Here is a 57,604-nt window from a genome sequence, read left to right on the forward strand (position 1 = left end):
TAGGTCTGAGTTTTTTTTTAAGATTTATTTTTCATTTATGCAACAGCTGGGATGTAGGCCAGATGTGGTGTGTGCGTGTGTGCGTGTGTGCGTGTGTGTGTGTGTCTGTGTGTGTGTGTGTGAGTGAGTGAGAGAGAGAGAGAGAGAGGATTCACCAGAGACAGTGTAAGGAGAAGAACAGGGAGACTGAAACACACTGTTGAGGGGAGCAGTGGGAGAGACAGGAGAGTCTGCTGTGCCATGTAGGTCAGCTCCCTGGTGGGAGATTAAACTAAACTCTTGCTGCAAGTGGCTGCCGATAGCTTCACAGTATTGAGACAGCCCCTTGTGCCACCAGGGAGGCCCATACATTTCTGTTTTTGAAGTCATCCACTTTGTAGCACCTTGTTAGTAGCCTTAGGAGGCTAATATGAGTACCACCTAATTATTTTTCTCCAAAGAATCAGACATAAAGGGGAGAAGAGATTGAAGCTAATTACAAGGTTCTGCAGTATTTATCCCACTGATTTAAGAGATTTATGTGGACTAACCTATTATTTTCCTAAAATACAAAATTTTCTTGGTAAGGTTGTGACCACCAGTATTTATCCCTTGTGGCATACTGTAGTTGCCGGAGATGCTCTCAGTGTCTCCCATCCCATTTTGCTTTTCTTAAACCTGGCCACTTTCCCACTCAGACATAAGTCCAGCTCCCTTTGACTCTAGATGGGCTTCTGACTTCCTGGTGGTAACAGCGATGCTCCATCACTTCCGAGGCCTCACTCCTTGGAAGTTCAGAATAGGCCTTCCCAAGACATGTCACTTAAGTATGTGTTACTGCAAGTGGAGATCAGTGATAACCCTTCAGTCTTACCGGAAATATTGTTCATTCCCTTAAATACCTACAGCAATGAACATGGCAGATGGTAGTTCTTGCTCAGAATTAGGGCATTTACCAAGAAAACTTTTCTGTTGGGGAAACCTATATGGTAGAGCAAACATTTAATTACAGAACATCTGGCTTTTGTCAGGTGACTTCCTCTCCTCTCCTTGAGGCCCCAGGCCCCTACAGGACATACACCCTCGTTTTTCCTCCCTGACCTTACTTCCATGTAGATTTCCCTGCATATGTAATTAAATTTCTTTTTTTCTTCTTCCTCCTCCTAATCTGTCTGATGTTAATTTGACTGCTTGCTCACCTGCTGGAGAACCCAGAGGGGAAGAGAGAAATCTCCTCTCTTGACACCATATCATAAAAGTTGCTGCAGCAACATGGAGGGAGCTGGAGAAGATCATGCTCAGTGAAATGAGCCAGAAAGAAAAGAAAAAATATTGGATGGTTTCACCCATAGCAGGAGTATAACAGACCAGGTGAGAAAATAATAATAATAATAATAATAATAATAATAATAATAATAATAATGCACAGCTATAGACCAGAGACATTTTATGGGGGGTGGAGTGGGGAATGGGATCAAAAACAGTGGGGGGAGGGAAATGCACTGGACTATGGTGATGGCACACAGGTGAGCTGGTGATGGGAAGCCCATGGGGATTACAATTGAGATGAAAAAAGGCACAAAATGATGTAAAAACAAACTATTCTATTATTTATCAAAAAAAAATGTTGGTGCAGGGGCTGCCTTTGAAGCTAAAGTCTTTGCAGTGCGTGCTGGACTGTCCCAAGGCTGCCACGTCATGAGGAAGCTGCAGCCAGCTCCTAGGAGGAACCACAGGGCAAGGCTCGAGACTGCAGGAATAGAGAGATACCCAGCAAGGCTGCAGCTGCTCCAGCCCTTATACTCTTTCAGCTCCAATCAGGCCAGACTCTCTCTGCTGAGCCTTCCTTCCCTGACAGTAACCAGAGGAAGTAATAAAATGACTGTAGTTGAGTTCAGTCCCCAAGCTTTGGAGTGATGTATTACCCGGCAGTGGCTAATGGGCATGCCTTCATGTCTTACTCACATAATCAAGTTTCTTGACTTTTGAATTAACTGTTCCAGAATTTAATTTTCTTTAGAAAAGAGTGGGAAGCACGGGAGAAAAAAAATGACTTGGTAACCTAGAAACGTGTACTGTGCAAATTTTCCGAGAGTCTGGTGGGTTTTGTGTACCACCAAAACCAGGCAGTGTTGTTCTCCTTGGCATGTTGCCCTGTCACGATGCTTAATTTAGAATGTAAATGTGAAGGACACGTCATAGGATTTGAAACTGCTGATCATACTAATGTTTTATGTAAATCAGTGAAGTCCCAATTGATGAGTCTATTTTTCTCTTTTTTCCCCAAGTGTCTCCTCATGATGAGAAATTGTGTGTCAGTTGCCTTGCACATAAACTTATGAGTTCTCACTGGTGCAGGAGACATGCGTTTTGAAAGGTTCTATTTGCAATCAGAACCTGGCACTAATTGTGATGGGGGTAGGAAGGCCAGGGTGGTGAATAATCCCTAGCCTTTTGCATCTTCCTAATAAGATGCCCTTCCAGTTGTCAGCACTGACACAGCTCCTGGCAATTCTAAAGGACCAGTGCCCTCAGCCTTTTCCTGGATCCCTTTGACACCTCTTTGTTCCGAACACTCCCTATCAGCTTGTGGCTTGTTTTCTATGGCCTCTTTGATGAAGGCCTTTTTTCTATCAGGGCCTTTGAATAAATAATCACCCCCCACTTTTGTTATCAGAGTTCTTAGTTGCTGCTTCTGGTCTCCAGGACAGCCCTCAGAATAACTGCCAGGGATTAAGATGCCTGTGAAATCTGCCCTTGTGCTACAAAATGCCTTTGAAAACATTGACTTCTTTTTTCCTCTTTCAGCCCTGAAACAGTAGTTACTAGGAAATAGTCATTTAGAACATGGCTATTAGTTAAGAATCTTTGCAGATAATAGCTAAAGGGCAACAAAGAAGCTAAAAAGAAAAGACTTCATAATCCCTTATTTGTGACTTCCAAGTGGTAGCTGCTGAAAGTGACTTTTGCAAGCAGGCAGCTGCTTCTACCATTTACACTTAATCAGATAATCATAGGCTTGGGAGATCCCTTAATCCACCTTCTGTCAGGGCCTGGAAGGCTTTCTAAAGACTGTTCCAGATTCCTCACCTACCCTACTCTTGAAGAAGTCAAAATACATTGGGCACAGGTAATATCTATTCCTCCTTGAAACAGAGGCAGAATTTTATTATTTTTGGTCACCAATCCTCTCTTTTGTTCTTGGGGGATGTTAATCCTAGTCTTCAAATACAGTATAAGGTTATTATTATCATCCTCATTTTACATCTGAGGACTAAGGTTCAAAGAGGTTAAATTACTAGTTATGAAGTAAGAGAACTAGGCTATAGCAATAAGCCATCCTGGTTTGCCAGCATGGGATGGGGGTTGGGGGCTGAGTTTCTGGAATTTGGGATTATGTGCTAAAACCAGAAGAATTCTGGGCTTCCAAGGTGACACAGGAGTTAAAGACAACACTATCAAGCAATGGCCAGACACTGCAGTCTGAGTTCAACCCCTGGCCGGCCAGGGAGCTACCTACCACACATGGTGCAGCAGACCTCTCCTGTCTCCCCTGCTGCTCTCCTCAGCAATGTATTTCAGTAGATCAGCCTGTTCTGTTCCACACTCTGTCTCTGGTGAGTCCTTTCATCCCTCTCCCACCTCTGGCCTACACCCCAGCTCTTGTATGCATAAATAAATAAAAATAATTTAAAAAAAAACAGCAGAATTCTGGGAAAGTCATAAAAGTTGGTCATCCTAGATATGAGCCAATTTGCAGTCTCCAAAGTCTTTTCTTTGAACCCTGGCACTACCCTAAAGTGTCCTTAGCCTGAAATCAGGCTCTGGGACCAGTGGGTCCTCCACAGCCAACACTGTGGAGAAAGCAGAGTCTATTCCTCTTGGGTCAGAAACAAAGTCTGGTTGTCAGCTTTGGGAGACCAACCCAGAACATTGGGGCCCTTCTGCAAGTTGCTCAGAATGTGCTGGAACATCTAGTCCTGGACCTGACTCTCTGTGGAGGTGAAAGCCAGATGCAAGACCGTGTTGTCCCACTATTACAGAGTGCAATTTTCATAAAAAGGAGGTGTTCCACGGTCCCCGCCCCACCTGGTGAAGGGCGGAGCTGAAGCAGTGGGAAAGGGACTTGGAGAAGACTGGGAGGAGGAGACACGTGAAGCAGATGCATGAAGGCGAGTGCACTTGCTTCTTGGCTTTGGGTTTGCACCAGGGACTTGGGGAACATGGTTAGAAACACATGGAATTGAGACATTCTGAGACACTTCATCCCAAATCAGCCTGGCCTCTCTTATCCCTTTTCTATGGTTCCACACCAGAAGGTGACTTAGACTGTGCTCGGACCCTGCTTTAGAATCTAGATTCTAAAGCAGACACACAAAGAGAAATTTTTAAAAATCATTTCTTTACAAGGGGAGTGAGGAGAACAGAAAGAGTGAAGATTAACTAGCCAACATAAGTCCTACCAGCAGCATCGTCTGAGCAGAGACCAGGGTGTAAGGTGGAACTTGAAAAGCAGGAGAGTGAGGCCCACCTGCCTTCAGTCCTTTAAGATCAATATAGCCACTCAACTCCACTCCTAATTTCAGTAGTTCCCTTCAGGGAGGAGGAAGTCAGGGAGTTGTACTGCTTCGCACCTAAGATCTTGTTGGCTTGGACATGGGGGGCTGGGAAGAGGGTATCCCATGGAGACACTAGGAATAACTTAGGTTCACTGACTGAGAGTTTGCTCCTCACTATTCTCTTTCTTTCCTCCAGCTTTCTCCAACTTCCCCATTATTGTCAAGGGTTTTCTCTTTTGGGATATCATTCTAGTAGCAGTGGAAGTCCAGGTGCTTTGCGGAAGCAGTGTCTTGGTTGTTTCAACTCACCACACACACACACACACACACACACACACACATACACACACACGCACACACAGCTAGGTGTTTCCTCTAGCTGCTACATCCTAGGAAGCCCAGAAGCCAGGTAACTGAGGGGGAGGAATGGGGAACCTCAACAAGCAGCTACTTCTCAGTGGTATGGGAGTGCTTCGGTGGGATGACAGTGGGGAAATGGACCCTGTGCAGTAAGGCTCTCTCAGCCTGGGTGTGAGAGCCAGTTTCCTCCCTCTCCCCCAGAGCTGTTCTGGTCCCTCCACTCCATCCACTTGTTCCTGAATTTCTCCCTTGGATGAACAGAAGATTAAAACAGAAAAAACCTTGGAGAGATTCTCTAGTCTGACCCCTTCCTTAGTCGGAGAGGGTCTGTCTCCTGCCAGGCATGGTATGAAGTGAGCTTCCAAACTCACCTCTCAAGTCCACCTGATGCCTCTGTGGTGAAGACAAAAAGGCAGGGAGGGAAAGTTCTGTAGATTCTAATCAATACTCCTGTTCCCTCTGCTGATGCTAGTTAGCCCCAGTAATTCTCAACTCTTTCTTTCTCCACTATTTCAAACATGCTTGTAAAGTTCTTTAAATTTTATATTTTTGGTAACTCGTTCCTCCTTTCTTCTTCCTCTCTGTTTTCAAGGAAAATCATTCACAGAATCATGTCTTAAAGAGGAGCACATTGTGCCTGGCTTTGATGCCTCCGTCAAGCAAGCTTTTCACCATAAACTTTGCTTTTCTTTACCCCAAACTTCCTATCCCTTGCTTTCTAAAAACACAGGGTTCATCCCACAACTTTCGGTAGTGGGTGTGGGGATAACACTTAGATCAGGTGGCCTCAACTTGCAACAGCTTCACCATGTCCAGAAGAGGCAGTTCTGAGGTTTCCCTCCACCCCACCTCACTGGAGAATGTCGCCATGCTACTTCTCCGGCAGGCAGTGCCTGGCAGCAACACGGAGTCCTGAAGCAGAGGGAGAGAAGCGAGGCATTCATGGGTGAAGACGCCTCCCTCTTTCCCTCCACACCCAGGGCAATAGCTCCCCGGTACCAAGGCCTTCCCCTCCTGCGACCAGGAGCATGAGTAGGATTCTGAGAGAAGACAGCACTTGTGACCTCCCTGTTCTTTAGACTGCAGGTGAAACTAAATACAATAAGGAGAAATGGCGGTTCTTAAGTCAACGAGACAAGCTACCAGGACCACGGCAGCAGGAAGAAGCTGAGCAGAGCCTTCTGCAGTGGGCGCGGCTCAGGGGCTGCAGCCTCCCAGTCAACTGACTCAGGACTCCTCAGGACAACAAGTGGATTAGATAAGATGAGAGAATCCGCCCTTGGAATGAATGAAATACCAACAGATCACCTGAGAGGGTGACTAAATCATTGCTACATGTATAACAAAGGACAGAAGTGCAATGTGACTATGTTATGTGAAGCTCTCTTCACTGGGGCACTTGGGAAACCTCTTCCAATAGCAGCCAAGGGAAACACCTTCAACCCAGATCAGCTGCCATCCTCTCTGAGCCCAGGTTCTTTGTCGTCTGTGATCCTCTCCTGCTCCCTTGCTTTTGCCCCACCAGACTGGGCCAGAGGGCACCGTGGGAGTCAGAATGGTCAACACCATCTACAGAGAGCAGAATGGCTACACCATCTGCAGAGACTCATTGGCGTCTCTGTTGGCAAGCTCGCATGCTAGTAGAACTTCCAGCACATCTGTACTCCAGCAACTCCTCCCAATTGGCTTTTGTACAGATTTGGGCCGTTGGGAGGTTTGTTTGCTCATTCATTCATTCATTCATTCATTCATTCATTCATTCATTCATTCATTCATTCACTCATTCATTCATTCACTTCTGGACAGATCTTGGCTCTTAGGAGGTTTATTTGTTTATTTAGTCCTTGGGAGGTTTAATCCTTCATGGTGAATTTATTCTCTGCCTTGGGTAGTTTTCTGCCCAAGGATATTTCTACCTCTGTATGATAACTTGACTCCACATGCTCTGCTTTCATAAAGTGGCTCTCTGCACTTCAGAGAGCTCTGACTGTTGGCAGGGAGAGTAGAGCTGCCTTCACCATCCGGGTTGCACTGCCTTCTGTGTATCTCCATCAAGTACCCTTTTGCTGTGGCACCTGGGGGTTCAGGCTTTACTATTTTTCCCACAAGGTGTGGGCTCCACAAAGAAAAATCTTTTCCACAAAGGATAAGTGTTCTTCTTTGACCAGATAAATTTTTTTTATTGTGGTCTATAAAGTCAATGGAATATTACCTAGCCATTAAAAAGATGAGACAATGTCTTTTGGGACAAAATGGAAGCAATTATGCTAAGTTAAGTAAGTCAGACAATTTCCATTCGATTGTGGGATACAAATAGCCAGAGAAAATGAACAGGTGAAACACAGCAAAATTAACTCTCAGAATCCAGTGGGGAGAGGGAGGAAGAAGGATGAGAGGGGCTGATGTAAAAGTGTATTAATTGGAATGGGAGCTTGGGTGGAGGACAAGTGAAGTATGTTTGCATGTCAAGGTGTAAAGCTTTCCCTGAATGATGTAGTTTTGTAAATGAATGGCAAATAACTACTATTGATTGACTGATAATATATTAGGCATAATGCTAAGTGTTTTACAAACATTATCTCTAATATTTACAGTAACTTTCTGATGGTAGCAACATTATTCCCATTTCACAGATGAAGAAACTGAGCTTGAGAGCATTACATTATTTGCCCTGGATGACAAAGACAGTAAGTGGCAGAGGTGAAACTTGAATCCATGTTTGCATGATTCAGACGTCCAGGTCCTTTCCTTCCACTATTCTGGTGACTCAGCAGACACTTTGTAGGCAACTGCCATCTCTCAGACACAGTTCTTTTTTTTAGGTTCATTTATATATACAGAACTGGGGTACAGACCAGAAGCAGGGGTGGTGAGAAGGATTCACCAGAGATAGAGTAGGGAACATAACAGGCAGATCATGAAGTTTACTGCTGAGGGGAGCAGTAGGGAGTGGAGTTAGGGCAGGTCTGATGCACCATTTTGGTCACCTCCGGGGCGGGGATCGAGCTCTTGCTGAAGTGGGTGCCACCAGCTTCTTCCTAGTGCTGCACTTTAAGCCCTTGTGCCACCAGGGAGGGCCCAGACACAGTTCTTTCTACCTGGGGCTTAACAAGTAACACACCTCAACTTTCATCCAAGTTCTGCTGATCTGTGACAAAGCACATGACAAAATGGACATAAGATCTCCTCTCCTGACCTACTCTTTGGAAAAGATCTAGAATGATGAAGGGAAGGAAAATAATTACCAATTTGCAAGTATGAATCCAAAGTCCATCGGGAGGAAAAGCCTACATAAGAATTACTGTCAGCCATATGTTTCTGTTTTGCACATCCCAGGCAGTAGCTAGAGCTTGTAGGCAGAGACAGATGCAACCATGTGTATGCAGAATGCCACTGAAACATGACAGACAAGAGGAAGAGCCAGAAGATGCATCTTAACCCTGTTAGACTGTTTTGCAATCTTTTTATAATTAGTTACAGCACACAACTTGATGTTTCTAGGCAATTGACAGCATTATCAATGCCATATGAAATCGGAAAAAAAACAAGAGGCTTCTGGATTGAGTGATATTACTTGGCTATGCAAAAAGCCAGAAGTGATATGAAGACCTAGTATCTGAATTTATAGGAATAAACTCACCATAACCTGATACTTCTCTTATTTTAGAGTTGTTAAAATAGTTTTAATTTTGCTGAGAACCAAAGCATGCCTATTAAAAAAAAAAAAGAAGAAGTTAAACTGATACAGTAAGCCCTATTGACATGACCCGAGCTGGTACCCAAACACTAACAGAATTTAGGTCATCACATTTGAAAGGCTTTTAAGGAATGGCAGAACTGTTGGTAGCACTCTCCTAATTCTTCTCAGAAGAAGTTAACTGAATCCTGATTTTGTTCAGATGTCAGAGAAATCTGCTTGGGGAAGATTCCCTAGGGTTTGTAAGATGAACCATGACTGCCTGGTTAATTTCCTTTTGAAAATGATGAATTTAACCAATGTGGTGGTCACTTGGCCCATTTGTCAGCAAGGAGACATAACTAGAATCTAAGAATGGTTTCACTTGTCTTTGTTTACTTGTAACAAAGTGAGATATTAAGGAAAAGCCCATAACCCTTCCTCCCTGTTTTGAATGTCTTTGTTTATTGATGGGACATATGCAGCTATTGCAGCAACCTTGCCCACATGAGAGAGGTCAATGCTGTCACACTGAAATCTACAATATGAAAGAAAATACCTGAGTTCTTGTATCGCTAAGAAACCTGAAACCACACCTGCAGAGTCCTTAAGTGTTATAAAAGTGTTGCATGGTTTGAGTTACTTTTAGGTCATCTCTGTGACATAATGAATAACGAGAAATAGCTTGAAGCCAATACATCATGCAAGAACAAAAGAAATGTGGCTGAGCCAAGACCAGACAGACTCTGATGTCAGGTCCTCTGGAGGTTGGGTTAGTCCACCTTCAAAAGAATTTAGAAAATGAGCAAATAGCACATGTAAAGTGAGCACTTCTAGGTGTCTGACACTGTCCTGGGTGTGGGTGTTACAAGAGCAGACAAGGCAGGCAAGGTCTTTTGAGTTCATCTTTTGAGTTCATAGAAATCAATTCTGAAAGATAGATGATAAACAAGTAAACAAAGACAAGTGAAAACATCATAGGCAACTCTGTAAATATTGGTTGAAATCAGTGCTGAGTATAAATGCATACATCATCTCCACCAACATCATTACACTATCACTGTCGTTATCATTTATGCCAGGCCTATGGGTATCAAAAGACGAACAGGACATAAACCCTGCATTCAAGATCTGTGTGACAAGAATCCAGATTTATCCACAGAACACTCAAAAGTTAGGCAATGAATTAGGCAGGAAACAAAAGAATTCCTCTGGTAGCCAGGGTCGGGACTCCCGGCCCCTGTCTCTACTTTTCTCCCACACATGTTTTATAACCATTGCCCTTTTGCAAGAGGGAAAGAGATATTCTGAATGATCGCTTCTTTCCTTTCACATGCAGTTGCTATTCCCAAGAGAATCAAGTGGGCTTTTTCTTTCTCCAGTGAAGTGATAAATATAGGATGTGTGTAACTGGGTGACACTCACCCGTTTGTGCTACATACCAGTAAATACACACAGATGCTCCCATAAATGATCTCACCAAACCCGCCTCTCTCCCTTCATCCTCTTCAAACCATTCCCACTTAATGTGTTTAACGCACTGCAGTTGAGTATTAACTGCTGCATTTAGCTATAAAATAAAGACAAACATCAACTCACTGGGTCCCCACGCCCACACACATACCCTCACCCTTAGAAACGTTGCCCGTGATGGTCCCAGAAACCCCTGAACACCCGCTCACACATCTTCCCACAGGCTTGCTCACACACTGGCTTTTTATTCGAGCTCTCATGGGGGAATCTTTCAACTCTTAGATAGGAATTTCATTAACAAAGAAAGGGGAGGGGAAAGCAGGAGGAATAAAATTAAAAGTTCTCAAAGGGGATCTAAAATTGTATCATCCTAGTGGGAACCTCCCCTAAAACTGTTCTTTATTTGTACATTCTGTGCCTGAAAAAAAAAAAAAACTTTTCATTAATTGGGCAATTGTCCAGGCTCCTAGTTTGGCATCCAGCCCACAAAGCTGTGAAACAATCTCCCCAAGCCTAGGCTTTGAAATGAGGAAACATCTCACTGGAAGCCAGTTCAAAATAAGGAACTTGGCAACAAGGTCCTGAGTGGCTTGTTTCTTTGCCGGCTCACTCTCAGTCACATCTCTGTCATCCTGAGTGAAGAGTCTTCATTTGGCCAAAGGAGAGATCAGAGACAGGAAGGTAGTGACGAGAAACTTCCATGAGACGCTCAGAAGTCACCACCTGAATATCAAACCTGAATAACCAGGAGAGATGTAACCTTGGCATATTTTCAGTTGTTTTCCTTCTGCCCACGCTGCAGGTTTTTCAGGTCCTTGCTTGAGCGTGCACTCCCTGGCGTAAATAAACGTGCTATCAACTGCCTGCGTCAGCCGGCCGGCTATTTAAGCAGCCTGGCATCAGCAAACTCGGCTTTCCAACCCAGAGCGTGCCTTTGCTGCTTCCACGTAAGTCACTTTCAGAGGTTTGACTTTGATGTAGAGGGATGAACTTGGGTGAAACTAGACCAAAATGCTTAATTATTATATTTGTTTTTTTTTTTAGATTTATTTATTTGTGCATACAGAACAGAGGTTGAGGGGTGACGAGAGGCGTCACCAGAGACAGAGTGGGGAGCAGAACAGGCAGATGGACGAAGTACACTGCTGAGGGGAGCAGCGGGCGGGTCAGGAGAGGTCTGCCACGCCATGTGGTCACCTCCGGGGCAGGCGGGAATTGAACTCATGCAGAAGTGGCTTAAGCTTCTTAGTGCTGTGCTTTAACCCGCTGCACCACCAGGGAGGGTCTATATTTGTTATTTTGCTGGGGGAAAGATAGAGGTGAGAAGGAGAAGCTTAGAGCTGAAGAAGATTTGGAGTAAAGTGGGGCAGGGGGTGGGGGTGGGGCCCTTGTTTGGCCAGCAGGTAAAGTTTTTTTCTTGTTCTCTGCTATCTCTGTAAGACATTTTGAGCCAGCGTTTGTATGATTGTGCCAGACACACGTGAACTTGTCATTTCGACGGTGATATTGCTATCGACTTCTCAGTTGAAAATCAGACTTAATAGCGTTTACATATATATTTTGTTTCATGTAGGAGAGAAGGTGTCTCTGGATTGAATAGAGGTGACTGGGTTGTAAGTTTACAGTGCTATTTATTGTTATTTCTGGAGCCCATAATACTTGCCATTGCTAAGAGTGAGTCATTGGTCTTGTTTAAGATGAAAAGGAATGCTGTGCTCTGGGGGTTTGAGGAAATGTACTGTGTGTGATATGTGACCACAATGGTAGCCCTATAAAATGTATAAAATGCAGAATTGGAATCAGTGACTGAAAGGTACAACATGCCACATAACTTAGGTGTGAAGGTCCTAAAGAGAAGAGGAATGCAGAAAGTTCCCTGAAGCAGAATTGCCATGAGTTAGTGCTTGGAACTTAGTGCAGTAGAATAAATACTCCAGAGCAGGCAGAGACCAAAAGAAAGTGGGAGCGGGGATGAGAGGAAGGCAGGCATGGAGCAGACAGGTTAATAATTAGACATAGAATTCATAAAATGCACATAGAATTATAAGGAAGAAAGCATGCCATAATTCCATAGTTTACCCCTTTGGGTCAAGAATTTGGTAACTAAGAATCTGGTAAAAGCCAGGGTCCTTTCCCACCTAGTTCCCCCTGTCCATTGACACCCCCCCCCCACACAACATGCATCCTGATACTCATTTTCTGGACCCCTGGGAGTTCAGAGACCCTTAATGAAGACCTTTGGTTTAAGCTAATGTATAATTTCTTAGCTGATCTGAAGCTGCTCACCAGAATCTGCAGAGAAGCAGTGGGGAGTTGAGACCCTTAGCACAGTCGCCTTCCTTCATCACTGAACTGGAGCTCAGTTGTAAGGATATAAAGATGGGATTTCCATCAAGCAATAATGATTAAGGAACTTCTCTGAGTCCAGAGAACTTAAGGGCCAGGAGGAAGAATAAATAAAGAAAAGGTGGTTATTCCTCTCAAAGAGTTTGAAATCTAAAGTATAAGGACATAGCTAATAATGAGAAACCCAGCCACAAAATACTACATGGCATGATTTCATTAGTATAAAAGGATAGGAAATGCAAACATATCTATAGTGACAGAAAGCAGATCAGTTGTCACCTGGGAAAGGGGAGGGAGAGAAGAGGATTGGGGAGACTAGCAGGGTTTAGTTTACATCATTATTGGGTAACCATTTCCCACCTATGAAAAATTTTCAACTTGTACACTTTAAAATGTATAGTATTATAAGGCAATTATACCCAAACAAATAATAATTTTTTGTGTAATTAAAAGTTACCCTATATATAATGAAAACTAAAAATGGGGTATTTATTTTTTGGGAAAAAAATAGGTAAATAAGATGGACTTTTTTTTCCAACTTTTTTTATTAAAAATTTTTTTCTTATATCATTGTAGTTCCTATAAGATTATGGGCTTTTCCAGAACTAGAAGGGTCACAGAGAACCTCTCACTCAGCTTTTGGGGTTCTGGACAAGTGTGTCAAGGTCTTTGGGACTGGGTCCCACCCCAACCAATTAAGTTTAAATTCCTGGGTGTGTGGCCCTGGGATTTTTTTTTAAAGGTTTATTTATTTATGCATACAGAACTGGGGTACAGGCCAGAAGTACAGGGACAGTGAGAATATTCACCAGAGACAGAGTGGGGAGCAGAACAGGCAGATCAATGAAGTACACTGCTGAGGGGAGCAGTGGGCAGGTCAGGAGAGGTCTGCCGCGCCATGTGGGTCATCCCCCTGGCTGGGGATTGAACTCATACTTCAGTGGCTGCTACAGCTTCATACTGCTGTGCTTTAACCCATTGCACCACCAGGGAAGGCCCCTGGAATTAGTTTTTAAAGCCCCATTCTAATGTGCAGCCAGGGATGAGAACAGTGACAACTGATGCCTCACTAATATGTGAGGACAGTGAAACCCACAGGCAGGGCCAAATCTGTCCCTGACCACATGACTGCCATGGTCTAGCCCCAGTGAAGGCAGTGAAGGACCCCCAAGGAAGAAGGACCCTCCCTCTAGACAGTCTCTTTTGTCCTCAAACTACACTTCCACCTCAAGTTAGGATGAGGTATCTGGCACATGTCAAGCAAGTTCTTGGAGCCCAGACATCCTCGGGGCAGCCAATGCAAGGAATTACTCAGAGCCTGAAAGGTGCATTATTTAATGATTGTGCTAACATCTGAGAAGGGAGAGTGAGAAGGGATGTTGCAAAATGAAGGCTTCCTTTTGTTCCCTGCATAACACCTGATCTAAATCGGAGGATTATAATTATTGAAGAGAATCACGACAGACACACCAGGCTCTATGCTCTGAGGGAGAACCAAATTGTTCTTTTAGGAACGTGGGTGTTCAGGACTGGGGTGTGTCTCATTGGCTCTAGGGGGTCTTTTCATTGTGATTCCCAGGTCAGCCGTGACAGAAGGGTAAATGGATGAAGTTTATCTTTGTAAAACTGATTCAAGTTATGATGTTAGTAGGCAATAATTGTTTAACTAATTATGTCTCTCCCTAATATATTAAATAGGTTCCAGCAAGATAACATGTCTGAGAGTTCTTTGAAATGTTATATCAATATAATTACCATTTGGGGCAATCAGATATTAGACAAAATATATAATAGCAACTGGTTCTAACTCCAAGAGATTCATGTGGGAAAATAGGCCAAGATGGGAGTTTTCAGTAGAATTCCTCAAATCACATACCATGGGGAACTACCGACAGATTGTGGGCCTGAAAGATTTCTTCTTGAATTGGTCTCATCTCTTTTTTTTTAGGATTTATTTATTTATGCATACAGAACTAGGGTACAGGCCAGAGATGCAGGGGTGGTGAGAGGATTCACCAGAGACAGAGTGGGGAGCAGAACAGGAAGACTGATGAAGTACACTGCTGAGGGGAGCAGTGGGTGGGTCAGGAGAAGTCTGCCACGCCATGTGGGTCACCTCCAGAGCCCAGAATCAAACTCACACTGAAGCAGCACTGCACTTTACCAGCTGCGCCACCAGGGAGGGCCTAAATTGGTCTCTCTCTTTTTTTTTTATTACAAAAGTTTATTTTTACATCAGGTCTCTTCTTTCTTAAATGCATTTGTCCTCATCAGAATTTGCCATATGTCATTTATCTTTCTGGAAAATGGAAAATCACACCAACTTCACTACAGTGGATATAAAATGTCAAAAAATTCTGTTCACAGTGTGGCTTTATAAATGCCACCTTACTCCTTCCCTGGAGTGGAAGGCTGGCACTGGCAGAGCAGCCTGCCCTGTCCTAGTATCATGGGGTCTCTTTCCTAAGGGGCCCGGTTCTGTAACCTGAGGTGAGGGGTCCCCTCAGCACTGTGGCTCTGAGCCTATGACTGGGCCTTTCTGCCACTCAGGAGGCTGAGATTGCTGTGACTTCTGTTGGCAGGTGGCAGCAGCCTGTGGCAGGTTCTGCCAATTCCCTCCTCTGAAGAGGGGTGTGGGCAATGTATAACTGACCTCCATCTAGGGGAACAGAACCTGCAGGAGCCCAAGTCTGCAGCAGCTGGGTAGCTCGACAGCATACTCTACAATGGCGAGAGTAGCAAGGAGAAAACAGGGGGAGGTGAGCACTACCCCAGCGCTTGGAGAAAGAGGAACTCGAGGGCAAGGTGGAGAGCTCCAATGTGCTGGAGGATTTGTGGGACTTGGTATGAACCTATCCTCCTAAAACATATACAGTGATGCAATCCAATGCATTAAATTAAAGTCTGGTCCCTCCCTAGTGGCACAACGGGTGAGGACGCAGCACTGCAAGCTGGTGCAGCAGCTTCAGTGTGTGAGTTCGATCCCTGGCCCTGGAGCTGACCCACATGGCGTGGCAGATCTCTCCTGACCTGCCCACTGTTCTCCTGAGCAGAGTACTCCAGCCAATCTGCCTGTTCTGCTCCCCACTGTCTCTGGTGAAGCCTCTCACGGCCCCTGCACCTCTGGCCTGTACTCCAGTTCTGTATGCATAAATAAATAAATCTTTTTTTTAAAAAAAAGTCCAATACCAGAGGAGTCTGAGGATGTCCCTGGATTGGGCCCATCCTGTGGGTTTTGAGTGGGCCAGTGGAGAACAGGCTTGAGGCTGTAATCAGAAGGGACCCTCCTGATTCAGGGGTGCATGCACCTGCTTTCCTCTTGGGTCAACTCCCTTGGCGACTGCTGCCTTTCAGTGATGCTGTTGTGGATTCAGCATCCTTGTGCTGTTGATCCTGAACACACATGGGTTTGGGGTCTGCTTGCACCAGACTAAGCAGGTACAAGCCAGGCTCTCTGTTATATTGCTGGGAACACATCTACATCTCTTGTTAGGCACAATGTTGAACACTTTCCCATAGAACCAGGGTAACAAGTCTCGGCAGAAGACAACCCAGCTTGAGACCTGGTAGTTAGGGACTAGAGACCTAATGTCAGCTCTAACCCAGCTGGTAAAAGAATTGTAAAACAGGAGGGACCCTGAGAGATCAGTTTTCCCAACAGATTATTAATAGAACCACTTTAATTCTCTAAAATTCCTGGCCTGAACAATAAACCACATGGTCATCTATGATCACAATACATGAAGGTACAAGAGAGTAAAGTGCATCACTTGGTACCAGAGGACTAATTGATGACTGAGTCTATTCTTCAGAACTAAATCCCAAATCTCTTTCTCAAGCTCCTCACAATTCAGGTTCCCTAGGGGAAGCATTGTACCGCTTTGCCCAGGTAGAGAACTGGTATGCCTTGTGAGTGGTCAAAAAGAAGTTCAGTGAGAATGGATGGGAATTCAGGAGTTTTAAATCACAAAATCAAGTTAGTCTGATATTTGCTTGATTCTTGTTTGCTTATAGCCTTGTTTGGGTAGCAGTAGATAATCTTTTTCAAAAGATACCCTTCCTTGTATCATTTCTTAGAATTTGTTTCCAGTGGTTTTGATAAAATGAGACCAAACTTGAAATCTCTCTTGGATATCTCCCAAATGAATGATTTTATCCTCATATGTTGAAAATGAAGCAAAACCAGAAACAGCGTAAAGCAGCCATGGGTCAGTTCTAATCTCTCAGTGTGTATGTTTCCCAGGAACCTAACGGCAGTCATTCTAGTCACCAGATCTAAAGGGATGATGATGAGAGTTTCCTGCATTCACAGGGGAGTGATAGATCTGCTTAGATCGTCTAGTCTTTGTTGATGAATTTTCATTTCTTTCCTGTGTAGTTTCTCCTTAAGGAATTACATAAACAGTCTTCCTTAGCTCTTATATCCCTTTACTTGCTTCTAAATTTCTATTCTGCTGGTGCCCAGGAGTGCAGTCTGCAGTAGAAAGAACCTCTAATTCTATCATGTATGCCTCAGAAGTGTCTTCATTTTATTCTGTATTCTTCATAGTCTTTCTGGGAAGTAAAGTAGCCTCCATTGGCCAAATGAAGATGGTTTATAAAGCAGAAGTAAAGAAAGTTCATTTCTGTAGTTGGCTCAGGTATCATGCTAAAAATATGTAGCTAATGAAATTCCACAATTTAAAAGGGAAGAGAGTCATTGGAACTCAAAAAGTTCCTAGATGATGAAGTAAAAATAGAATTACATCTATAAGGAAAGGCAAGGGGACCTGTTATTTTTTAACTTGAAGGAGAGAAGGTTAGGAAATCATCAGTGATGGTGCTGAAAAACATGGAGGTTGATCATGGAGGTCAGTGACCCTCTCCTCATCTTGCCCTTTGAAGAAAATCCAAGTCCAGGACTTGGTCTAGGCTACAGAATGAAGATATTCAACAGGCCATGAAGTATTCTGGGTATGAAAAATAATACATTGGGCAGAATTTAACAAGCAAGCTCTGAAACACAGGGTCATTTGGTAATTTTTCCACTTTTAAAGTCTTTTTTATGGTCTTTAAGTTACTGTTGAGCTACAAATTACTTAATTCATAGGCCACAGAAATCTTCTTAGGTTTTTACTCATTTTCTTTTTTTTTTTTTTTAAAGATTTATTTTATTTGTGCATACAGAACTGGGGTACAGGCCAGAGGCTCAGGGGCGGTGAGAGGCTTCACCAGAGACAGAGTGGGAGCAGAACAGGTATGTGGACGAAGTACACTGCTGAGGGGAGCAGCGGGCGGGTCAGGAGAGGTCTGCCTCCCCATGTGGTCACCTCCTGGGCAGACGGGAATTGAACTCATATGGAGGTGGCTTTAGCTTCTCAGTGCTGTGCTTTAACCCCCTGCGCCACCAGGGAGGGCCCATTTTCTTTTTTAAAGTACAATTGACATATAGCATTACATTAATTTCAGATGTCTAATATATCTCATCCTATTTCTCATAAGTAATCTCCCATTCCCCTTTCCTTGATTTTTTTTTAAAGATTTATTTATTCATACAGAACTGGGGTACAAGCCAGAGATGCAGATGGTGATAGGATTCACCAGGGACAGAGTGGGGAGCAAAACAGGCAGATCGACGAAGTACACTGCTGAGGGTAGCAGTGGGCGGGTCAGGAGAGGTCTGCCTTCCGGGCAGGCGGGAATTGAACTCATGCGGAAGTGGCTTAAGCTTCTTAGTGCTGTGCTTTAATCCGCTGCACCACTAGGGAGGGCCCTTCCTTGATCTTTTTAACTCAACATCTTATTGTTAGGATCTACCTATGTTGCTGATTATATTTCTAATGCATTATTTCTAACGACTTTTTACTAGCCTGCTATTTATGTTTGCTCTTTGCTTGCCTAATCCTCTATTGCTGAACACCCCTGCGGTTTCCAATTGATATGCCATAGTGAATACATAGTGACTACTAAGAGATGGATACACATGCTATTACAAGTTGTAGTCTCATACTACAAACATTTAGAAGCTACTCTTCAGTTCCTTAGTACTCAACAAGACTTTAATAAGTGAGTGAAATAACTTTCTGGAACTTGAAAATGTTCATGCTCAGTGAACTCCTTTCTCAATGTCATTTCTTAAATTAGAGCTATTGAATTCTACCATTTCATCTCCCCATACTAGCCATTGATTACCTGGATAAAGCAAATGAACTGGTCTATGAAATCTTAGTCATCGGGTTGAGTGAAGTTTCTACATGTTTGCCATTTTAATGATTGCAAAATCTGATGTCATTCAGTTGCCCAACATGATATCCTGAGTCATGGGGAAAGGTGGATCAGAACTCCAATAATGGTACCTTGTAATTTATATAGTGTTTACAATTTATAGCATAGTCTTAAATACATCTATCTCATTCAATCTCTCAACAATTCTGGGAGCTAGGTGAGCTAGGACAATAGCTTCAATTAAATGAAGGTTCAAAGCAATAAAGTGAATTGTCCAAAGTCATTTGGAAAATAACAACAAAGTCACTTAGAGATTGAAGTGACATGCCAAATGGAAAGTGCAGGTTTTCTGAAGCCCCATCTGGCCTCCTTCTGCAATGTGACATCTGATACTCAGAAAAACCACATATTGTAGATTCAGAGCTGTCTCCTGAGCTGGGCTGCATGGTGCATCTGCCCTTTCAGTTATTTCATGATGTTAGTGAACTAATGCTGCATGCCCTCTGTCCATTAGCTGAGCACCTGTTCATCAGAACAGCTCTACGGGGGGGAACTACAGTTTATCTAACTGAATAACATGGCAATAAGGAGCAAACACAACTGGACTTTGGCATAATGTGGAACTCTTCAAAGTATCAGGTGTGTTATTTTATTCATGGTCTAATTATAACCATAAAATAGGCATGGTAGTTGGACCATAAAAAATAATAAGCGATTTAAGTATATTTGTGGAAAGAGATACTTCCACTGGTTCAAAGAGTCCTCTGTAGACTGTTCACAATGCACAAACAGCCTGAGAAGTTATTTCTGCTTGTGTTATATAGGTTATAAGGGCCTATGAACCAGCAGCCTGAACATCTCCTGATCTTGAAAGTGTAGTACCATGAAGTCTGTAACTACAGTGGCTTGCTATAGAACTAAGGTTTGGGCAAAGACAGAATCCAACATACATTTTCAGAGAATAAATAAAATGACAGGTTCCAGAATTACAAAAGATCAACCCTTTTCAGAGTTAGACCCTGGAACTGAGGACATTTTCAAAATTTCAGAAAATTTTAACATTCCAAAGTGAATGATTGCTATATAGCAAGGTGACAGTTCTATCTACTTGAGTCTCAGTCACCTATATGTGATTTATCCATAATGGATTTTTTAAAAGTCAGACTGACTTCTATCGACATGTAAATTTTCAAGTATCCCTCCTTTTTTTTTTAAATATTTATTTATTTATGCATACAGTACTGGGGTGCAGGTCAGAGCTACGGGAGGTGAGAGTATTCAACAGAGACAGAGCAGGGAGCAGAACAGGCAGATCGACGAAGTACACTGCTGAGGGGAGCAGCGGGCGGGTCAGGAGAGGTCTGCCACACCATGTGGATCTCCTCCGGGGCAGGCGGGAATCAAACTCATGTGGAAGTGGCTTAAGCTTCTTAGTGCTGTGCTTTAACCGGCTGCGCCACCAGGGAGGGCTGGCATCAGACATTTTTAATGAAGAGATTTGATAAATCAATTTACTTCATGAGTTTCATACCTCCTGTATTATCTGGTTTGAAAAGCCCTAAACACGTGTCCCTTAAAAAGCCCTAGTACAAGCCCTTCTTGTTCCTTTGGTTCTGTTTGATCATAGGACCAAACTGTGGTTGAGATGTGGTGGATATTCATACTTGCTAAGCAGTAGCACAAACATACCAATTGTACAAGAAGCAGCAAAGACCCAAGCTTTATCTGTCCTGCCAAGTAAATGTCTACCTTGTGTATTCAAGCTGCAGTGAAAATGAAAGGCCAGGAAATCTGAAGCTGCAGTGTATCGCTTCCTTTAAACACAGACTGCAGCATGATGCTTTCTTAAGAGCAAAAGAACAGCCTCCAGGTTATTACTGTGATCAAGGAAATGTGGTTCTGTCTTCTAAGATCCTCACAGACCCATATATCGCTAATCCTTGGCAGCAGAAGAGATGCCAAAATTCAATGGGACTATTTTACTATCTCACATCTAAGAGAAATTTAAGGCTTTACATACAATAATGGGGCCAGACCTCTAAGTCTGCCTGGGACACTTCTGATGTATGCCTGTTGATTGGTGTAATGGGCCATTGCATACCTTTTACTGGTAAATGTTCCAGGCTGGATGACAAATTATACGGTCATGTTAATTTAATAGACTGGATATGAAAAATATTGTTGTTCAGAATGTTTCATGGGCTTCTCAACTGCTTTTGAAAGTAGAAACTAAGCACAGCATGGTGATCTTCACCAGGCCACTTTTCCGGGATAATAATATCGGTAAGTTGTTGATGAAGACCATACAATAATTTAAAATTCAGGAGCTCTGATCGTTAGAATTTTAGAAGAGAAATTAACGAGAGCTCATCTGATCAACAGCTTCACATTTCTGAATGAAAATATAATTACGCCACATTTGGAAATGTGCATCATTAATAGTTTCCTATGTTATTTCATGAGCAAAATCTCACTGGATCACAGCTGGAATAAACACACAAGGAAGGAAGGTTTTAGCCAGATTTTACGAAGATGAAAACTAAGGTCCAAATAAATTTAAAAGTTCAGCCAACATCACATGACTGCTATGTAGTGAGCTAAAACTGAAATCCAGGCCTGACTCCCTGCTCAGTGGTCATTTTATGACTCCAAACAGCTGCATACCCATTCATTAATGCAGGCTTAAAGTGGATTCCCTACATATTCATCCATTAAAGACATACAAATGTTCCCTCTGTAAATAATCCTGTATTTTATTTCTGTTTCTCTCTCTCTTCCCGCCTACAAAAAGCAACTACCCCATTCTTGTCTGGCAATGCCATTCAGTGTCCGGCTCTGGCAACACAGGGCACAAAATCATTCTTCTCCTTTCTTCTTCTCTGGGTAGAATGAGGAAGAAGAGAGGACCATGTAAAGAAATTTCCAGCTTTTTATTTATTTATTTTTAAGATTTATTTATTGCTTTATGCATGCATGCAGAATTGGGGTATAGGTCAGAGGTGCAAGGGCAGTGACAGGATTCACCAGAGACAGAGAGGGGAGCAGAACAGGCCGACTGCTGAGGGGAGCAGTGGACAGGAGAGGTCTGCTGCGCCATATGGGTCACCTCCCTGGCTGGGGACTGGACTCGTGCTGCAGTGGCTGTGATAGCTTCATAGTGCTGTGCTTTAACCCATTAAGCCACCAGGGAGGGCCATCTGGCTTTATAACTGTTCATCATTCACATCAGTGATCCTATGTCAGACAACCTGATTCTCATAGCAACACTGCTCAGCATTGCCTTTTCCCCCTTTGTCCTCTCTCCCTTTCCTTATTTCATCTATGTTACAAAAACACAGCTCCGGTAATTGTGCTTTTATCATGAAATAAAGGAAAGTCTTATTTCTTGAAGTGAAAATAAAGTGTAATCAACATGCTCTTAGTAACTACACGCCCGACTGTGTTCACGGACTATTCTGGATACGTCAGTTATAAATGTCTAACATCCTCAAAAGTTCTCTGAAAACCCATTTAATATCTGTACCAACATCTCATCTCTTTAAGCCAAATGTGAATTAAAACTGTTTCTTAAGTATTGCCTTTCAAAATAAAGAAATTACTAAATTTCACTAAGATCTTTCAATAGGACTATTTTTTACTTTTTATCCATTGAAATATGTAACACTTTAGTGCACTCCTCTTTGTGGCTTAGCTTGGGATTTGATCTACAATTTATAATGTTCTTCTAGAGAAAACTTTTTCTCTATGACAATCATCATAAAGAGAATATTGTAAAAGCAACCTGTTAATAAAATGAAGATCCCCTATATGGAGATTATGGAAATGAGATTGCCCTCTTTCATTTGCCCATTTTTCTTCCAAAAAGTAGACCAAATATCCCCCTCATTTCACAAGACACTCAAAGATGACATCTAAGGCTTGTTATTGTCTTTCACCATTTCCCCATGTTTCCACACACAAAATGTTGCATCACAACATGAGTTGCACTATGAGTGAAAAAAGTGTGTGTACAAAGAATTTTCTGTCACTGCTGGAAGCCATTCGCAGATACCCTCCTCTCCAATAGCTTTTCAGAACATCTTGCTGTTCTCTTTAAATGACAGCAGAAAGTCTGGATCGTTGGGGGATCTGTTCTCAGCACAGTTTCAGGATGTTCCTTAATCAGTTCCACGGGACACTGTCCACCCAGGGCACAGCTACAGCTAGAGTCACTGAGCTGCCGCTGCTCTGCTTAAAACCACCCTCTCTGTGCCGTTCTATCAGAGGTTCCATTTTTTTCTCATTTCTATGCTATCTTATTCACGCCATAGCATGTTTTCAATCACACCTGTGCCAATTACAGAAGAGCATGTGGGAGAAGGTGGCCATCCTGGCTGGGGGTGCTATTGTCACTGTAGTGAAGAATGGGGTGGCAAGAATGGCCCATATCCTCAAGACTGGAGATAACAGGTGCTGGTGGGGGTATGGAGAAAAAGGAAACCTCATCCACTGTGGGTGGGAATGCACACTGGCCCAGTCCTGGTTAGGCAGAACACTAAACATTGATCTACCATAGGATCTAATAATTCTCCTAGGCGTCTACCAAAGAGTGCAAAAAACACTAAGTCAAATGGAAGTACACCCTCCAACCTTCACAGAGCTCTATTTGCAATAGCCAAACTATAGAAACCATCTAAGTGCCAAGGACAGAGCAGGGTGTTAGGAAGATGTGGCCTATAAACACAATGGAATAGCAGTCAGTTGTGAAAGAAAGAAGAGCTTAGGCCTTCCTGGTGGCAATGGGTTAAAAGTGCAGCACCATGAAGCTCACCAGAGACACTTCAGCATGAGTTCGATCCCCCGCTGTGGAGGTGACCCACAGGGCACCGCAGACCTCTCCTGACCCACCCACTGCTCCCCTAGCAGTGTATTTTGTCGGTCTGCCTGTTCTGCTCCCCACTTTGTTTCTAGTGGATCCTCTCACTCCCTGTGCCTCTCACCTGCACCCCAGTTCCGTATGCATAAATAAATAAATCTTTTTTTTTTAATAGCTCTTGCCATTCATGACAACATTGATGGAACTGGTGGGGTACTAAGTAAAATAAGTCAGAAGAAGAAAGGCAAATTCTGGATGGTTTCACTCATCTGGAATGTAGAGAAGCAAAGAATCAGTCAAAATGGAGATAAACAAAAGAACATCCCCAGATATCTGACTTTAGAGCTGAAGCTACCAGCAGAGGGAGAGGGAGACCCAAAAGGGGAGGGGCACAGAGAACCATGGTGGAGGATGTTTAAGTGCCGTGAGGGTGGGCGTGGGGTAGTGACAGGTGTCTGGGGAAGTAGTCTGAGCAGATGCCTCTGATCACATGCAGTGTTGCAACCAATGTTTTATCATTTTTAAAAAGAGGGAAATGTAAAAAAAGACAAGACTTGGGCTGCAGGCAGCTGCTCCCCAACTTTGTGTGAGACGGTTGGGACCTGCTGCAGCCCCTAAGGCCTCCTCCCTCGGCTGTGGCTGCTCCCCAGGCAGACCCTACCTATCTCCTGGGAAAGCCACAGGCCTGCGGAACATCAAGGCAACACAGATAACGCGGAATCTCCCTTTCAAGTTTCCTCCAACTCCATTTTTGGAGCTGCAGATAAAGTGCGGGAGATTTGTTTACATTTGCCTAATAAGGTCGAGCGGTCCGCTTTCCACCCGGTTAACAGCTGCAGGCAGACACACAACCACCCGCCCACTCACAATGACAAGCGGGCTGTTCTCAGACCGTGCTGTGCTTGACTCCACGAGGCAGGAAGACCGAATGCCAATTAGTACATGAATTCTTGCCATTCCAGCTGGTCACCCGTGACCATCCCACCCAAGTACTGATTCCCCCAATTTGTCAGGGTTTGATATCAGAGTTCTGCCCATTTTACATGGGCTTTTACATGTTACTGCTCATTAGCTCCCAATTCCAGGTCCTCTTCAGGTTAGCTTTTCTCTTGCCTTAGAGAAAACCCAGCAGAATTAAGAACAAGATGAAATGTGAGTTGATGTAGTCAAAGGGTCGAATCATTAGAAGCCCTGAGTACTAATAATCCAAAATAGCACTTTCTGTACCCTCATTCCACAAATGTGAAGAAGAGAGATGATAACATAGACCTTTGCCTAACAGCTCGGCTTAAAGATCCTGTGATATTATTATAAGGAAAGTGTCCCTAAGGTGTAAAGTGCTTACGATATTATTGTGCTTTAAATGATATTGGGATAGATATTCAATAGGACAATCTGGGACATATATACATTTTCCTTTGGATGTGGAATAATCTTTGGGTGAAAAATAAAAATGTTTACTCCCCTATTCTTCTAAGTAGACTTGATAGAAAGACAAAGCCCATGCCTTACCTAAAAAAGCAATTTGTAATCAATAATTAGATGATGCCCTGGGCAAAGTGGACCTTTAGTCTGACCGAGGGCCTTTTGTGTGATCAATTTTTTGAAGAAAAAAATTAAATTTCTAAATTACAAACTAACAAATGAAAATGGGAAAATCAGAAAAAGTATAAAGAAGAAAAAAATTAGGCTATTCATCATCCCACATTCTACTTATAACCACTGTTAACATTTGTTGTATTTCAGCAAGGTTTTATGAACTGCAATCAATGTAGTATTTGGATTTTTTCTATTTAGATTTAGAATTTCCTTTCCTGAAGACAGCAATGATGTTATATACATGGTCTATTCATAGTAATGTTCTGGTTTAAATTCTACTATGTAAGTTGTCTATATAAATGAAAACTCCAAATTTAGCATTTCCATCACTGGTACATGAAATGACTCTGAGGACAAACTTTACAGTCTAAAAAATGGTCCATCTGCCTTTTTTGCTTTGTCCAGCTCCCCATGAGACTCTTTATGAGGAGAATCTGCCACCCATAACTTTTTCTTTTGTTTTGATCTTTGTGGCAATTATAAAGAGACCAGAGTGGCTGGGAGGGAGAAAAGATGGTAAATATTAGCCTAAAGCAATTTCTGCAAATTAGCAGTTTGCAGCATTCTCTGTGAGCAAATTCATATAGGTAGATACATTTAAAATAAATGACAATAGATTCGGGACCAAAGGTAAAGTGTCAGATTGACATAGCTGTCTACCCAGGAATTAATTTTGAAAAAAAAGTCAGCAGTTTTCATTTAACCTCTTGAAAAGGTTTATGCGCTGTCTTTCCCTAACCACAGGATACAGAAAACACAACCACAGGACTATTTACTCTTTGAATGTTTCATAAGATATTAATAACGATAGCAACAAAAGAACCTGTACTAAGATTAAAGTTTAAGAAGCTTTAAAATATTTTTAGCTCTTTTCATCTGAAATTGTTTAGACTACCGTTAGAGAAACCTTTCAACAGTTTCCTTACTGGAAAGAGTTGAGACACTTTCAATGCCAAGGTTACTAGGGTGATTTGGTTTATAAGTTTCCTTTAAAAGAAAGAGAGAGGGTGAAGGAGGGAAGAAATGAAGCAGCAGAAGCGAACACCTGTCAACCAGAGAGGGCTGAGAAAACAGACAATTTTGTGGAGAAATAATAGGAAGATTTAATGATAAAGTTTAGATTGTGCACCCTCATTTCTAGAAATGAAATTGGTTTGTTCGGTGTACCTGGGAGAAGTAGGCTCTGTCAATAGGCCCTCCCACAAATCTCCTTGGCAAACAACCAAGTCCTGTGGCCCTCAGCATGGTAACCTATTACAAGTCTTTTTAAGTCAACTGTCCATGAAACCTCACACAAAATCCTGTAACAGGAAGTCACAGAAATAGAAGAGAAAATGCACCTGCTGAAATGTAAGAAGCTTTCAGATAATGTGATGGCAATCCAATAACAGGAGTCAGGAAAGGATATACAGAACAGTTCTTGAATCTGAGTCCAGGTTAGAAATCTGGACAGTTGTTGAGTCACTATAACTACATCAATGGAATGAGCTGGAACTCTTCTGGGGCAAGAAATCCAATGGGAGGCAGCAGCTTGCCCTCTCCTTGTTCTCTTAGGCAAAAAACAAAAAAAAACAAAAAACAAAAAACCAGCTGTGGGCTCCAATGGGCTGCTCTGGCTGGGGTTGGTACCCTATAAGGACTTTTTTTTTAAGATTTATTTGTGCATATAAGAAGTAGGCCAGAGGTGAGGGGGTGAGAGGATTCACCAGGGACAGAGTGGGGAGCAGAACAGGAAGATCTACTGAAATATACTGCTGAGGGGAGCAGCAGGCGAGACAAGAGAGGTCTGCTGCACCTTGTAGGTAGCTCGCTGGCCAGGGATCGAACTCTTGCTTTAGTGACTGCAGATTACTTCGTAGTGCTGTGACTTAACCCCTTGTGCCACCAGGGAGGCTCCCTCCTATAAAAACTTTTAATGTCCATTCAAAATGGCAACAAGTCCATGCCTGCGGTGAGTAACAGGGCAGCACTGGAAAAGAAATCTCATTCTCAGAGAGCAGGTCTCATTCTCTTGGCCTGTTACAGGGGAGGACTAGAGGAGCTGTCTTTAAGGAGCTTTCCAGTTCTGAATTTGTGTATCAAAACAGGGGGAGTTGGATGCCAACAGGAGAGAAGACATTTTTATGTGATTTGACCCCATCCTGTCTCAGTACTTTCAGAAATCACTATTACAGACTTTTGGAAAGAGAAGCACAGAACTCATTAAAACCCAGGGAAATTATTTGCACATGACCTGAGAAGTAGCTGGAGCCTACAATTCCCTCACAGAAGAATGACTTACTGCCCAGCATGTAAGCCTCTTCCAGTGACCTAGAGGAGAAGCAAGGACATTTCTTTAGGGAGCATCAGATACATCTCACGGTAGAAACGGTTGCAATCACATCAAGTAGATTGTGCAGGCAGGTCCATGGAGTGTGGCCTTCTTCAAGCACAAACCACATCAAAACCTACTCAGGTTTGTGCTGGATGATTTTGCAACTGTTTGTTAAAACAACAAACCAATGTGATTCAACACTGGTCTTTTACCGTCAGCAGTGTCAAGTCCTGACCTGTCTGTACCAAATCCACAGCTAAGATCTAAAGGACTAACTACTTGTACCACAATACAACTTAGGTTGGGAGAGGGCTGGGGATAGGTCCACAGTGGCCTATTTTGTTGCTGTTCTAGTTCAGAGCTACTTCCAGATGAGGGAGACATATTGCCAAAGTCAGGAAGCCATATTGCCCAAAATCTACTAAAGCAATGTTTCAGTCTAAAGTAAGGGCACACAATAAAGCTTAAAGGTTATAGCAGATCTGTTTTCTTGATTCAATTGTGAATTTTAATGCAATTGCCAGGAAGTCAGGCTTTGACTTTAAATGAGGTAGATCTTTATCTTTTGGGTTTTTGCTCTTTTTTGGAAGTCCTGGGGGGGGGGCACATAATCCCTTCATCATGGAACAATGTCTAGGCCATGTTGGGCAGTGAGAAGACAGGCTGACCACAGACCTAGGACTCAGGGCTTTAGTTTCTAATGGGGATGGCGAGGGGGTGCTGCGTTGAGAGGTGGTGGAAGAGGCTGCAGAGTAGCCACGCAGGCCTCAGGTGGAAGTATCTCTAGATGTCCAGCCATAGGGGCTCTACCGAGAAAGCAAAATGGACCAACGATGTAAGAAAATTTATAAGTTTAATTAAAACCAAAATTATTCCTTTTTGGACCTATTTCCACCTCTGTAAAAAGAGCGACATTAATAGCCCACCATTCCCCATCTCCCCAACTTTGAGAAGTCATTTCTGCCCTATCATTTCTTTGGAGGACGTTTGACCTGTACAGACTTGTCGAGCCAGACCCCGTGTGCTAACGCACGCGAGTTACAACGACACGTACCTGCGAGGTGTGCCCGCAGCGACTCAGGTGTCCCCACCCCCGCGGTCTTTCAGGCCAGCCCCCAGGGATGCTCCCCTCCGGGAGGAAGCAGTGAAGGAGGTTTTCAAGATCCAGGGCGGGCTGCGCGCTTCTTGCACCCTTGCAAGACTCAGGGCCATGAGGGTGCGCTGTCATCTCCTCCCACCACCCTAGACCTTGGCCCAGGGGAACCTGCTGGAACACTGGTGGCAGGCGCGGCGGCCAGAGGACGCGCGACTGGACCGCGGACCGCTCAGCGGGAACGAGCCAGGGAACGAGCTAGGAAACGCGCCAGGAACAAGCCAGGGAACGAGCCAGGGACCGCTGCCGCCGCCTCCTGCAGCAGCCGCGGACTCGCGCTGCGGTGCGGCCGTGGGAGGTTCAGCCGGGCCGGCTGAGGGTGCCCGGCCGCGCCCCGGATCTCCGTTCCCCTCCCCCGTCCCCGGTGCCCCCCTGTCCTCCACCCCCGTCCCGGGCTGTGCTCACCGCCGCCTCTTCTTCCTCCCGGGCAGGCGCGCCAGGACCATGTCGGCGGAGACCGCGAGCGGGCCCACTGAGGACCAGGTGGAAATCCTGGAGTACAACTTCAACAAGGTCAACAAGCACCCGGACCCCACCACGCTGTGCCTCATTGCCGCCGAGGCCGGCCTCTCCGAGGAGGAGACCCAGGTGAGCCCCAGCGCGCACCCCTGCCCCGCCGCGCCGCCGTGCACATCCTCGCCTGGGTGGTCCAGCCGCGGTGCGGGCACCCCCGTCCTCGCTTTTAGCCTAGGCGTCCCCTCCCTCCCTTCCCCCTGTCTGATTTTCCACCTCTCGGTCCGCACCCCGAGAGCGCAGACCCTGCGTTACTCCCAGCGCCGCCCCCCCACCCCCAGCTTCCTGGCCGCATCCCTCTCCCGGCGCTTTCCCAGCAGCTGCTTAGAAACCCCCGGTTCTTGCTGGCCCACCCTCTGCGGCCCGGCACCCGGGCTGTCGCTCCCTAGGATTGGGAGCAGCGTCCCCGGCCCACTGTGGTCTGGCTTTCCCGGGTTCAGTGTCTCCTCTGGGCTGCGGGTGAAACCTGGCTGCGAGAAGCGGCTCTCGGAGCCCGGCCCCCTCTAGAGTCTACTCGGCGGGAATGTCAGAGCCGGAGGGGATCTTAACCCTCCGCTATAAACTCAGTCCTCAGGTGAAGCAAAGAGAAAACTGAGACCCAGAGTAAGGGAATTGCCTGGCTGGCAGGAATTGTTGAGCGTGCTCGTCCCACCACGTCACGCTGCAGCTTCACCTGAGCTGCAGGGCTGAGCCTGCGGGCGCCAGGGCGATGTGGTTCTGACTCCCCTTCATCGCCTGGCCCCAAGGTTTGATCTTTCCCTGGAGTTTTCCAAGAAGGTAGACATCTGCCATAACTGCAAAAGGAAATGGAAGCAGATATCCCCTTAAGTGCATCTGTTAGTTCTTAAAAGCGCCTTTTGGTCATGGAGACTAGGAAGTGGGCTAGCATCCCTCCCGTGGGTCCCAAAGCGATTCATACTTTTAGTCGCTGCTTATTCCACTCATTTTATAAGTTGGGGACTTTGTTCTTTTCACATATAAACATATCCAGTTGAATATGGATTCTAGCTACGTAGACCCCAAATCCCAAGACCACAGTAATTTTTACTAATTAAGTCAGGCTTGGAGAATTTGCCCGTAGAAAATTCTCTCATTTCTAAGTCTATAGAAAGTCAAGCATGTCTGTTTTTAGCAAAGAGAACAGCTGCCCAGCTATCAGAACCAGAACTTAATAGAAGGTGATTTACTGTTACCCAAGCCAAACAGCTGAGTTTCTTGGAACCTCTGGGGAGACAGCCCCAGGACATTTTAGCATTTAAAATCCCACGCTATATTTAGAAAAGAGGAATGATCACAGAGGCAATAATAACTTATCTTTTAAAAAGAGAGTGTGGGCTTGTTGTGTACCCAGCGCCAATGGACATCTAGCCTCTGCTCATCTGATTCTTCGTGGATAAATTACTGCCATTCTCTTACCTGTAAAGCAAAGTAATTAGACTGACCTTTGTCATGGCTAATAGGAGTCAAGTATTGCTCCAAGCACCTCCTAAGTTTAAATCGTTTATTCATAACAATGCTGTGAGGTATTTTAAATCCCATTGACTAGAAAGGGAAACTGAGACAAAAAGATTAAATAAACTTGCCTGGATCACAACTAGAAAGTAGCAGAGCTAGGATTTGAAACCTGCAGTCCAGCGCCACAATCTAAGATTTTAGCCACTTTGCTCGGTTGTCTTCATAGAACAAAAATGTAAGAAAGTGACTGGAGTGGGAGAGAAGGCTTGAACATCGATTTATGTTTTATTTTTTCTTGAAAAAAAAATCAATGTGTTAAATGAAAGTCATCCTAGGTTATATTCTGTTCTTGAGAGTCACTTCATTTTAGATACTTAAGTGATATATCAGGTGAGCAGCAAGAAGAAAGGACACCTGCTTGTTTCCCAGATTGAGGTCAACTGATGCAGACGGTTCACAGCAGGTGCATCTGCCTTCCTCAGACAAGGTTTCCTCTCTTCTGACATCCTCAAGGGAACAAACAGTAGAACCAGCCCCAAAATGAGTGGGCCTCTGATTTCCTTATCCTGCCATAAGGCCAACACCTTCTTCCTCCCTGGGGCTACCACTGCTTGGCTGGACCCTTTGTCTTCCTGCCTGGACCTGTGGGTGAGCATCTGTGACCCCAGAGTTTGGAGAGGCAAATTGTAGCAAGTTCAGGAAATCTGCCCTCCTCTACTAGACTGGGTTCTGTCATTTCACTTGCCATCCCTTTCCCCCCAAACTCTTCCAACCCTCTCCACTCCAGTGTCCAGCGGTGAGAAAGAAGAGTTTCTTCTTTCATCTTCTCAAACAGCATTTGCCTTTTTAAAAGTGTCTTTTGGAGATATAATGCCCAATATTGAACTCATAGACATCAATCAAATTATTTTTATGTATAGCTGGCCTTGTGAGACCCTTGAGATAATTCCGTAGAGTTATTAAGCTAGAGCCTTCTGGGCCTATATAGAAGTGCTGTCTGGTATCAGAACTTCTGCTTCTATCCTTTTATTAGTTTTGCTCCTTTCAAAAGGAAGGGCCACCAAAGCCAAAGTAATAGTCATTTCATATGCTTGGTCCTTCATCCCCAATCTCATATCCCTCCACAACCGAAATCAGATTCATTTTTCTAGAACAAGTAATACTTTAGTAAAAGAAAAATAAGAGAGATTCTCTAGTGAATTAACTCGGGCTTATTCACACTGCTGTTACTCTGGCAGGAGCAAGACTAAAAATCTGTAACTTTCTGGGACTGGGGGCTTTGTTGACCTCTCCCTACTGTTTGTTCCATGCAAGGAATACACTCTGCTTGGAGAAGCGCCACCTGGAGGATGCCAGAGTGAGGTGCAGCGTGTTCTCACGGGAAGAACTTTTTGCTGGGATCCTGGAATAGGTTTTTCTCATGGCAGTAGATAGCTAGCAGATTTAAGTTAGATAAGCCGTACAGAATCCCAGCCCTTGTGTCTCATATCATTTTGAAACCAGTGTTAGAAGAGGCTGGGAAATTTATTTTTCATCAGCCCTTTGGGAGGTTGAGATGATCTGGCATTTTCTATTATCAAAAATTCAAGTCGTGTAGCTGGCATTGGTTCTTAGAGAGGTTTCCAGTATTTTTATATCCTCTTGATGTCCTGGGATTATTCTCAGAACTCAGTGGTTTTAGTTGTTGGTTGTCTTATCAGTGGAATAAAGACCTCTAAAGTTCTCCCTCCTGAAAAGAATGAAATGTCAGTTACTAGAGAAAGGGGCAGGAACAATGTTATTTTGCTTTAATCCCTCCCCATCACAGTGCCTAATTATCATCTGTTTATTCAGAGTAAGTAAATCTCCATCAGCAGGAAAGGGTAATGAGGGCATTCATTTATTAGCAAGCAAGGGATGAATGTCTTTCCCAGGGGATGACTGAAACAAAGAAGAGAAGGATAAAGCCAGGTGGAAAATTAGGATCGATGTGAGTGAGATAGGATAATACTGAGCTCTAGAGGAAATAAAAGCGTGCAATGTTGGTTCCAGAGCTACCGGTTTGCTAAATTATCGTCTGCCAACTTGATTTATAATAACTTCAGAAAACCATTGAGCTTTTCTTTAACCTTGACCTGGCCCCTAGAGCTAGGACTCAATTTGTTAAGCATTTGGATGCCAACTCACCAATTCATAAATGTGGTCCTTGCTGAAGATACTTTTGGTAACTCTGCCTTTGTATTCAGCTTTATTCCTATTGTAAACATGTGGGTGGCTCTCCTGAATGGAGCCAACTCAATCATTTTGTCTAAATGAATCTTGATAGAAAATGAGACTTTCTTCCTCCAAGTTTTAATTAGTCAGCTTTTAAAACTACCATGTATTCAGCTCGAGTAGCTGGAAATCCTAATGAGTCAGACCTTGTAGCTTTGAAACCCCCCACAGAGCTGCCTCATTAATAAAACTGGAGCTGTGCAGCTCTCATACTAGATCCCAAAGTTAACTAAACCCATCCATGAATTAATGAAGAAAACACAGTAGAAATGCAGTTAAAGCTACCAAAAGCATGAGTTCCTTAGTGGTAAATTAGGGGTCCCTAGGAGAAAAGGGGGACATCGGGACACCAATGACCAAAGAGAAGTCTTGGTCCTTGTTTCTTCTGCCACCCCACAGTTTAAAGGTGTATAAGTCAACTGCCCTTGATAATGTGTAAACCCTTGTACAGTTAGGGTGAATTATAGGTGTGGTCCCTGCTGTCTAGACAGCTTAGCTTGGTGGCAAAGCCTGAAACAGTCTGGGGGGCCTTGATCCTCACAAGCATTCCTTCCCCTGTGAGTCTCACCTTTTCTTCCATTTGGGGGCTTGTGCATAAATGCCTTTCAGCTCCCCACATCTCAGCAGAGATGCAGTCTTCCCCAGCGTAACCTGAGAGCACACCCTTTTATTTCTGTAGTTAAATCCAAATCTGGACAGGAGTCTGCCCATATGAAGTCAGAGTCCTGTAGCTATTTCTCACCACTCCATCTCCATCAGCATGTCTCTGGTTGTGTATCCCATGGCTGAACCCTTTCTGCTTCCTTTCTGTCCCCTCCGCTGCTTACTCCTAGAATAATTGACTTTTTTTCTAATTAATTTAATTTTTACAAGATTCTCCATTTTGTGCATTTTTTCACCTCGGTTGTAATCCCCATGGTCTTCCACCAACAGTTTACCTGTGTGCCATCACCACAGTCCTGTACACTCTTCCCACCCCAGTTTTGATCCTAGAATAGTTGAATTTTACAAAACGCAAAAGGGATAATAGAGACCAGCGAAGTTTATCTGTTCATTCGCAGATTACAGATTGGGGCTCTACTTTTAGGGACTTTCTCAAGACCCATTTGAGGGCTTCCCTAGACCTGTGGACTTTTGTGAGGTGTGAATATTTGTATCACATGGAGCCAAATGATTCTGAAAATTGGAGGCCTACTGCGTCTTCTCTCAGTGCTCAGCAGCCCCAGAGAAGGAAAGATCAACTAACCTACTGTATGGATCCCCAAGTTGTCCTCTGAACTTTTCCAGTGCTCAGCTATTCATTTTATTCAGTACATATACTAAGCTCTATCCAAGAGCAAGGTGAGAGAAGAACACACTGATGAAAATAGTAACTATAGATATATATTTGGAGATGCTTTCATCTCTTATATTCATTCAAGAAACACTGATCAATCTCTGTTATGCACTTAAGCGTGGGCCAAGGAGACAGTAATGATAGGATGAATACTCTTTACTTTCATGGGTCTTATATTTTAGAAAGAAATGTAAATTAAAAATAAGGGACTACAGAAATAAGTACAGTTTATAATAAAGTTTCTGTGAAACTTCTCTACATGAAGCGGTCAGGGCAGGCATCATTGAGAAGGTTGTTTTAAGCTGGTTCCGACCGTAAGAGAGAGATCATCAGATAAAGAATGAAGACAGAATGTTCCCAGCTTAGGAAATAGTATTTACAAAGATGCCGAGGCAGAAAAAGTCTCATAATGAGAAGAACCATCCTCATGGACACATTCCTTGCCCTCATCCTTCTGGGCAGCCACAGAGTCTACCTGTTAGAAAGGGAATAGGTGAATCAATTTCTCAGCATGACAGGTAATTTTTCACATTTGCCTCTTCCAGAAATGGTTTAAGCAGCGTCTGGCCCAGTGGCGGAGGTCAGAAGGCCTACCATCAGAATGCAGATCTGTTACGGACTAACGAGATGGTGGACATCAGCGGCTTCCCTAACGGACAGCATCTCCTTGGCTCAACCAAGCTGTTTCAGTTTTTCAGTGTAGTGTTGTATGTTCCAATGTCAGCTGACCTGCTATTTAACACAATGTTGTATTTTTTTTTTAAATGTATATAACTAGAAAAGAAATAACAGGAAGCTCTGTGCAGCTTCTGGCTAGGAAAGTGGTGTGGCTTGCATTTCTCTTCTGTTCATGATGATAGATGGTTTGAAACCATCTAACTTCACTTTTCACCATCATGTCCTACTAGCAAATTTACTTTCACTTTCTGTTTCAGAATAGGTGGGGTCTACATGGAAAAGATCATATGACCAAGAGGGAGAAACATTTCTTTCTGTATCTGTTTCCTAAGTTGTTGTTTTTATGGTTCATTGACTACATTGAGGTTAAGTGGGAATACAGAGGGATATTTGAGTCATTCAGATTTTATAAAGCAATTTCTCAATGAAGGCTGTTTTAATTGAAAATGCATTCAGTTAGGCTAGCAGAAAGAAACTCCAACTGGAAGAAAAGCAAGCAACTAAAAAAAAAATCTATAAAAGTGTTGAATTTACCTTATTTAAATGTTTTGTTAAATTTATTTTGCTAAACAAGATGAGCTGCTCTTTGACTCTAAAATGATATTCCAAATAAAAACTTAACATTTTGTTGAAAATGCACTGAGTCCTTTGCAGATTTTTAAACTGAATAGTAAGTTTTAAAGGAAAAGCAGAATAGCTCCAATGCAGAAGCAGAGTGACCAAAAAATCTGTCATTTTCTAAATTCTTGCTCAAAGTGTGGCCCAGGCCACTGTGGATGTTAACTGCAATCTTGCAAGTAATGCACAACAGCACACTCCTACCCAGACACACTGAATCAGAACCTGCCTTTCCTACAAGGTCCCCAGGTCATGTATATGCCTATCAGATTTGAGCAGCGCTGGTCTATGGGCCTCCATTTTCTAGCATAGTGCATTAAATATCTTAAATCATCCATCAGTAATGATTGCATGGAACGGTAACTTGATTATAGTGGATTAACCAAATGGCTTTTCATTTGTTTGTTTAATTGATGGATTGCTTTTACATATGACATCAGCAACTTGGCAGTGCCCAGACGTTGTCAGGGGCCTACAGGCATTCTATCTTTCTGCTTTTTTTTACCTTTAGCAGGGGGCTCTTGTGATGGCGGGTACAAGTTGGAGGGTTGGACACTGATCTACATTTCAAGAAAAAAGCAAAAAGAGAAGGGCAAATGCTATTTAAGTCTCTTCCTCTTAGTAAGGGATTCTTAGAAGACTAACCTAAAAAATCCACCTACATCACAGCCCCTGAAGGGCTTCCATGTTGGTAGGGGTCCTTCGTGGGGACCACAGCTTTAGTCTACTTGACCTCACTGATGGCCTAAAGTTGGTGGCCATTGGGTTAAATGCCATTCCTCTTTACATGGCAAGGGAACAAAAAAATGGATTTAAAAAATATATATTTATGCATACAGAACTGGGGTACAGACCAGAGGTGTGGTGGATGAGAGGATTCACCAGAGACAGAGTGGGGAGCAGAACAGGCAGATCTACTGAAATACACTGCTGAGGAGAGCAGCGGGTAGATTAGAGGAGGTCTGCCATGCCCTGTGAGTTAGCTCCCTGGCTGGGAATTGAACTCATGCTGCAGTGGCTTGGAGAGCTTCAAAATGTAGTGCTTTAACCCATTGCGCCACCAGGGAGGGCCCAGGAAGTGGATATTTTTAATTGGGAAGACTGTGCCTTGAGTAAAATTAGGATCTCTTGGTAAGAAAGAAGAGGGGATGGATACTGGAAAGGGGCCGGTAGCCTCTGCAGGCATAGTCTGGAGTAACTGGTATGTGCTTCTGAACTCTTACCTACAAAAGAGCACAGGCCTTTCGGTTCTTTAAAATAAAGAGTCCCAGATAAGAATCACTAACAGTTATTCAGAATACAAATATTTACATTGACTCTGGGAGGGAATCCTATTAAACATCCTTGGCAAGCTTCCTTTTCCTCTACCTTAAAGCATTTCTTCTGTAAACAATACACAGTGAACTTGGGACTGAGCAGAAAGCCTCTCTGGCAGGTTCCCCTGCAGCCTAATCAGTGGCCATCTGAGCATTCAGCAGCAACCGGGGTGGGTGCTGACATCCATTCCGGAGAGAAAGGCGAAGGCGGGACAAGACAGAAATGTACACACATCATAAATAAGTACTTAGAAAAAGCATTCTTTACATTTCTGAACTTTCATTGATGTTGGTTAATGAACAGACCTTGGAAAAAAACAGGGAGGGAAAAAAACATGCTGCTAATATGATCATGAACTAAGCAGACACAGAGTTCAGGGATTCGTCCATATTTGGCAATGAAAGAGTTGCTACGCCAGTTCCATGATCTAGTCCAGAGTCCTTCTAGCATACCAGAGACGTGACTCAAGAACAATCCATCTAGAACAAGTAAGCCAGGTGGGCAGAGAGTATGCCTTTAGCCTGGGGTCGAGAAGCATCATTTGAGACTTCAAAAGATCATGTGCTTATCAGGCCCAAGCATCAAAAGTCTTTAATGACACATGTGGAAGGAATTGGGACTGAGTGTCCTTTGATTGGATGATTTTTTAATAAGCACCAGACTTTCTTATTCATTCATGCTTTGTATCTGAAGTACACCTCAACGACATCCTGGGCCTGAGATTCTTTACCCTAGTCCTTCACCATTAAACAACTGCAACCACGTTGTAGGGTTTTCCCTCTGTAAATATTACATGAGCCGACCAGCTTCCCTAGTTTCTTGTTGCCATCAACTTTAGGCCATCAGTGAAGCTGAGGAGACTGCTGCAGTGCTCAGCATGAAGCACTAGGTTCACCACAGTCGGATGCAAGTACACAAAGAGGAGCTTGGTGCTTGTCTAAGCCCTTGGCAACTTTGCGAATTCTGCTAGTCCCTTGTGAATGAAGCTGCCGTTAGCACCTCTTGCAAGGCAGCAAGAATGTCTCCTACGATTCAGCAGCATAACGTTGGCCATAACAATGGCTTACTGGTGGATCTGAATCTGTTACCGAGCAAAGTTCTAAAACTGTCACCAGGTCAGAAATTCTCTGACCACTCACCACTAATGCAAACAAAAGAGCTTTTGATGCAGCAAAAGAAAAAAAATAAAATGATTTATTTTAGCCAACAGGGGAGAGCGAGAAGGTCCAGGAACCAAGCCACGGTGTGAAGTGGAGCTACAACTATCAGAGCCAGCAGAGGCAGCAAGGTCTGCTGCATTTAGAGCCAGGGTCTCTGGCAGCCTGTGGCAAGGTCACGCCAAGACAGGGGAGAGGCCTGCCCCTCGGAGGCCCCTCCCCTGGAGAAGGGAGAAATGTCTGCTGCCTGACCAGCTGGCGCCACAGTTACAATCAACTGCTGCGCTAAGGACAAAGAGTGAGCCCACATTAAACTGGTAGTCCCTAGGTGAGGCTCCCAATGGGCCACTCCGCCTCACTCCTCCCCAAAGTTCCCTCGCTCAGGGTGTGGGGCAGAGTGTGGCCCCTCGTCCTGGCCGGATCAGCCTGCAAGCCATGGTGGCCATCAGAGGACCGAGGCAAGGAGGTCTGAGCCCTTCCAGGTCATGCCAACAAATCTTGAATGCACCCAAGCTGATTCGGCAGCATCAAGGAAACAGCAGGTCTTTTTCCATGTGAATTTGTTCCCAGTATTAACCTTAGGTTTACTTCTCAACTCAAACCAAGGATAGCAATACTCTAAAAAAAAAAATACTTCATAACTAGTAGTAACGATTACCACTGCTACAGAGAACTAACGAGGAGAGAACAAGACTCATTTTGCTGCCCAATGTAAGCGCTAATGAGTGCCCAGAACTCTAACTTTTATCATCTCATTTTATTACTTATGTCTTATTAAATTTTATTATCTCTTCTGAACACCCAGGATCACACACAAAAGTGATAACGCTCTTCCCAAACTGGGAAAACTGCCTGAAGTAGGACGGGGTGTCCTAGTTCTGCCGTTGTGCTGAGAACTACTCTCCCAGACTGATAATTACTCCCACCCCCTTCTCTGCTGGTGCCTTTCTCGACTGAGGTTGTAGAGACTGGGAACCATGAAACACCCCCTTCTCTATCCTGCCTCCAGGGTGGAGGTCACGTAACCCCTTTCATCGTGATGTCAGAGACTGGAACTATTTGAGAACAAAAGGCCAAATATTAAACAATAAAGGCTCCTACTATTCTGATGACTTAGGAAATTGCCTGGGCTTTAGGAGTTATCTGCCAGGATCAGGACAAACATCAACAAGCCTTAGGTTGAAGATGTGGGGAGGGGGAGTCTCTGGGTAAAAAGTACAGGGGGTAGCAGGCTCTGCCCTTTTTCTGTAAACAGTTTCATGTGTTAATTGTAGAAACAGACATAAAAAATGAAACATATAATAAAACCAACAAAACCCATAAATTACCCATGATCCCATCTCCCAGAGGTACCCATTTATTACCCTTAATACCATGTTATACCATATTGAAGGGAGGCAAGTTTTTGATGTTTTGGATCAGAGGTTCCCATGAACCCTCTTCAGGTTGGATTAATTTGCTAGAACAGCTCATGGAACTCAGGAAAACAGTTTACTTATTAGGGTTACCACATTACAGGGCAGGGACAGGGGAACCTGTGAACCCCCAAACCTGCCTGCTGTAAATGTGTTCTGCCATCCACTGCATCAAGACAAAACATATAAGACTTTAATGAAAAGGAACTTTAATACAGTGAGTATATGATACAGAAGACAAAGAATATAATGTCTAAATCAAACACCTGAAGTTACCATCCCCTCATGGGCAAAAGTGAACCCAAAAGGGATTGACTCAAAACAAGGCTTGAAAGCTGCCACAAGATTAAAGCACCTTCTGGCCGGGACCCATGGAAAAGGATCAGAAATGGCCAGACAAGTCTTGGAGGAAAAGAGCAAAATCAAAATCAATGTAAACACTGCCTTAGTCAACCTCCCCATGGGTCTCTCACCCACATCTCTTTCAACCAGTCCAGGGCCGAGAAATAAACACGGTTTGGGAACCTGGAACTTCCCTTTTCCTGGGGACCACCCTGCTACAGCCACTCTGTTATAAGGAAGGTAACTCAGAGCATCCAGCTGGAAGAGGTGCACAGGGCGAGGTGTGCGGGAATGGCTACAGCGAGGACCTCTCAGGGCAAGCCACCCTCCAGCACCTACACTTGTTCACCAAACCCTATACTTTAGGGATTTTTCTGGAGGCTTCCTCATGTAGACATAGTAGATGTAATCGTTGGCTGTCCAGGATTAAACTCCAGTCCTCTGCCCCTCCCTGGAGGGAGGGCTGATGGGAATGGGCCTGAAAGGTCAAACCCTCTAATCACAGGGCTGGTTTCCTTAGCAACCAGGTCCTGTCCTGTTTTTATCTAGGGGCTTTCCAAAGGTGACCTCATTAACATAACTCAGGTGTGCTTGAAAGGACTTGTTATGAATAAGGAAACATGCCATTCAACTTTATCATTGTTGAACAACTTCAGGAACAGGAACTATTTGAGAACAAAAGACCAAACATTAGAACAAAAGATGCTCTGAATGCTCTTATCACTTAGGAAATTACCAGGGGTACAGGAGCTGTATGCCAGGAGCAGGACAAACATCAACTGTGTATTTCTTATTCGAAATCACAATATTACCAGATGGAAAGATTCTTCCTAAGGAGAACATCTGTTCTTTTGTTTAGGGGAGCATCTTTTTTTTTTAAAGATTTATTGATTTATGCATACAGAGCTGGGGTACAGGCCAGAGGTGCAGGGGTGGTTAGAGGATTCACCAGAGACAGAGTGGGGAGCAGAACAGGCGGATCGATGAAGTACACTGCTGAGGGGAGCAGTGGGTGGGTTGGGAGAGGTCTGCAAAGCCATGTGGGTCACCTCCAGAGCTGGGGATTGAAGTCATGCTGAAGTTGCTTTAGCTTCATACTGCTATGCTTTAACCCGCTGCGCCACCAGGGAGGGCCCCAGGAAAGCATCTTGATGAGTTTTTTCTTGACTGGGAAACACTGATAAAAGAAGGGGCAGCGGGTGGGGGTGAGGGGGAAGACCTCAATAGGAATGCACAAAATGTGCAGGAATTAGGATTTTATCCCCTGGAAGCTGTGATAAGAGGATACTTAGGATCTCCCTCTGCGTCTCCCACAGACTCCCACTCCCCAGTCCCCAACCTGGGGCACAGAGGGAAAATGGAGGATTACGCTGGTGAGGCAGAGCAGACTGCAGCTGCAGGTCAGCTGACCCGGAAGGCAGTAGAGTTGGCTCGGGGACTTAAAAGTGTCAGATATTCCATTCCAGTTATCATCTGTTCAGCACAGGGCCTGCTGGTACCATGCTGCGATTGCTCTGTTATTCTCAGCCTTCAGGAAAGCTCTGCTAACAAAAGAACCATGCCCTGGCGCTGCCTGGGGCATGGAGATGGAGCAGCCTGTGCCATGTCTGTGGCACAAAGTGGGCTGTGCAAGGACTTCTTTCTGTCTGGTTTTCTCTTGCAAAGGGGTGACAGCACCCAACCACTCTTGAAAATAATCAGGCAGCCTACAGCCTTTATTCAGTCAGTGAGGACTTAAGAAAAATATATTTTTGTTCATTAAAGGAAAAGATGACCAACAAGTAGATAATATACGGACATAGGGGTTACTTTTTTTTTTTTTTTTTTTTAACAAACTACAAAGGTGCAGTAGATATAGACTTCATCTTCTTGGAGACATTTCCATCACTATATAGACTCCTTGTTCTGTATATTCCACTGTCCACTAACAGGTCACTTAACCTCAGGTCAACTATTTCAAAAGTATCCCTGCCAAACTGAATGCCAAAGTATCTAGCAATAATCATTCTAATGAAAAAAAAAATAATGTGAAACTTCACATTCTTTTCCCATGATGGTACTGAGAAGTGGACATAGGCCAGCAAGGACCAGAACACAGGCTGCTGCTTACACTGGCCAGGTAGGAGAACAAGAGTTCTCAGTCTTATAAGTTGGTCTCTGAGGTTGTGCTCTATACGATCATAGGCATGAGGAAATGAAGGTTTCTAGAGACCTCCATCCTCCCCCCATCATCAATTTTACCATTACGAGTATTTGAACACTGCTATAGTGGCTGTGCTCTGCTAAACATGTCCATGTGGTTTCTCACATGAGCTGGCCATCTTAATCCAGAAAAACTTCAGACACATTGAGTTTGAATCTCAGCTATGTCAAGTATCCCACTAAAAGCACTGACGAACTGACTCATAGTTCATATGACTCATCTTTAGATTCCAGATTAGCAATGCAGAAGCATTTTCTTTCTCTCTCTTCCAGATAGGAGCTCCCTCTCACCAGCCCTTTTTTAAAAAATGTCTTATCTGGGAACTTGGCAACGTATAAGACTGAAGAAGAAAAGTTTCTGGAGATAATAACCCTAAGGATAAGAATTCTCAGGGGCAGGGAAGTTAAAATCCAAAAGCTAAGCATCTTTTTTTTTTTTTAAGATTTATTTATTTGTGCACACAGAACTGGGGTATAGGCCAGAGGCTCAGGCGCCCCTGAGAGGCTTCACCAGAGACAGAGTGGGGAACAGAACAGGCAGATCGACGAAGTACACTGCTGAGGGGAGCAACAGGCCGGTCAGGAGAGGTCTGCCACGCCATGTGGTCACCTCCGGGGCAGGCGGGAATTGAACTCATGCTGCAGTGGCTTTAGCTTCCCAGTGCTGTGCTTTAACCCCCTGTGCCACCAGGGAGGGCCACGCCAAGCATCTTTTCAGGACACAAAAAGTAGACTGAAGCATGAGAAAAGAAGGACACATCTACACTGATGTGGCCAGATGGGACAGTTGAGGCAGAGGAATCAGGTTTGCCCTGAGCAGCTTAATCTAGGACTTGGCTATCTCACTAACTACTACGTTTTCTTACCTCTCTAATGGTAAGTGTGTTAGCCATCCTCCAGGATGACGCTGATGACCTCTGCCTACCTGTACCTTTGTGTAGTCCCTGCCCACTCTGGAGCAGGTACCAGGTTGGTCTGTGTGACCAGAAGGAAAAGCAGAAGTGATGGGTGTGTCTCAAAAGTCATCTCTATCATTGCTTGCTCAGGTAGAAGCCACCTGCCACATAATTGTCCCCATAGAGAGGCCCATGTAACAAGCAACGGAGGCCTTTGGACAAGAGTCAGCAAGGACAGACACCTGTTGCATGACTGTTACCAGTCATGTGAGTGAGTCTGCAACCCAGCCCTGGTTGAGTCTTCAAATAACTATAGCTCCTGAGCCATAACCACCTAGCTAAGCTGCTCCCGCAAAGAATTCCTATAATAAATGTTGATTTAATCTAAGCTTTGGGATAATTGATTGTGCAGTGATCGATAACTAAAGCACTGGGTGGCTAAGGAAGGGCTGCCCGCTGCTTTAGGGTCATGCCTCTCCTTGTTCCGTCTTCCCACTTCCCACCAACTAGGTGTGACTGTGGTAATGAGCTATCTTCCACCATGTAGATGACAGGAAACCTCAGGGCTCAGAGGCCAACAAAACAAGACCAGGTTTCTGTATCATCAGGACATTACAGGTTTGGTTGTTTTAACCAAATTCCAATCTCCAATGCTTTATTGCTCACTGCCACAAATCTGTTGCAGCTCTGGGCAATTTTTCAGGATGACTCTCCTTCCTATCAACAGTGCTTCTGCAAATTTTAGCAAAGGAAAAATGAGAACAAGAGAGCCTTGAATTAGCCCTATGTGCTTCTGTGACACACTTTACACTCACATGTCATTGACCAAAGCAAGTTGTGTGACTGTATCCTAACCCCGAGGAGCAGAGAAATAGAACCCGCCCTTATTTTCAGAGGGAAGATAGTAAAATTCTTTCTCAGCAGAATTAAAATCTACCAAAGCACTCAAAAACCATTAAACTCACACCCACCCTGGATTTCTACCCTGGAAAATACTCGATAGAGAAATAAACTTCTATCTTGTTTAAGGTGCAGTGTTCAAGGATCTCTTCCTAGAGAGCCTAGCCTAAGCAATGAAGGTGTGGAGTTGCTAACCAGTGGACCTAGGAACTCCCTACCTACTAATTAGTTCTAAGGCTACTGATCAGGAAAACAAAGGCATCCAAATGGATAGTTCTTGTTCCTCTCACTGATCCACGATCCATCCTTACCTACCCTGTGGCCAAGGAGGGTGTGTTTTTTTTTTTTAAAGGATTTTTTTTTTATGCATACAAGAGCTTGGGTATAGGCCAGAGGTGTGGGAGGGAGTGAGGGGATTCACTAGAGACAAGAGTGGGGAGCAGAACAGGCAGACTGACTGAAATACACTGCTGAGGGAAGCAGGAGAGAGACAGGAGAGGTCTGCTGCGCCACGTGGGTCAGCTCCTGGCTGGGAATGGAAACTGTGCTCCACTGGCTGGAGATTGCATCACAGTGGTGAGACTTTGTCCCTTGCACCACCAAGGTGGCCCCCAAGGAGGGTGACATTTATAAATTCTCTCTTATCCTCTGACTTCTAGTTGGGTTTAGCCAACCAGATCATCACAGAAGGAAGCCAAGGATACTAACAGAGTATGTCAGGGTGTTCTCCCCTGTCTGTGTCCACCAGAGTCATGGCTTGCCAGTGACTACGTTCCATTAGGCAAGTTAAAGCTTCTGTCGGGAGGCCCTCTATACAGCCACAGGTATCTCCAGCTTCCAGTAATCTCTCTCTCCTCCCTCCCCTTGATTATTCTAAACCTAAAAGCAGTAACTGTCGTTGACCTCAATGCTTTACTATCTGTGCTTTGTCTTCCTTAATACTCCCCAATCTTTGTAGAATTCTTTCATTAAATTGTTCCCACTTACCCCGGCTATATAGTTCCTGTCAGTACCCTGACTAATACAATACTTCTCTCTCAAATTATAAGTATTAGAAACAACAAACTGTAGTATAAGAACTGGCAAGACATTAAAGTCCCAGAAGTATGATAATGATCTTTTAGATCAACAATGGAACATTAAGAGCAAACATTCATTGACACCCAAATCTCACAATGTATGGGAAAAATAGCCTCTTTGTAGGTATCTTCCTGATGTTGAGAAACCAGGTGACATCTTATATTTTGTGATTCTAAGCCAAATTATTCTAGCAAAAAGCTCTGTGGCTACTTATTCCAAAGTTAAAGCTTATCCCCAAATATTCCCATTATTCATTTCAAATATCACTGGCTTATCAACTTAATTCCTTAGCTAGAGTTCCACTGACTTCAGCCAGGAAGCTCTGAATTCATATGTGGAATTTGCCAGGTCTGAACAAGGTTCAAGGAGACTCCTAGAATTTCACAGAACACAAATAGTATAGTTCATAGAGAACTGACTCCATGGGGAGCTAGGGGTTGTGGGGCACAAAGAGAGAGAGAGAGGAGGCTTCAAATGAGGAACTGCCTCTTCTACATTAAAAACAAACAAACAAACAAATAAAATACCCACCCTGATTCAGGAGTGTTCTCCAAGGGGCACACAGATAGAAGACCTAGAAGAGGTCTGTGGCTCTGTTTTCAAACATGTCACCTTCCACTGGATGTTTTGCAGTGGACAAAAGAGGAGTCAATGACATCATGGAAGACAACGTCTATCCACACAAATGCCTGATATAGAGATTCCTCTATAATCGAACTTCAGAGCTGGGGAAAATGAAAAATGTCAGATTCTTCATCTGTATCTTAAAATAAATATTCATCCACTCAATCAGAAAATAATTATAATAATAAAGTCATTGCAATAAAATAAAAACAAAAATCAACTAACAACTACAACCAGAGACATTCTGCAGTTGTGGGGAGGGGAATCAGATCAAAATAGGGGGGGAAGAGCACACGGGACTATAGGGATGGCACACGGGTGATGTGGTGGTGGGAAGCCCACGGGGACTGCAATGGAGATGGAAAAATACATAATGAAGATTGAAGTAAATTTAATTAATTAATTAATTAAAAACATATATTTACCCAGTCTAATCCAAAACCCACAGCAACCACAGAGTTACACCTATTCGTTGTGACACTTTTGGCAACAAGTGGCTTAATCTCTAGTGAAAATGTCTTCTCAGGCTTTGATTTTCTCATAGAATCAAAGTTGGTGATTCCAGGTTTAGCTAATTTGGCAACCTTGCAATTCTTTCTGTCTCCCCGGGGTCCCCAGGTGACTGTCCCAGTTCCAGGCATCACATCTCACTTGTCATTATCCAAACGTAGAGGAAAAAGCCCTGGTTTTCCCTTAGGCAGCTCTCATTTTATTTTATCAGGAGGAAAAGCCCTTTCCCAGAAGTCTCACCCTTGCCTCTCATGGTCTGGAGCTGGGCCACATGCCCACGCTGTGACTCTACTTGGCAAAGAGAGGCAGCCCTTGGACTAGATTGGCAGGTAGCAAGCCCTCATTAAATGATGGATATGTTTGAAGAGTCAATGGATGAATGCAGGTGAATTGGATTACCATGGCTGCCTTAGCCTAATTACAGGCCATTTCCTACAGCCCACTGTTGCTTGATGGTTGAAGAAAACCGGCAGTTTCTTATCAAAAAAGTAGAAAGGACAGAGTAAGGCAGCCAACAGTAATGTATACGTGTCAGGCCAGTTCTTGTTAAAGGCAAGAATAAGAGTGATCTGACAGAGGGCGTATTGCTTTCTAATGGTTACTCGGAAATAAAAAAAAATGGGGGATTTAAATAATTTGGTCTTGCAGTCTAAAAAGAAATGCATTTTTCCCCGCCCGGCATATGTGTCAGGGTCTGCAAGCTGTCCTGTCCAGCACAGCCCATTCTGGGGGAGGCAGGTTTGCTGTAGTTACCAAGAACACTTCGCCTCCCCCTCGGACAGCACTTACCACAGCACAGCACACACTTGCTTAAGCTCCGCCATGCCGCAGGGGCTGCCGTATGTTCACTAAACTCCGCTCCCTTTTCCTTCTGCGCACCTATTTACATTTCCCAACCTTCTTTGCAGTTAGCCATGGCCACATGACTGGTCCTGGTGGATGCAATGTGGGTAAAATGATAAACCACTTCCAGCTGGCCACGAACGCTACCTGCACAATCGTTACCTCGCTTTCCCAACTTGTTAATTAAATGCAGAGGACTCTGTAGACATAGAAGAATGTGGAAGGAGCTGGGGACATTAAATGACTCCAGAGAACTGAGAATCTATCCTCTTACCAACCTGAACCACACTGAAATGAAATGTGTGAAGGGCATGTTTTTTAGGGTGCATTTTATTTGTATATTTTGTTACAGCAGTTCCCCCATCCTGACTAATAGGGCTCTCTCCATGTCAGAATGAAAACTTCTTGAAAATAGAAGGTTCCTCTGATTTATTCACTATAGTGTTCTTGACTTGATGCTTATTGTGTAATAAACACTGAATAAACACTGAATATTTAATATGGTTTTAATTAAATATAATTTTCTCAACCTGTGTCAAATACTTATTATATTCAAAATAGCATGAACTTTGCAATGACATTGTTGGTTACTTTGAAAAATAAAATAGACAAACCTCTAGTTAAGTTCACTAAAACAAAAAGGTGGGGGGGGAGAAATCTCAAATAAAAAGAATCAAAATGAAACAGGAGAGACTACAAGCAACGCTATAGAAATGCAGAAGACAGAATTTACAACATTTAGATGTTAACAAGTTCAATAACCTAGAAGAGATGGATAAATCCTTAGAATTATACAATCATCCAAGACTGAACAGGAAAAAAATAGAAATTCTGAGAAAGGAAGGAAATGGAAACTGTCATCAAAACTCCTCCCAAAAACAAAAGTCCAGGACTAGATGACCTCAAGTAAATTCTACCAAACCTTCGAAATGAACAAATACCTATTTGCCTCAAGCTTTCCAAAAAAATTTAAAAAGGAATACTTCATTTTATGAGGCCAATATTACTCTAATATCAAAACCAGACAAAACAACACACAAAACTACAGACCCACCACCCTAATGAACACAGACTCAATAAGACTGAATCCGACAATACTTAAGAGGCTTATACACCATGACCACGTCTTCCAATATCTGCTAGCAGAAGGATAAACAATATGGCACATTTATATCATGAAATAGCACACAGCAATAATAAAAGAGCAAACTATTGCTATACATAATGATCGGAATGAATCTCAAAAAAAATTACACCGTTCAAAACAAGTCAGACACAATGGCTATCTGGTGTATAATTCCATTCATATGAAGTTCAAGAACAGGCAAATCTAATTTATGGGTAAAAATAAGGACAAGGGCTACTTCTGTGTGAGGGGAAGGGACATGAGAGAATTTTATGGAAGGTGGAAATGCACTAATTATTCATTTGGTCATGATTTTATAGGTGCATATTTTTAAAAACTCATTGCATATACATTTAATGTCATTGCATTCTTCTTTTCATTCCTCACAGAAACAGAGCCGTATGTCTCTTCTACACTTTTGAGTTTCCTCCACTCCACAGGACTCTAACAATATTTTGTGTGTTGACTTAACAGAAGTTTTCTGTGGCTGCCAGTCTGCTCAGTTACCCTTTTAGAGTTTTCTGTTTCGCTGCTATGAAGGTGCCAGATTCAGTGTGTTTACTCCCATCGCCTAAACCAGGGTGAAAGAACAGCTAGAACTCACAGGTTGGCCCATCTAGAGCCTAAAGCAATTGTTGCCAATCCTTTATGGTTCTTTTAAATCTTCTAAGTTCTACTTTTTCCACGAATTTCTATCTTTTTCACAAATGGACTTCAGCCACAAGGAATGAATAGTAATAACAACAACAACAAAAAAAAATGTTAGTGCTTTGGTTGATGGATTTAATTAGGACCACTGTGATTTAGGCACAAGTCCAGAGTATTTGCCAGAGTGAATGTGGCGACTTAGTAAGCTGCTGGCAACAGAAGATTTAAAATACCGACCACTAAGGCCCTGGAAGGCCAAGATTAAAGACAGTTATGTAAACTAGAGAATCAGAGATAGATGATAAGTACAAAGATAAAGCATGAACATTTTCACATCTCTAGCGACTGAATACTCACTTTCTGCTGAGAACTTCACAAATGATCAGATTCAAGTTTTTCAGGGTAAACACATCAACCCATTCAGATAGAATCTCTCTTTTATCCAAAGTGGAACAAATGATCCTCTACTCATAGCTGAATCACAACAACCTAATCCAAATGAGAAAAAAAAAACCAACCTGTAATACATAAAATATGCCCGCGGAACATTCTGAGTCACTCCCAGGAAGGAAAATGGTGAGCTAGGAGGAATAAAGGAGCCATCTAGATTTGGAAGTCTGTCCTAGATGACCTGCAGCTTTCTTGATTGCTCTTTAGGGAAGACAGGGCAGGAGGACGGTCACTTCATGAGGGACCCAGCACGCTGGCAGGTCATGATGCTATAGGCCAGCAGTTGCCAGTCTTGGCATTACATGCAGTTTTTAAACCACGGAGGGCCAGATGGCACCCCAGAGGTTCTGATTTAATTGGTCTGGGGTGTGGTCTGGTTTCAATAAAGATTTTTAAAAGCTCTCACATGATTTTAATGCAGCTGAGGTTGAAAACTACTGATCTACGTTCCAGAAACTTAATCCACCAGGGTGCTTAGCAGACTATTACATGTTCAGTAAACTGCTGTTTGGTTATAGTAACTGATGAAGAGATTTTTTTTTTATTGAGATATAACACACAATGTAAAATTCATCATTAAAAGTGGTGGCTTTTACTATAGTCACAGAGTTGTGCAACCCAGCACCACTATACAATTTCAGAACATTTTCATCAACCTGGAAAGAGACTTTATACCTATTAGTAGTCAATCTTGGGCCTCCCGGGTGGCACAAGGGGTTAAATTTCAACACTATGAAGCTATTGGCAGCCACTGCAGTGCAAGTTCCATCCCTGGCCAAGGGAGCTACCCGCGTGTTTCAGGAGACCTCTCCTGCCCCTCAGCCCATAAAGGGACTGCTGCTCAGTGTATTTCAGTAGATCTGCCTGTTCTGCTCCCCACTCTGTCTCTGTGAATCCTCTCACCTACCCATATCTCTGGCCTACACCCCAGTTCTTGCATAAATAAATAAATAAATGTTTTTAAAATAAGTAGTCAGTTTCTGCTCCTCATCCCCTAAGTCCCTGACAACCATTAATCTATTTTCTGGCTTTATGGGTATACATATCAGACACATTTCATATAAATGGAATTTTACAATACCTGCCTTTTGCATCGGTTTTTTTTCCACCTAGGCAAATGTTTTCAAGGTTCAGCTTTTTTGTATCATGTATCATTAATTCATTGCTTTTCATGGCCGAATAGTATTCCATTGTATATATATACCACATTTTGTATTTACATTCATGACTTGATGGACATGTGTGTTTGTATTTTTTGACTACTATAAGTAATATAGCTGTGATTGTTTGCATACAAGTTTTCTTGTGAATATATAATTTCAGTTTTCTTGGGTATACACTTAGGAGTGGCATTAGTAGGTTATCTGACAATCTATATTTAACTTTTTGAGGAACTGACATTATTTGACAGTGGCTGCACCATTTCATACTAACAGTGTATGAGGATTCTAATTTTCTCATATTCCTGACAACACGTGTTATAGTCTTTTTATTGAAAATACTGTATATGAAGCACTGATTGTGGTCTTGATTTTTTTCTAATGACATAGAGTTGAGCATCTCCTCATATACTTATTGATCATTTGTATACCTTTCTAGAGTAATATCTATTGACATTCTTTGCCTATTTTAAAATTGGTTAATCTCTTTATTGTTTAGTTGTAAGAGCACATTGTATATTCTAGATTCTAGGAATTATCACATATATGGTTAAAAACACAGTCAGTCACTTGTCTTTTACTTTCTTAATAGCAACTGATCCACAAAAGTCTTTAATTTTAATGAATTCCAAATTATCCATCTTTTCCTTTGCCTGTGTACTTGGTTGTCATACCTAGGTCATAGTAATTTTGAGAGAAAATAAAATGATCATTTTTCTCTCTTTAGCTGAGTAGGCAGTACCAAAGATGGCCCCAGTATCGCTGTCACCTGAATGCAAGCTCTTGTGGAATCCCCTCCCGTCGAGGGGATTGGCTCTATAACAAATGTGATTGGATGTCACTTTTACAGTTAGATTACAAAAAGGGTATTCACCTCTGTCTGGCTTTCTTTTGCTTAGTCTCAGGGAGTCTGTTACCATGTCATGAGTTGTCCTGAAGAGAGACCAAAGTACTGAGGGAAATTCTGGCAGTCAGCAAGGAGTTCAAGTACTTGCCTAAGCTTAGCCCAGACTCTGACCCCACAGAAACTGAAATAAGTAATCATTTTTATTTTATGCTACTTGGGCTTTTTTTATTTTAGTAGTTTGTTACAAAGCTTAGATAACTCACATAATGCCTTTTTGCAAAGGCAAAATGAAGTCGATAGTTAGCTGAGCTGAAACCCTGGCAGTAAAGCACTCTTGCCTCTAGAAAGGCAAGATTAGTCTAACTAACCAGATGGCATTCACTGAGGCATCACAGCAGTCATTTCACTTACCAAAGGAATTTCCAACCATAGACATATATATGGCTTTACTATATGTTAATATATTTAATATATGTTTAGTATACATATTTACTGTAGTATATTTAATACATTAATATACAGTCTACATAGGAGAAATAATATACAGTATATAACTAATTTTATATCAGTACCACCTGTACTTCTGACATACTTGCCAGAACATGGGAACCTATTTTTTTCTTCCTTTCTTTCCTTCTCCTTACCCACAGCTGCTGGCACTACCTTCAAATTGAACAGGGCTACAGGATACAAATTATAATGGCTGCCTCGGTGAAACAAAGATAGTAAGATGATTTTGGTATCCAAATAACATGCAATAGACATAAATGGTCATATAAATTACCTCCAGGGCAGTCTTGATTTTAAAACTCCTTGCTCAAGTCCTAGTTGGGCTTCAGAAAATATTTTTGCCAGATATATACCACAAGGTCAAACAGTAGCCATTTGGAATCTTTTGCAGGTTTAGATAATTCAGTTCCATTTCAATGAGGAGTTTCCATTTGCATCAACAATTGGGAGCTGTGGGGTTAATGAGGGAAATCCTTACCAAGAGTTTGAGATATTGCACTTAATAAATGTCATAGCCCATCTCTAGAGCTAAGAAAGTACCAAAACAATAGCCCCCACCTAAGAGGTCCTGTTTATAGGTCTGGGTGAGTCTAGAGAAAGATAATCAAGGGACTTGCCTGATATTCCCTGGGGAGTCAGGTTGAACACAAATGCTGGAGAGAAGGTTGTTTTGTTCTGGGGAACTAAGCAGTTGGCTAAAGGAAAGAAAGAACCTTTGGTATTCTTTCCCTGGCCAAAGCCTTCATTCCTTTCATCTTCTCTCATAAGGAAGTTGCTGCATTGTCCAGTCTTAGTACAAGATACTTATTCCATAAAAGCACATGAGTGTCTGTTCAGACAATAAGAAGCAGGCGTTCCGAGCATGCTCTACTCCTTTGCACTGTGCACTCCTTAGTGCCTGGAGGTGGGGGTGGGGGCACAGAGTAAAGGGCAATTAGAAAAGAAAGAGAGAAGGCCTCCCTGGTGGTGCAGGAGTTAAAGTCTCAGTGCTGTCAAGCTATTGGCAGCCACTGTGACAAGAGTTCGATCCTCAGCCAGGAAGGTGACCCACATGTAGAAACAGACCTCTCCTGTCTTGCACACTGCTCCCCTCAGCAGTGTAGATCTGCCAGTTTTCTCTGGTGAGTCCTTTCACCTCCTGCACCTCTGGCCTGTACCCCAATTGTTGGATGCATAAATAAATAAAATAAATCTAAAAAAAAAAAGAGAGAGAGAGGCTCATAATCTTCTGGATCAATTAATAAAATTAGTATATACATTTTTAGAACCTGGAATTCATTGATGTTATTAAAAAGCTTGGGATGGTAACCCCAAATCCCACAACTGTGGATTAAATGCAGTTTTATTTCAGTGCAGTAAATGTGGCCTGAGTGACTGAGATGGCTGGTGCAGAAAGGGCACCACTGAGCAGATCACTCAGCACCCAGCCTCTGCCTTTTCACTCAAGGGCTGAGGCCTCCTGCCTTACCCACTCCCAGTCTGTATATACCTGCAGAACTGAATTCAGGTTAAGGATCAAGCAGAAGCTCAGATGGGGTTTTAACAAGGATCTGTGTTCCTTAAAGGTACAAAGCCAGGCCCTCCCTGGTGGCGCAGCTGGTTAAAGCACAGCACAAAGAAGCTTAAGCCACTTTGGCATGAGTTCGATCCCCGCCTGCCCTGGAGGAGACCACATGGCGTGGCAAACCTCTCCTGACCCACCTGCTGCTCCCCTCAGCAGTGTACCTTCGTCGATCTGCCTGTTCTGCTCCCCTCTCTGTCTCTGGTGAATCCTCTCACCCTCCGCATCTCTGGCCTGTACCCCAGTTCTGTACGAATAAATAAATAATTAAAAAAAGAAAAAGCTACAAAGCCAACAGTGTATAAACTCAACCCCGTCAGACATGAGGCTGGGTGGTTTTCATACTGAGATCAGCACACACCTCAGAGCCACTTTTCTCCACTCCCGGCAAGCAACAGAAAGACTTGTTTTGGCTCAGCTGTGAGTTTGAGAAGGAGAATGGACCTCTCTTTAGACAGGAAATTAGTATTGGTAGGTTTAGTATAGCATAGTTAACGTCCTTTGACAAGATTCAGTCGTCGTGAGTGGGAAGCACTAGAGAGAACACCTGGGCTCTGGATGACCAAAGCAGAAGAGGAGCAATGGAAGACTGCGTGGTTGAAGCAAGAAGCTTCTTCCTTCCCCGGCATGGGGGCGCCCCCTAGTGGTGAGCCATTGACCGGGGACCTGGGACGCCCTCCCACCCAGGGGTGCTGCTGCGGACTTCCCGCCCAGTGCGGTGGCAAGTATAAAGCCTCACTGGTCAACTACGAAGAGACAGCTGATGAGCTCATACAATCCGCTTTTCATAGACACTGGGCCTACCTGTCCTAAATTACACACTTTTGAGCTGGTTGTTAAGATCCCCTCATCCCATTTCTCATCCCACTCTTCCATGGAAGACTATGACCTTTTCCTTTTCCCACCCACACTTTCTTCCATGAAAAGACTCTTCTGTGTTACCTGTCCTGTGTCTCATTCTTTCAGGGTTTGCCTTCTGCTGAGTAGCCATGAAATAGCCAAGGAGCGTCACCAAATAGCACATGTATATATTTAGCTTTAAGAAGTAGAGTATATGAGAATTTTGGATAAACACTTACATTTCAAGGTAGAAGCCTTCATGTATTAAAGTTTCTGCCCCTTATTCTTCCCTGGTTATGGTCATCTAATCCTTTATATTCAACTTGTTTGTCTATTCAGAACTCGGGTACAGTCCAGAGGTGCAGGGGCGGAGGGAGGATTCACCAGAGACAGAGTTGGGGAATAGAACAGGCAGGTAGACAAAGTACACTGCTGAGGGGAGCAGTGGGCAGGTCAGGAGAGGTCTGCCGCGCCATGTGGGTCACCTCTGGGGCGGGGGATCGAACTTACACTGAGGCGGCTGCCTCCAGCTTGTAGTGCTATGTCCTAACCTGCTGCGCCACCAGGGTGGGCCTATATTCAACAACTTCTAATGGTTTGGACCAAAACTTTTCCATTTAAAGAAAACGATTTTCGTTCTGGTGAACTGCATTTAGTGCTATCAATATCTTCAAATGTGAGCAAACATATCAGCATTGGGAATGACTGGGGAAGGGAGTCCTATGACTTAGTAGCAGGGATTTGACCATCTTCTCTCCATAGGGTAGCTCCAGAAGTTTTCTCAAGATTGGTCAGGCTTAAGGGAGAATACTAGAGGTGATCACCTTCTAGTATTTGGTACCTTGTTCCACAGGTACCAAATAGGGCAAAAGAAACCAACCCATGCTTTTAGGTACCTATTGGGGATATAGGTAAATATACTACAGGGGATTAGACCTATATGTAAATAATGCATATGGCCAAGTACTATTTTGAGACATTAGTTTCTTCCTCTTTTCCTCTACAGATCTCCTTTCTCTTCCTCCCATCCCAGCAGGCTCTGGCCTCATTGACTTAACAAAGGGATGTAGCAAGGGAGAAAGCAAATATAGTTGGAAAGTATTTTTGCTCCTCGTTCCAAAAACTTAAGCCCTGAGGAAATCCTAGGGGTGGAGCATTGTAAGGAAGATTAAAGAAAGAATTTATGTCATCCCCAGAATGGAAAGTTTTCTACAGGTAGGAGTTAAGAGGAAGGAAAATGGGAGGAGTTGAGCTCCTGCCGCAGAAAGGATTTTGCCTATATGGTCACTACCAAGGAACGAAAACCCTAGAGGGATAATGGCTGTGTCTAGGTAGAAAAGGTTCCAGTCAGACCTAAGAAAGATCTCCTGTGCAGTGTGGCAGAAAAGCAGCAGAAAGCTGAAGGCACTGGAGGGAGCACAGAGAGGGATGACAAGTCTTAGCAGTAACCCATATGGACCAGGTCCCAGAGGAGTCTCCCCACCCAGCCGCAAGCCCCAACGTTCATCTTGGCACTCAGGAGGCACCTGGAACCCCAGAGAGATGTGAGTTGTGTTTTCACAGGCAAAGTGGAATAAGGCTCCAGTTCAGGAAACAAGTCGAGTTACAGAGAATTAAGGCAGTTTCCAGAGACCATGTATACTCATGATTCAGGATGGAGAGGTGATGTATGGCACCAGGAACAGGGGGCAGAGACCCCACACACACACACACCCCCGGAGGAGCTTAGATGGTGCAGAGTAAGTTTGAACTCTCCTAGATTATCAAATTCTCACTGCAAACAGAAAGTTATTCTGCCCAAGATCTGTGTGCATGTTTTCGGTGGGAGTATCCATACCCTACCCCACTTCCGGGAGTCCCTCCCTACAACCCAGTCTATCCAGTCTATCCCCAGCCCAGCACCTATGCCTACCCCTGCCCCAAAACCAGGTCCTTGCCTTTCCTAACACTAAGCCTAAATTATTGAGCCTCTGGGCTCCCAAAAGTATGAGTTAGGACACAGTTAAAGGTGTGACAGCTGAAAAATGGAGCTTCCGTATGACCCAGCAATCCCAATCCTAGGTATCTACCCAAAAGACACAAAAACACTGATGCAAAAAGACACCTGCACCCCCATGTTTATTGCTGCTTTATTTACAATTGGAAAGACATGGAATCAACCCAAATACCCAAAAGTAGATGATTGCATTAAAAAGATGTGGTACATATACACAATGGAATATTACTCAGCAACCAAAAAAATTAAAAAAAAACACACACAAACCTTTTGCAGCAACATGGATGGAGCTGGAAGGGATCATGCTTAGTGAAATAAGCCATAAAGAAAAGGAAAAATAATGGTTGGTTTCACTCATAGCAGGAGTATATTGGACCAGGCAATAAAATAACAATAATAATGAAAAGCCATATACCAGAGACATTTTATGGGGTGGAGTAGGGAATGCGGATCAGAAACAGTGGGGGGAGGGAAATGCACTGACTATGATGATGGCACACGGGTGATTTGGTGATGGGAAGCCCATGGGGATTACAACTGAGATGGAAAAAAGCACAGAATGATGTAAAATAAACTATTATATATATATATATATATATATATATATATTTTAAAGTATGACAGCTGATCAACAAGATACTAACAGAACAGTGAGGCACTTTGTTAAACACCTTCATATATGTTTGTGGGCCAGATGAATCCTGTGGTGAGAACTGCTAAGACACAAAGTTTACTGATTCAATACACTGAGGGACATTTGAAACTTTCTATACAGGTATTCCCCTGAGTACATTGATTCAACCAAAAGAGAAAGTTTATTTTGGCAACAGGTGCACAAGACATTTCATCACCAGCATTTTGTTCTTAATCATTATGCCCTTGCAAAATAAATAATGCACCTTAATGCAAAACAAACCATGAAAAGCAGCTGTTGACTTGATTTGGATTGAATGACTCAAGTGTTCCCCAAGAATATATCAGGCAATGTTCTCTTCTACCAATTTGCTTTTATTCTTTAATTAAAGAATAAACAGACTTTAGTTTTTGAGCAGTGGCGGGTTTTCAGAAAAATCAAGTGGAAAGTACAAGTCCCCTACATCCCCATTCCTACCCCACCCCACCCCCAAGCCTCCTCGTTACAAATAGTTTGCTTCCAGAGCTACAATTGTTATAATGGATAACCAATATCCATACATCATTATTACTTAAGGTCCATAGTTTACCTTAAGGGTCCTTCTTTGTATTCTATTTATAATGACATATAACACAACTATAGTATCATGCAGAATAATTTCTTTGCCCTGAGAATTTCATGTGCTCCACCAATGAATCCTTCCCTTCCATGTCCTCCTAAACCTAACAACTTACTTTTACTGTTCATTCAATGACTTTGGAGAAAATGAGGATCCAATGAATATAAGCATCATTACTTATATTTAAATTAAGCCTCCACCTCTGTCAGTAGAGAGCTTATATTTTTTTCCACAGCTATAAGAGTTGTGTGTACAATTTTGAATTTTAGTTATTTTAATCAACATTATTTCATAGATCTATTTCCATATACAAGCACAGACTGCATATCATCTCTAATCTCATCACACATGCCTTCTTTTCCTTTTCCTTTTGCAACTTCAGAGTGGGGGATCCTCCCTGGCAGCACAACAGTTAAAGCGCAGCACTGTGAAGCTATCCTCAGCCACTGCAGCATAATTCAGTCTGGCCAGGGAGCTGAGCCACAATGCTCCCCTCAGTGGTGTGTTTCAGTACATCTGCCTGTTCTGCTCCCCACTCTGTCTCTGGTGAATCCTC

At 43.3% G+C, this 57,604-nt stretch overlaps 1 protein-coding gene across 4 annotated transcripts; it reads left to right on the top strand.

The window, feature by feature from the left end:
- Positions 1 to 10,653: 10,653 nt before the first annotated feature.
- On the top strand, positions 10,654 to 35,254 carry HOPX (HOP homeobox). Of its 4 annotated transcripts, XM_012724299.1 has the most exons (4): positions 10,654 to 10,728; positions 10,850 to 10,994; positions 28,950 to 29,106; positions 34,621 to 35,254. In XM_012724299.1, the coding sequence occupies exons 3-4, from the start codon at positions 28,963 to 28,965 to the stop codon at positions 34,696 to 34,698; spliced, it is 222 nt and encodes a 73-aa protein (XP_012579753.1). In that variant the 5' UTR covers positions 10,654 to 10,728; positions 10,850 to 10,994; positions 28,950 to 28,962; the 3' UTR covers positions 34,699 to 35,254. The 4 variants fall into 4 exon arrangements, with proteins under 4 accessions (XP_012579753.1, XP_004681332.1, XP_012579754.1 ...); XM_004681275.2 differs by having other exon boundaries at positions 10,683 to 10,994; XM_012724300.1 differs by lacking the exons at positions 10,654 to 10,728; positions 10,850 to 10,994 and adding an exon at positions 17,608 to 17,629.
- The last annotated feature ends 22,350 nt before the right edge of the window (positions 35,255 to 57,604 follow it).

Source organism: Condylura cristata, unplaced genomic scaffold (assembly GCF_000260355.1).
Source record: "Condylura cristata isolate star-nosed mole 26May11 unplaced genomic scaffold, ConCri1.0 scaffold00012, whole genome shotgun sequence".
In the NCBI taxonomy this organism is placed as follows: domain Eukaryota; kingdom Metazoa; phylum Chordata; class Mammalia; order Eulipotyphla; family Talpidae; genus Condylura; species Condylura cristata.

Bases quoted from the DNA above. Each gene is read 5' to 3' on its own strand.
- HOPX (XM_012724299.1), top strand. From the start codon at position 28,963: ATGTCGGCGGAGACCGCGAGCGGGCCCACTGAGGACCAGGTGGAAATC. The intron at 29,107-34,620 runs GTGAGCCCCAGC...TGCCTCTTCCAG, and splicing joins TCTCCGAGGAGGAGACCCAG to AAATGGTTTAAGCAGCGTCT.